The sequence below is a fragment of the Archocentrus centrarchus genome, chromosome 4, assembly GCF_007364275.1.
Source record: "Archocentrus centrarchus isolate MPI-CPG fArcCen1 chromosome 4, fArcCen1, whole genome shotgun sequence".
Lineage (NCBI taxonomy): Eukaryota > Metazoa > Chordata > Actinopteri > Cichliformes > Cichlidae > Archocentrus > Archocentrus centrarchus.
Genome location: NC_044349.1, coordinates 8,271,091 through 8,343,007, shown reverse-complemented (window position 1 = coordinate 8,343,007; position 71,917 = coordinate 8,271,091). Strand labels below are relative to the sequence as shown.

Here is a 71,917-nt window from a genome sequence, read left to right as displayed (position 1 = left end):
GTTAAAGTCAGACAATTGAAGGAAAAGATGTCATGTTTAAAGTGTACACAATCACAGCCATTGTTATGAGGTAATTTAACTGCACTGTAGGACAGTTTTGAAGTACTTCTGTTTCACTTAAATTATACCTCATTGGACTTGAGACAAAAAAAATAAAGTCACTTGATTGTAGTGTAGTTACATGGTTACTCTTTTGGATTGCATGTAAACTATAGAAACCATTATCAATAGAGCATGTTTTATATGAAAGTATAAAAATCTGTATTAAAAAACACTTTTAATACCCAACACATTTTTACAGTTTCAGATGTCTGTGATCTTTTTGTATTGTTTTACATATCAGGACATTAGAACAAATCATCTGGTCTTTAAATGATTGAAATGCAACCTCAGATGAGCAGCAATACATGACATATTGCACTGTGTTATTTATTTAACAAATATTCAGCAAAGTGCAGAAGCAGTGTGTGAAAAACTAAGCACAGCCTTCCACAGGAATTAGGAGGATAAGCAGCAGCCAGGTGCTGCTAATTAAATACACTTGACTAACTGATCATCAGCGAGTGTGAGCACCTCTATAAAAGAAGAGGTTCTGGTAGTTTGTTGGTGTGGAGGATTCAGGTGTGTGTTAACACAATGCCAAGGAGGAGAAATGTCAGCAGTGTGCTTAAAGAAGCAGCTGTTGCTACCCATCAGTCTGGGGAGAGTTATAAGGCCGCTTCCAAATAATATGAAGTCCATCATTCTCCAGTTTTAATATAATTCTCTTGCTTTAATACTTTTCTTCAACCGGCACTTCTAGTTTACTGCTTTCTTATCTTTTATTTCCATGTGAAGCACTTTGTAACCTCTGGATAACATTCTGGGACCACAAGTTAAATGTCAGCATTTAAAAAAAAAATGAGTGGGTTTTTAATGGGGTTTGGTTCACCGTACCTTGTGCTTGCATGCGGGTTCGAATCAGAGCCAGGGGATAGCTGGCCAGCTGCCCACAGGTGCTGGAAATGGTACCGCAGCCCAGCAGCACCAGAACCCCTGGATTGGCAGTGTCTTTGGCATAGCGGGACAACCAGAAGTTCTTCAAGCTCTGGTAAGGAAAAGGCAGGTTTGAGTACAAGCTGAGGGTTTGTTGTATCACAGTTAGCAAAGTCAGTGTGCAAATTATGCTTAAACAGAGGAAAACTGAGTTTACTATGAGTGTAGTGTTGTATGTAACACTACTACTGAACCTGCATTTTTCCAGATAAGAAGAATTCATCGGTATGTACCTCATACACTGCCAGATCTATCCCAGCGTAGGGGATGATGCCCAGAATATTGGGAATGTAGCCCTTGTAAAATGCCTTCACTCCCTCGTTCTTCAGGACTTTCTTGGCACAGTCAAACATTCCCGAGTACTGTCCGGTTTTCCTCAGTGTCATACGGGTTTTCATCACCTGAAGAAACAAAGATTATCGTTGTGGGTGTTCTACACCAGGCACAAGACATGTGACGCATTTAACAAACCATTAATACTGCACACGCCATATACACAGTATGTGTCTCCATATGAGATGGAAGCTTGTTACATTTCCACATACCTCCATGGGGTAGATGGCGGTTTGTGCGGTGGCTCCAGCCAGCGATCCTGCCATGAACCTCTCGTGGGTTTTCACCTTACCTGGTTCACTGGACAGCAGCTTCTTATACTGGTGACACAGGGACAGGAAAACTTCATGACAAAATGACTGTTGGTCTTAGTAGTTCTCAGCAGGTGGCATGTGCCATGACCCATAAGCTGAGATTTATACTGGAATCTGTTAAGAGGGGTGGAAAAGCAGTTACCTGTTCATAAACCATGAATTTTATGGCCGTCTCAGGGGCAATCTTCATGACGTTAATACCATTTCCTCTCCACAAAGAAGTCATCCCCCCTTCTTTTAACATTTGCTTAAAGCCTCCAACCAGGCTGATTTTGTTGCTTTTGGAAGCATGCACCTGTGAATAAAAAGGAATTTTAAGTCGTAACAACTCAATGCATCTGCCTGCTGAAATTCAAAGCAAGCACCAGAATGGGGAAGAAAGGAGTTGGTGCCTTTCTTCTTTGTATATGGGGGATATTAATCTTGGTACACTTTGGGCCCCTTAGTACCAATTGAGCATCATTTAAACAGCACAGCCTGCCTGACTGTTGTTGGCCATGCCCATGCCTTCATGACCACAGTGTAGCCATCTTCTTATTCCAGCGTATAGCATGATAATGCCCCATGTCACAAAGCTCACATCATCTCATTCTGGTTTCTTGAACATGTCAATGAGTTCACTGTACTCAAATTGCCTCCACAGTCACCAGATCCCAATCCAATAGAGGACCTTTGGAATGTGGTGGAACAGGAGATTTGTATCATGGATGTGGAGCTGGCAAATCTGCAGCTACTGTGTGATGCTATCATGTCGACATGGACCAGAATGTCTGAGGAATGTTTCCAGCACCTTCTTGAATCTGTGCCATGAAGATAATTTCTTTAATTTCTCTGACGGAATCTTCCTAAAGGGATTAATAAAGTTTTATCTAATCTAATTTAATTAAAGCAGTTCTGAAAGGAGGAGTGGGTTCAATCAACTACCAGCAATGTGTACCTAATAAAGTGTCTAGTGAGTTTATTTATGTTGGTTTTTCTTTTTTACAGGATAACCAAAACTAACACAAAACCATATTTTTTCTAAGCTAATTCTGTGCCATTTTTGCAACCATGCCACAGCATACTGAAGCACATATGCCACCCCTTGGACAAATTAATACTAAATAAAAATCTAGATCATGGAGAAAAGTACACGGGAGCAACAAAGCAGGCATCTGATCAAATCTAAAAGAAACCTTGACCCACCTGCATGAAGACCTTCATTCTGTCCAGAGGGGCGGTTCCTGTACGGGACACGGCGCCCGCCACAGCCCCTGCTGTCAGCTGCTTCCACCACAGACCTGTCGTCTTCTCCTCCTCTGTGAACTCATCTGGGATGGTGAGGCTGTCACCAATGTCCAAAACCTACACCCAATACAGTACAGTCAAGTCATAGTCAGAGTGGCTGCTGAGCATAGACTATATATAAAAGGTGCACACAGCCTCTGGCTAATCAGCTCTGCTGTCTTTTCCAACATGTACAGAAAAAAAAAAGAAACAACAAAAACACAGCAATGGGCTAAATAAATAAATAAAGATTTGAACATAGTAGTCCACAATCCAGTGGGTGCTGACATGGTGGCTATGGAAATCATTTGCATACAGTCTATGCTATTAAGTTTGGAAAAGAAAAGTAAATAGTCCCTGAAAGAAAAACTGCAAATTTCCCAGAGCCAGTGAAATGATGTGTTATTATAGCTGAAACATGACAGCTTTGTTCTACAAGGCTGTCTAAACAAACCCATTAATTCTGACTTTGTCTCCCACACTGGCACTTTGAATCCTTTGAAATGCAGTGTGAACCCCACTGGACTGCTCTGCAGATTAACTTTTAGTTAAGCTGAACAGCTTCGTAACCACATATTCCCAGTTTCACCTTGAGCGTAATGCTTAAAAGGACGGGACACGGGCCATACCCTTATCCAAAACTTGCATAACTACAGGTCCATGCTGTGAGATCAATTACATCACTGCACGTCACTGACGTAAAGCCACTGTTTTAGCTGACGCAAGATCACAAATCCACCTTAAAAAAAAAAAACAAAAAAAAAAAAACACAAATGTGCTTCCTAAAAAACGTTAAGACTGGGATTGATTGCTAACATAACTTTAAGCTTCATCTGCAAATAGAACACTGTGATGTGTAGTTAGTGGTTAAAATACAGTTTGTCATTTTATTTGTACATTATGTGAGGAATTTTTTGGTTTTAAAGAAAGCTGGTCAGTAAATGGAAGTCTTTATACCTGACATAATATAAAGGTAAAATATTAAGCTACCAGTGGACAAGATACATAATTGCAACACTATTTCTAAACTACCTCAACCGTGTGTTGAAGTATTTCTATCTGCTTATTTTAATAAGCTGATCCATTCACCAGTATTTGCAACAAGCTAAAATAATAATACTTTTATTCATAACCAGATGACAACCTAAACTGAACATCTGAATACAAGAACCTACCATATCCACATCCAACTCATACAGCCAATCGTCTTCAAAGTCGAGGAAAAACCAGCTTTCCTGCTGCTGCTGCTGCTGCTGCTGAGGCTGCAGCAGAGCCATGGCCATCTCAAACCTTTGATAACTGCTGACTCAGTTCTAGCACTGCACAAGGTCCCTCCTAAACTCCAGTTCTCAGACCCGTCAGGATCCTTCACACAATTCTAATGAAGTATCCGGACTGAGGTCCACGGTCCGCAGAACAACGCAATGAATCCAGAAAGCTTTGGCTTGAATACTGGGAAAAATGAGAAGTTTTCATTGCCATAGATGTTCCCAACCAGTCCTGAAGTCTCACAGATGCTTCATCTCAGTTTCCTCTCTCCTGTCCCTTTCTATTCTAAATGCGGTTCCTCTCACTTCCTCCTATCCTCCTAATGATATGCTAATCCACCTTCAGGTCAGACTGAAATTAGCTCATCTCTGCACAGCTTAGAAACCAAAGGTTAATTTAACTTCCGAGCTTATGCCAGTGAATGAAGGCAGTGAACACAGGAGATTAACCACTGACTGAAAGTGGATGCTATTCTAGCATCCAACTATACTTAAATATAGGCACCAACCAGCAGCTCTTGAGCATTTGATTATTCCTTTTTAATTTAATAAAATGTTGGAGTGAAACTTTTGGTCCATTCAAGATTGAACTTCAAAAACTGGACTCCCATGTTTGTTTGATTTGTTTGGTTTTTTCTTGGATGGGTGTTCTGGAACGCAATTTTGTTATATGTTTGACATATAATGACAAAGCTATTCTGATTCTGAAAACATGGACTATCACCACAAATGAGTCACATTTCTTTTTCAGTGTTACCCTCTGTTTTACAATTCAGAGTTCATTTCATTCAGAAATGAGAAATTCCTCAGGTTCGTCCTCCTCCTCCTCCCTCACGTCTGCTCTGGACATGAATGGATCTAATCTGCTGGCACAGAGGTACCCAACTGTTGCCAAAGCTCTCCCAAATCCATTATCAGCTGACATCTGTCTCTCATTACTCTCACCTTTAGTGTTTTGGTCTTTAGCAGAGGTATGAAAAAAGTACACAATGCCACAGGCTGGACGGTTTAACTCGGTTTAACTCCGAGATTCTCAAATCTCGGAGTTAAACCGAGTTAAAGATTTGAGAATCTCGGAGTTAAACCGTGCTTGCTGCACAATAATATTTTGTGCAGCAAGCAATCACAACAAGGAAAGAAGAAGCATCCACAGTTCATATTATACTACATATGAAGGGCCTCAATCACACACTAGCTTTCGTAATTGACACCTGATTATTAAAACTTTGAAAACTCCTGATTTTGCTGATTTATTTTTCTATAAGAAAGGGGGGGGGGGTATAGTTATGCCCACGTTCACTATTCATTTTACAAGCAATAAGCTAAAAAAATACTTAGCTTCTAAAGCCTGACCGACACCTGAACAATACCTGAACAGATTCTCCCTCTGCAGTTTCCCTGCATCACCTCTCTGTGGCAGAAACCTGCATTGCAACGAACTAACTAGTTTAAACTTTAATTTATTAAATACACACCAACCTGTGAGCAATAAGAAGAAGAAGAAATATAGTATTTTCTGCAACAAAACCAGCCACTGCAAGTAGTGCAACTACATCAATGGCTACAACCACAGCAACACTTCCAGCTAAACACATACAGCGCAGAGTTAGTGAGTGATGGTCCTCACCGTGGTGTGCTTCCAGTAGCGGATGATCTCCTGCAGGTTGGTGGCTGGGTTAAACAGGAAATGCTCTCTCCATTCATTCCAGTCCACAGTCATGGTGCCATCCGCATCAATACTGTAACACACATTTTTATTTAAAATCCAGATCTTTAAGACTCTATACTTCAAAACAACCACTGATAAGTAAAAGCTTCTTTAAAAAATTAAAATAAAATAAAGCTAAGCATTGAAATAAAAAAACAGCCCAATTCCCATGATTCTGAGCTTCCATCCATCCTTTTCAGCATATCCCAGCTGCTATAGGGTGAGAGGCAGACTTTAGAATCACCAGTTAACCTAACTGCATGTCTTTGGACTGTGGGAGGAAGCTGGAGAACTCGGAGAAAAGCCACGCAGACACGGGAAGAACATGCAACATCCACACAGACAGGTCCCGGCCAGATGGTGGTTTCAAACCCAAGACCTTCTTGCTGTGAGGCAACAGTGCTAACCACCACGCCACAGTGCTGCCCTACGTTTATTTCTCAGTATTTTTAAGCAGAATTAGGAAACTAGCCCTAACTGCTCTTTAGCTTCTGTTCTGCCCCCACCCCACTGAGCAATCTCACTGTTATGCATATTCCTGTAGATGTGCTGCATCAAGTTTTGCTTATGCAAATACAGCGCATTACTGTTCAGCCCCTGCTGCTTCTGCACAGACCTAGACCGACGCATCAGCAGGTCAGTGCTGTTGCTGAGCATTTTCACGTTTCAGCTGCAGCACAGTCTCCAAAAAAAAAAAAAAAGGAGGCACCGATGGAGGGGAGCTAATTTTGTCAGAGCTGGTGATCCTGAACAATACTAATAGCTGTTTCAAAACGGAGAACAGCGGAAGCCTCATGTTACTAATTTGCACCTGTTTGATTTAAGTTCAGCGGGTGTCTGCTCCATATGTACACCCAAACATGAGTGTCTGCTCCATATGTACACCAAAACATGTTCTGAGTTGAGTGTTAATATGTTTTTTAGTACATGGACGTACCAAAAAAAAAAAAAAAAAACCCATTCTGATTGACAAGACAGAGTTTGGCCAAAAGTCAGGAGCCAGCTCTGCACTTATACTCAAAAATAAGAGAAAAACTATCTCCCACTAATAATATTTTTCCCTCATGTTGACATGCCGTCTCAGGGAAGTCAAACATCTTGCCAGCTCTTTATCATGTGCACTCACCCCTCTTTAGGGCCAAGCTACACTCTGAGCTAGTTATCAGTCCTGCACACGGGTTTCCACCTTTAACTTGTGGTGCGTCAAGCTGCTTTCCTTCTCGTCTAGTTCAGGATACGGCTGTGAGTTCACAGCTTGCTTGCAGAGTAAGAGCTACACAATAAGCTGAAATACCTTTGAAGGATTTTTTCTGCATGCTCCTTAGAGATCTCCAGCCCCAGATCAGCAAGTGACTGCTTTATCTCCATGATGTCTATTTGACCTGTTACAAAATGAGTGTTTATATTTGTAATATAAGCATTTATTTGCACATTTTCAACATTCAAATATGCTACAAAATAAAACTGTCACCGTACCATCTTTGTTTTTGTCCAACTTCTTGAAGGTCAGTCGCAACTTCTTCTCATGTTCTTTCAGGTACTTTGAGAACTCGCTGAAGTCAAGCCCTTCATCTTTGTTTTGGTCTCCAGCAGAGATGATTTTCTGAAGGGAAAAACGCACAAATATTAGCAATCGCTCTTCTTGGTGTTGCCATACCTCATGTGTTTGCTGCAGCCGGGTGTTTGACCTCCTCGTAAGGTGAGGGGAGAGGTCTGAGTTCTGCCGCGAAATGAGGCGAGTCTTCCATCTCCTCTTCAAAGAGCAGCTGCCCGGTTGTGGCGGTTGGTGGCAGAATAACACCGCAAAATGCTCCTTGACTTTATCTGAACTCACTTCCTGTGTGTGTGTGTATGTAGAGTCCTCTGCCTGCTCATTGCTTATTGATCATTTGCTGTTGCCACTCATGTAGTATTTTCTGCTTTGCTTTTACTGAATATTTTTTTGAAGAGAATATTTAGTATGAAGAGAAATTGTCCAAGAGAACTGTCCATTGTCTTGCTAGGCTGTAGCAAATTAATGGAAAGACAAAATAACACCTGGAATCACAACTTTAATGAGTTATTGCTCTTTCTTAAAAAGTAAAATATGCATTTCATGTTAAAATAGTCAGCTTCAGACAGATGAATTATTTCTCTATGAGGGCAATGAGCAAATAAGGCTATTATATTATCATATCAGTGCATTAAAAAGGGAAAACTCCTGTTTTATAGCACCTGGTTACAAACTGCAGCGGCCTCTCCTTACCTTTTTGTCCCCGACTCAAACTTTTAAAGCTGTCAGACTGACTTATGAGTGTAAAGAATGCAATAAAGGTGCGACCTTCCACTTAAAGTCACAGCCCACGATTAAAGTTCACCTTTGAGACAGTTTTTAAAATTCTGGAGCACAATTTCTTCATCCCTCCAGCTCTTTGCAGCAGAAACAAACAACCAGGATGAGGGAAACTACTGTCAGGTCTGTTGGAACCTGAACGTAGAGTACATTTTGCACTCATTTGGGTTTTAGTGCCTTGCTCCAGTGCACATATATACTGATAAGAGGAAAGACGAGTGCAACATTTCCCACATAGAAACTAGACTGCACAATAAGGATGTAATTAACCTTAAGACCTAATCTTAAATGCTTGTAATTGGCCCTTGAAGCCAGACTACTTTTTAAGCTGAAAGCTGGACATGGATAAACTTGACAAACAAGTCCTTAAAGTTCTTTGAAAACTTGAACGTCTGCTTCTAGGTGACAGCTGAGCAAACGGGATCTGCTGATGAATTTCAGCTGCTGATAATATTTCTGAGGCGACTTTCCACGACATTCAGGGAACACATCTCACTTTCAGCTCTAGTTGAACTGAGTTCAGAGTGTCTGTTGCCATCATATAAGGATCACAGAGGTGCAAAGCAAAGTAAACTTGGGCTGTAACAATCAGTTGACCAGACAATTGTGTTTGATTGCATTATTTTATCAGTCAAACCATCTGCATCTCCCCAAAGCCAGATCCGCTGCTTTTGCCTGCACTGTACAAATCTGACGATTAAAAAGTGTGATGTGCATGCTTAGCTTCGGTTTAAGTGTGATCAATAAGAGATCAACACGGAAATTAATCTTGGCTGCAGTTTTTAAGTAAAGTAAATAACCTAATAAATGTGACAGCACTGAAGCTCCTCTGATGCCTATAATTTAAGTTTTTTTTTTTTAAGGTTGACGCTGAAAAAGAGCAGCCTGTTGCAAATACACTAAATATCAGTTTTCCCTCCTTAATTGGAATTTTTGTGCGTTCCAGACTGTATCATTACTCTACCTGAAGTGCCCCTTCCTCGCTTTTGATGCCCATAGCGGCCAGGCCTGCCTTCAGCTCGGACACATCCACTTTTCCATCCTTGTCGGCGTCCAGCCTGGCGAACAACTCTTCGTACGCCTTCGACGCATCGTCAGCGCAATGACAGTCCGTAAAAAAGAGCTTCTTCACGCTTTGATACATCATTAAACGACAAATAAAAACAGCAGAGGCCTGTAGAGCTCCACGCACGGACGCGCACACTCACGCAAACTGGGCAAGTAATCTCCCGTGGAAACCCTAACAGATTCCTGTGGCTGGCGCTTGTGGTTTCAGGACTTCCGCGGTGCAGTTTGGGGAAGTCGTAGAAAAGTCCTCATGAGACGGCGTTAGCGTGAAGTCCAGCGGGCACACGATAGTGTGCAGATTTGGCCTACGGAGAGGTAGGAGCGTTCTGTGCAGATGGGTGGAGAAACTCGTTTCAGTTCGCCTTGGAGACCTCCTCTTTTTACTGCCCACACGCACACTGACGGAGACACACCCTTCGACAACACACAAACACACACAAACAGACTGCTCTGTTACTATTACTCATGTCGGATATTTCCACGTTTCCTGTCAAGTGAGACAGTCGCCTTCGCTCCTCGTTTAAATTCTTGCGCAATTGACGTGCTCGGTTTGTTTTGGTTTATTTGGTTTGTGCGGTGAAACCTCCCCACGCGAGCGCACGCATGCCCGCATACAATACAGTACCCTTGTGTGCAAAATGATCCTGTCCCAATTGGTCTAGAGTACAAAGTCAGTGTGACTTATCTTTGTCTATTCAGTGAGTCATACTCAGGAATCCAGCAGCTGCTCCGGGCAAAATTCACCCCATAAGTGACTGTTTCAAAGCGCAAGAGCACTTAGTCCTGAGGCCACTTTGGCATGTTTTTGTGCATCATAAAAAAAGGAGTTTCCAGAATGCCCCATATACTATCTATCTGATGCAGTATAAGTGTGCGGCCATGACGTCGGAGTCTGATATTGGTGTCAAAGGGTATTAAAATATGTTTTAATTTCTTTAAGCATGCAAAACAGATCGCTGCGGCTGTGCAGTTCATCGGCGGTGTAGTGCAGTTCCCACGCTGGACCACCAGATGGCGACAGATGTCACATAACTGAACAGCAGCTGGTTTCACTTTCTTGTAGTAATCTGACCAATCAGTGCCGCTCAGAGAGGAGGCGGGCTTCAGTTTGCACTGCGTGTAAAGCTGTCATCGCTCCACTTCCGGTTCAAGCAACATTCACTTCAAAATAAAGTAATAAGCCAGACAAAATTGCTCGTTTTGCTAAATTAACATAATGGTAAGAGCGAAGTGCTTAAACAGAATACACAGTATTTCTAGTTAGTTTTTAAAAGCAATGAAATTTATAGGAGTCAGTGGGAGGCATGGAACACATTCATTTAACTTTTTAAATCCCTGTGGATTATCGTGTGAAGGCTACAGACAAATCTCAAACAGGCAAGGTCCGTATAGTACTGTGCAAAAGTCTTGAGCCACCCCTCCTTTCCTTATATTTTGCTTCCAGTGAGCCAGACCTTCTTGTAAGTGGTCTTGAGCAATAGTTGCCCAGGTCTTCTGAAGGTTTTTCAAAGTTTTTCTTTGGACATTGGCTGCTTTTTCACTCAATTTCAGTCCAGTTCTTGTACCTGATCATTTTCAGAGAAATGTTTTTTAACTTTTTACTTAACACTGATCTATGGATCATTCAAAAAGGCTCCTAACTGAAGGGGTGAACCTGTGTTGTGTCTACACATAACAGACAACTTTGAAAAGAACCAGTTTTAAATTGGATCTTCAGGCACTTTGTTACTAGCAGCCTGCCATAAAAACAAATTCTTTGTTCCCATTTCTTTGGTTGAATCTACAAAAAATGTCAAAGTTAACACACATTGATAGACATAAAATAGTATTTTGGCACCAACAAGGTGATTACCAAAGAGCAATTAGCTCAAAACTTGGTATATTGTGGTATCCTGTGCAGTGTATCCTTCAAACATCTGAGCAAACAGGACAAGTGGAGGACAGAAGAAGAAGTGTCACACCTAAAAACACTTTCTGTAGCAGATGAACAGTATAGGAAAGTCACGTCTTTAAGAAATGTGGGGGGAAATCCAGCAAAGACCTGACACAGGACCTGAGAGATAATCTGGCCATTCAGTTGATCCACTTTTAATTTACTGTTTGATTAAGCCTCATCAGAAATAGTCTCAGTGGAAGGCAGGCTGTCAGGAAGCCATTTTTAAGGAAGGGAAATGGAGACAAAGCTCAGGTATGCCAAATTACACGCAAGGACTGTGCTTAAAATCAGAGGCAACAGGTCTTATGGAGTGATGAATCCAAATCATGTGTACAGCCATCTCTAAAATCACAGTGCAGGCTCTGTCGTGGTGTGGGCTGCATTGCAGACAGTGGTGCTGGAGATCTTGTCAAAATTAGTGGAATTATGAACACAAAAAGTACCATCACAGTTTGATCCACTATGTAATACCATCTGGAAAGTGTCTGAATGGCAACTACTTCATTTTTGAGCATGACAATGATCCCAAATACACTGCCAATGCAGTAAAATCATACCTGGATAGATGAACATGTAATGAAACACTATCAGTCATGGATTGGCCTCCTCAGAGCCTGGACCTCAACATTATCAAAGTAGTGTGGCATCGTCTTGCAAGAGAACAGAACAAAAGGCAGCCAACTTCCAAAGAAGAGCTTTGAATGTCCTTCAAGAAACCTGAAGAACAATTCCTAAAGACTACCTAAAGAAATGACAAGAAAGCTACCTCAGAGAGTTCAGGCTGTGCTGAAGAATAAAGGTGGTCATACCAAATATCAACTTTCAAGTTTGTTAGAATTGTACAAACTCTGTTTTTGTCTTATATACTGTAGTTCCATTTATGTTTGTTCATGTTGCTTAAATCTCTACACTGATGTGCCACAATGGTGGTTTTCTCCACACTTTTGCACAGTGCTGTATTTCTAGGCATTTTCCAAGAAGGAGTAGAGAAAAAAATTCTAATGATAAAATCACTGTGCTATCATTTCCAGTAGTGGTATTTGTGAGTAGTGACATATCAAATGTATTCTTTTAAATCAGGTAATTGAACAGATTAAGAAATAATTGATGGAAACTGACAAAATTAGTATGCATATTTACCCCATTAAATTTTCTTTCCTCTTGTGCAGTCAGCAAGAATAAGATTTTGTCAAATATTGAAAAAAAAATCACTTGAAGATAATCCTATGAAATCCATCATGTTCCCAGCATTTGTCACTGCAGTACTTTTTCAAAAAACTATATTGCTGAATATTTTGGGAGGAATCAATAAACAGTTTTTCTTCATTCATATGGTGGCCATGTTCTTTGTATACTGTGTCTGATGTATACTGTCTAAATGACCTATCAGGGCAAATTATAATAATCAGGGAGGACAGAGAGGACAATTCCACCACCAGCACCTGGAAACTCAAGGTATCACAACTGCTCTGGAGGAACAGGGCTGTGACTTCACATAGTAGGACAGCTGTGTGTGGGTCTACGCATCAGCCCTCCACCAGGACCATCCATCATGCACAGTAAAATCCTCCTCCTGCTCCTCCGTCTGACACATCACTGTCTTTCCTGCATGGAAAACCACCCTGAATTGCTTAAAACATCTTCCCCCACATATGGGCACAGTACTCCAGTGAATCACAACTTCCCTTCCCTAATGTGACTCCACTCACTCCGGTTGCAAGTGGCATACATGATTGTGGTTAAACAAACCTAATGGCAACGATGAAATCCACAAAAAAAAAAAGAAGAGTGGCTAATGAGTGTATATGCAACTGGGAGCAATAAGACTGCACCCCAAATTGAGACTGACCAGTGATACTAATAAGCTGCTGAAGCTGACACTGCATCCATGTAATGGAGTTAAAAAGTGTATAATTCAGAGATAATAATTTACAATATAAACCAAACTGATAATTGAATGAAGTATAGAATAGAAAATAAGTAATTCTTAAGCAAACCAGAAGGCTGGTAATATATATATATTATAGTATGCTGTATAAAATTCAAGTCATTATTTCAGTATTGCTTATGGACGGGTTTGAAAACGCGTGCTTATATTTTGAAAGTTCCGGATCGGAAGCAGCGCTGCCTGAAGTTGCAGCCATTGACGTCTTTTAGCTTCACCCACTGAGGCTTCACCGTCCTCCCACAAACATCGAACTGCCTCCATCCGTGCTCTACAACAATGGGGCAGTAATGTCAGTGACGGGCAAGACTGGAGCGTCTTTTCACAGGCACTGAAGCAGTGTATGGATTTAATGATGATGAAAAAGAAGAAATTTAAGTTCAAGGTGGATTTTGACCTGGACGAACTGTCGTCGGTCCCCTTTGTTAACGGTGTCCTCTTCTGTAAAGTCAGGCTGCTGGACGGCGGCTTCTCCGAGGAGTCTTCTCGGTGAGGGTCCTTGGCTTTAATTCAGCCAATAAAACTAACCGAGTGTGTGCTATTTAGTCCACAGGGTAAACTAGGTCTTTAGCTTAACGTTAACGGGCCAACTAAGCTAACACGCCACAAGAACCCTGCTAACGGCAGACATTTGTGTGTCCGTGTAATGTTAATGGTGTTAAGCTAATATTAGTTTCTTCTGTTCGATGCTAGCTGACAGCATCATATTGCTCAGTTGTGGTAGCTTTGGGGGGTATGGGGGCATGTTTATTTAAACAAATAACCATTTGCAATTAGCTGACAATTTCCTTACATTGAGGGCAACATCTGGTTGAATTTTAGAGGCTCGCTGAGTTTGTGGAATAAAGTACTGTGAGCAGCTTATTTGTCACACAAATCACACTGTGATGTGTTTCAGTCTGTTTAGTCAACTTCACACACGACCCCGAGTCCTAATGCAAGGACAGCACATTGTGATATCCCATTTGCTGGATTTTAAAAAAAGTTTATTTTCTCTTGTATGGTGTATAGATGATGGCAAGCTAGTCCGTCTTCTTCTACCAGGCCATCAACTTAAACTGTAACTGCTCTGTAAACTTTATAAGAACATGTCCATGTGGATCACAGCAGTCTTATCAAGACGGGGTTGTCAAATTGAGACATGCAAAGATAATCATCTCCTCTGTGGCCGGATTTAGGCTTTCACTTCTAAGATACTTTTTAAAATCTACAGACCACTTTGAGGACTCCAAAAGAAGAAGAAATTAGGATTACAGCTAATAATTATTTTCATAAATTTTTATTATTTTAATGAATTCTCACGTGGGGTGGCTGTGGCTCAGGAAGTAGAGGAGGCCATTTAATCTGAAGGTTGGTAGTTCAGACCCTGGATGCTCCAGTCTTCGTGCCAAAGTATACTTGGGCAAGATACCCCAAGTTGCTCCTGATGCATTCACCGGAGTGTGATTGTGTGTGTGAATGTTAGATAGAAAGCACTTCAATGTAGAAAGTGCTTTCATGAATGTGTGCCTGAATGGGTGAGTGAGACATGCTGTATACAGCGCTTTGAGTGCTTCCTTAAAAAAATTCCTTAAAAGAACCCTTGTTTCGTTTAGTGACTTTGCTGACATTGTACTGAGCTAACATTGATTTGTGCCAGTTATAGAAGAATGATGAACTTTTAAATTAAATGATGTATCAGTATTATGCTGAAAAGAGTGTATTAAGAAGATGTAAAGAGTACTTTGAGGAGCTGATGAATGTAGAAAAAGAGAGAGAATGAAGAGTGGAAAGGTCCAGCTGTCATACCTCTAGAGGTATGAAGATGTCTAGGAGAGAGGGCAGTGGGCTTTTTAACCAGACCGTCTTAGAGAGTGAGAGTATGCATGAGGAATGGAGAAGTTTACTGGTATTCATTTTCAAGAACAATGTGCAGAGCTCTTGAGCCATACCCTGAAGCTACAGGAAAGAGTTTTTGAAGCTAGATTAAGAGAGGTGATGATCAATGAGCAGCAGGATGATTTCATGACTACAGCTTTGAATGTCTCACTACAGATACCATGTTTGCTTAGAGAGTTTGATGGAGAAATATATAGGAGGTCAGAAGGAGGTCAGAAGGAGCTTTACTGTGTCTTTGTGGATCTATAGAAAGTATCTGAAAGTAGAATAACCAGCCTCTACCTGCTACAGGGGTTGTTTCAAAAACTCAAACTCAAATAAATACAAAGACACCCAACTCTGAGAGATAACAATACTCTGTGATATAAAATCTAATATAAAATCAGTAGTTTTAACTTGATTTTGTTAACACTGATATACATTCATGGTTACCACATTTCAAACAGAAGAAATGGTGGAAATGAAGTTGCTCGACTTTACGTTGGACCACAGCACACATGACAGAACATACATAGATTGGTAAACACTGCACAAAGCCAAATGAAAGCGTCAAAATATTTGACCACAAGATGAAGTACCAGCTTCTGGTCATGACAGGAAGTGACCTTTTACTATTATTGAGTGTCACCCTGTACCACATAACTGTGCAACCTAAAAGCTGTTCCCGCAGTCATGTTTAGTTCTCTGTAGCCTGTAATGGGCTTTCACTCATAAATTAGATGGGCCGTTAACATGGACAAGAGAAGAGCTCGTTGTTTTGTAGTTTTTGGAGGCTTTAGGGATTACATGGGCTTCACCCTGATTATATAACAAGCCTTCTGTTAGCTAAAAAGGTCCAGTTTATGCCTGACAGTCTGAATTAGGATGTTTTCATATGCCATGGCAGTAAAGTCCTTTTATTATTTTATTTTATTTTTTTATTAAATCTACAGTCTTTTTGAATGTGAGTAGCCACCTTAGCTAAGAAAAATAAAGATTAATTCAAACAATGAAGTTCTGGCCCTAATTAGAGACATCCTCTTCAGGCTCTGCAGTGGTTTTTACTCAATTAATTGCTGATTCATGTCCTAGCATGATGTGGAAACAAGTCATTTTTTTACATCAGTTTGGTTTATGTTAGACTCCACCCCTAAAACAAGTTTTCTTTTCAACTCTTTTAATTTTCCGAAGTGGAAGGGAAGTTTTCCTTTGGTGTGGCTTTTCATCAGATCTGCGCTACTATTTCTGAACAAAACAGCTTTTCCTACTTGCATTATTCAGAAGAATCTATTCAGAGTCTGAAAGCTTTGCATCCAAACTGAGTTGAAAACCTGTGCGGCACTGTGCTTGTGGAAGTGTGCCCGTCCATGAAGTCTGGCTGCGTTCACCTTTACAAGAGCACCTGTAGTTTAACAAGAGACCTGAGTCATGTAGAGGGATGACAGAGATGACCTCTGCTTGTGCTTTAAACCAGACTTACTCATACGCACGCTAATAGGATTTTGATGCGCTGAGAAGTGCAGTGAGCCCACAGCGCGTGAACTCGAGCCAGAATTCCCGAAACGCACAGTGTGTCCAGCTGACTGGGAGTTCCCTTTCGACTCGGGGAGTTCACTCTCTGAAATTTATTGACATCAGGATGGAGTCAGCATTTGTAAAACATTAGTCACGCATCTGCTGCTTTTTATTTATAGCAATGCAGGGATGCAGAGCAAAATCCAGGCCTGTACATCCAGTCAGTCTTGCAAATCTGAACAAGGGTCTGCAAACCCTGCTAACTGTTTTAGTCCTAACACTCCTCGGACTAGATTTTCTGCCTCAGCTTTTGTCACAATTTCAGATGCAGACACTTCCAGATTTCAGACTTGTTGCATCATTTTCATTTATATTGTCGAGGCAAAAAACCTTCAGCTCTGCATGCATGTAAATCCAGCAAAGTCCAACCAAATGAATGGCATGTAGGCTATATTACCAGATGGGAGCTGGTTAGGTGAGTGGGAGAGGAAAGGATGCCAGTGAAAGAGAGGCCATCTGCGGTATCGTAATTCTGCCCACGCTCGGTCTTTCTCTTTCACTTCTCATCCTTTCACTGACAGCAGGCTGCAACTCACAATCATTTTAACCTCTAGACAGCGGAGGATGTGTTGTTGTTTTTTTTACTCTCGTCCCAGTAAACACCACACCTGCTCCTAAAGCTGGATTTATCAGTTAAATGAATCAATACGTGAAAATAAGGCTGTAATTAATTAGCTTGTTTATTAGGTGCTGAGAATAAGCACATGGACTTGTTTTGGCAGCTTGAATGGGTGCCCTTAAGCAGGGAAGAGGTGTGGGAATTGTTAATCAGTAGTCTTTCAATTGAAGTCACTATTTGTTATGTAAGAGAGATTAAAATTTATGAAATGAAATTTCTAAAGGTGGTTTGCATGTCTGTATACATGATTTGGGCTGGGTTTTACGTAAAATGTCATGATACGTTTGTCAGTTTGTTTTGGTAACAAATTAAATATTTGTAATAAAATAGAATTAATTAATTTGTTGGTTCTTTAGAATACAAACATTTCTTTTGAAAATCCCTTATGTATATAGTGTTTGATCTATGTTGGTTCTAAAAAAAAACAAGCAAAATTTTCAGTCATGCCAGTTTTGGCACCAGGAAATGTCATGTTGTGAATTGGCTTTTCAGACCCAGGCATGCATGTCAAACAATGATATCATATGATATCTGACCTTACAGGGTGCTTAAAGCTGGTGTACATCTGTCCATACAGGGAACCTGTGCAGGCCAACTGTGTAAGATGGAAGAAACGGTTCTCTTTCCCGTGCAAGATGAGCGCCAATGCAGGGACAGGTGTACTGGACCCCTGTGTGTGTCGCGTGTCTGTCAGAAAGGTATAGTATTATGTTTTAGCCTTTCCTTTCATCAAGCTTTTTTTTTTTTTTTTTTTTTTTTTTTTCCCCCCACACAAGTTATATACTACATACAAAATGTATGTGGAAAGTTATAAGGCACTACAGCTTCATTAACATCTCAGTGTCTCTGGCTCATTCCTCTAGAGCACTACATAAAAGTCATGCATATGTAATGGAAGCACTAAGCTAAAAAAGAACAGTAAATACACGTACCTATAGCTTTACTACAGTAACGAGTAGATCTCCTCCCACACAGTTTAAACTGTCAGTGACCTCTACTCTAGTTTATTTAATATTATGTGTACCTGCCCAGAGACTGCAGAATGAAAGTAGCTAAATCTGGTCAAAGGCTCTACTTTGTCAGTATTTTTGTGCATTGACCCTGATGACAAAGAATAAAACACAAAAAATTATGTTTCCCAGTTTAACTCGCGATTGGCTGTTTTGTTGCAGGGCTGGGACAGTCAGCATCTTTGCAGATAATCATCTTTCTCCCACAGATTTCTATTCAGGATTCATTGAGTGCCACGTCTTCTCTCTTACAGAGTCTCTGAGTTTGTCTTTTCCTTTTAAAATTGCTCAAGGAGGCTTAGTGTCTATATTTGTAATGTGTTGACCTTACTATGTAAAGCTCCCTGAGATGACAAATGTTATGATCTCATACCGTATAAACCGAAATCTAATTGAATTGTGTCTGAAAGCTATTTCTGGTGTGATCCTCCCTTTGTTTAGGAGACCGGCATGCTAAGTAGTTAGAAAATCCCTGTTTCCTACACCAGTGCATAACTTTGTAAAATTTATTATTATTAATTCCATATTATTGAAAATTTCTGTCACAGCTATTTGGATCCAATTATCAAAGTTTTCTGGCATTAAGAACACTGTGTTTTCTGTTGATGGAAAATACAATATCTGGAAAGTTTGACCAGACTTTAGTCTTTAATTATTATAACAACTTTTCTAATTATAGTACCAGGACTGTAGAGTAGGGATTGATCTTTAATTTAGTTTGTATGTGGGTAAAAAAAATATTAAAATGTCTTTTCTTGTCCAAGTGTTCTGGAGCTTAGTTCAGTGTCAAACGCATTAGTGTGGCAGCTAGAGATAACTTATATAATCATTTTTTAACAGCATCAAATTATTGTATTAATGTTCTAATTATTTTTATGCATCTCTTCTGCAGGAGCTGAAGGGTGGAAAGGCGTACGCAAAGGTAACTCCTCACAGACTTACTTCCACTCCCATCCTCTGAGTTGAACCTCCGGGTCACCCAGATTTACATTAATCAGCCATATTGAAGTAGCTAGCTTTGTGAGCCTGTAGCAAACAGATGGCCTTCACTGCCTGCAGGTTGGCTCGTTATGTTATGCCTTTTCACTTTTCCTTGAAAGTAATTATTTAGTGAGCAAGCTAAACCCTATTATTGTAAACACTCATGTAGATATTTTCCCACAGCTTGTCATTTGAAGGAAAAGTGAGCTTTAAGATTTGCTGATATTGTTTCATTCAAGTTTGTCTCCTGTCCTGCTTGATGTCATTTTCCATCCAGATTTTGTCATATTGCTGAGTGGGAAAAAGATCCGTCTCCTGAGGGGGGAAAAAAAAATGAAGCAAAGTTCACCCTGTGTCATTCTTTCTTTCTCCTTCAGCTTGGTTTCGCAGATCTGAATTTAGCAGAGTTTGCCGGCTCAGGGAATACAACCCGCAGATGTCTGCTGGAAGGCTACGATACCAAAAATACTCGTCAGGATAACTCCATTCTCAAGGTAACATTCTCGCACCCACAGCAGGCTTATTTGATTTCAATGAGAGAGTACCTTGGCATTCTCAGTACAAGTGCTGTGTTTTATTCTTGGAGAATCACACTGGAAAAGTTTTTGCATAAATATTGCCAGCAAAAACAATGCTTGGGTGGTTTACTGGAGCCAGAAATAATCCATGCCCTTAGACGAGCAGTGTCACACGTGGGAAATAAAAAGGAAAGTGCAGATTTGGCCCACTGTCATTATTTGTTGTTTTTCATTAAGAATAATCCCTAAATGTATGATGATTTACTGCATTAATCAGTCAGCACATTTTTTAATGACTCCAATGCTACAGTGCGTTTAAAATATCAAAAACATGGGCAACTTTTTTTTTTCTTAGATGACCATTGATACAAGCTAATAGGATCATTGAATGGACGAAAATTTTGTGCTAACATTTTTTCTTCTTTCAATAGGTTATCATCAGTACACAGCTCATGTCGGGGGATCCCTGTTTCAAAACGTATGTTAAGGCAACTTTCTTTGTACTTCTCTACACTTTCATCTGATGGGTCACACAGGGTTGGTCGGTGTCTGTCAGTTGAGGTTGTTTGCTGAAAATCTTTTGATGAATTGGACAACTATTTAAATACAACTGTTTTTGGACTAAACGCTTAGAACACTAATCAGGCTCCTTTGTGAGCCTTGCTTATCTGGATATGAGAATAATACCCCAAGGACTACAAAACCAACCCACTGACCTTTCCTGCATTGTAACATAAAGCCTCTTTGTTCTCTCAAAACTGCTACATTTGAAGCACCAGTGCTGTTGGTTGTGCTGTTCTAACAGGGATTATTATTTCCTCAGTTATTTTGTGTCATATGCCTAAATTACCACAGATCTGTTGCTGTAATCTGCTCCTTACTGTTCCAAGTGCTCTAGCTGTGTGCACACTGCTTACAGCTTTCAACATTCTGACTTGAAGGTTTCACTGGAATCAGCTATACAGGGTTATGCAACTCTAGTAACTGTAAGCTTAAGCTGTCATCATTAAAAGCATTGACTTATATCATTTTGTACATAATGTGCTATTAACATTTTGTGAACTGTCTTACTTTCCCTCAATTATTCTGTATTTTCCAATCCTTCAGCAACTTTGTATTTTTGTCTTTGCTTAGATTTTTCTTCTTAAAGTGATTTTGATACTTGATGCATTTAAATACAAGAGTCAAAAATAAAGGCCGGTTGTTCTGCATCTGTCATCAGGCCTCCCTGCACAGCCACAATGATCGCAATCCAGGGGGATACAGAAAGCCTCCTGGAGGAGAGGAAGGGAGGGGACTCACAGAAAGGCTGTTCTGGTGAGGCCAATCACGCCATATTACACTTCTCTGCTCTGCTTCTTCATCTCATTAACTTTCCCAAATATTTGCAGGCATCTAATCTATTATAATTCATCCAGAGCTGAGCATTTCCTCTTTTAGACTTTTGCTCCACTTCTATGTTTCTGTTGCTATTTTTAATCTATGACGGACAGTTACAACTTGGTTGGAGTCATGAGCGATCATGTATGAGACCAATATTGATCTGGAGGGGGAGGAAAAAATGTTATCAACAAATTAAAACTGACAAAAATGAAATGTGGCAACCTATTTTTTCTGAGTAAAAACAAAACTAAAAACATTATTATAATAGGTGAAGAAATGCAAGTCTTATTCAGTAAAGGTTTTCCTCCACTGCTGAAAAAATATTTTCTTTAGTGGATTTATCTTTTTGACGTGATGTACCATTAAAGGCTTCTTTCATCTGAATTTAACAGTTCCGTGGAAAAAAAATGATCAACAAATAATAAAGTCATCTACAAATTACAGTTTGATCATGCTGGCAGAAGCGAACATTGTTAAAGAGGCTGAATCACTTCCAGGATAAATAATGGCTCGTCATCTCGATGTTTTCTCAGGAAATGGTGTTGAATAAATATATTCATGGTAATCAGCCATTTAGTGTCTTCTTTCAAGCTGAACCGAGGCAGGAAACACGACTAAAAAAATGAATAAATAAGTGAGGAAATCATGTATGAATGAGTTGCTGCTTTGTAGTAGAGAGCAGGAAGCTATGCTAATGCTAAAGCCAGGTTAGAAGTACCATGGGAGAGAGAGAGCAGCTCTGTTCAATCTGCTAAAGTTTGGGAATGAACATGTTAAATGAATTTACTGCAGAGAACTTCTCTCTGTTACTGCAGAGTGACATGTGACCCAGCTTTTTAAAATGTATTTATTTTTATTAATCTCACATAGACAAGAATGACACCTGTAGCAAAGGTAACCTTACATATAGTAGGGCAGCAGATCCAGCCTCAAAGTTCTGTGAAGATATTAAAAACAAAACAACAGCAAAAAAACGAACAGCAAAAAAACTTTTTAGTTATTGGTAATAATGCCTGGACTAATACTAATAAAGCGTGAATGGTCGTCTGTCTCTCTGTGTTGGCCCTGCGACCAGGTTGTACCCTGTCTCTTGCCCTGTGTCAGCTGGAATGGGCTCCAGCCCCCCCCCCCCGGTGACCCTCAATAGGATAAGTGGAAGTGAATGGATGGATGGATACACCAAAATGCATATAATGCCAAAATTATTTTTACTACCTTTTACCTGTGAGACAGTTAGTGAAGCTCTTGATAACATATTTCAGTATGTCAACTGAATTATGAGCAGTTTAATACATTTTTGTCTGGCTCAGTGGTACGGCCAAAATGATTGCAACTGTCTGCAATGAACTTGTGACCTTGTTGCCTTTGGAGAGGTTGTGTTAGTATTTGATCACTTACCAGTCAGTTTTTGTCTTGAAAGCAACTTTGGTGCATTAAGACGGTGATAAAATGGAGTCAGTCTGCTATCGGTCTTGCAATTATGTGCAATCTGCTTGTGATAATACAGCGAATAACTGTGATAAATCATGTCAAATCTGTTCAATTCAATTTTATTTAATGCCAAATCACAACAATTGCCTCAACATACTTTATATTATAAAGTAAAGACCCTACAATAATACAGAGAAAACCCAACAATCAAAACGACCCCCTATGAGCCTAGAAGTAATAAATGCGTGAACTAGTTTTTCAGCATCACTCTGAGACACGAGGTTTCTAATTTTAGAGAGATTGCACAAATGCAAGAAAGCAGTCCTACATATTTGGTTAATATGTGCACTGAAGGGCATATCCTGGTCAAAAATGACTCCCATGATTCCACATGTGTTACTGGAGGCCATCTGTTGCTGTCTACTGAATTCACATTAAACAGAAATTCACACTTCTTACATTCAGAGTCCAGCCAGAACCTCATAGATGTGAAAACAGTAGTTGCTGCAGAACAGTGATTTAACTGCAAAATCATATAGGCAATCAGCAACATTGCTTTTAAATGGGAATATAATCAGAAAACAACCAGCTGAGTGGAGTCTTTTATTGCACAGAGATGCAGGACAGACGAGTTGCGTCAGTACAGATTGACTCAGATCGATTGCAATGTGTTGGTAATCTGTCTGCGTTTATAAGTTAGATGGTGATTATTTGCAAACATTCGACAACCTGAGACTGTTAAGAATCAGTCCAAGTCCGAACGTAGTTGTTTGGAGGCAAGTTGCGTCCCACCAGGCGACCTGTGCAGTTGCTTCATTATTGAAAGTGGTTGTCGCAACCATACATTCTTTCTAGTTGCAAGGAGGTTGCTGTCCTATATTTAGTCTTTTATTTATTTTTTTATATACCAGGATTCCACATTTTAAAGCTATTGTTTATTAAAAAAAAATATCTTCATAGTTGATGAGGTTGCATCCCTGGTAGATGGTGAATATGACCTGCCCTGGATTTTTTTTTTTAATTATCATTTTTGGAGGGGACTGTAATTGATGTGTCAAGTTCCTGCTAATCTGGTTTAGATTTACACTGGAAGATCATGGAGAGCTTTCAGGAGCTTCCCAGCATTATAGCTTGTAGGCACAAGGCGCAAGCGGAAATTGAATTTGGTTAGGTCCCATGTGTAGCACACGCTGTTCTGTTCTGTGCAGCCGACAAATCTAAAAGATGATAAAAAAAAAAAAAAAAAAAAAACATTATTATGAGTAGGTCATTATAATCTTGTGATTTTTAGAATTTTTTTTATGGTGTATCTGTTAACTGGTTACAAATCTGGAGGTTGCTTATTGCAGGTTTGTTGTTGAACTCATGAAGACTCGAGTCAGCCCTGCTGCTGTGTCCTGTTTTACAAAACATTAGCTGTCGTTTCAGTGTCATCCCCCTGCATCACTGCTGATTTTCAATTAGCTTTTTTATTATTATATACACCATAACTCCTACTTTGCTCCTCCCCCACCACCACCACCTTATTCAGTGTGTGCATTCATGTGTGAAAACATTTCTGCGTTTAATGCTTATTCTTCCTGGAAGCTTCAGAGAGTAGCAGAGCGCTTTCATGTATAATTTAAACTAGCTTTCTTTTAGATGAACTACAATCTGCTCAAACCCTGGAGGCTTTTACATGCTTAAAAATAGGACTTGTGTGCCAGTCTTTCTGGTGCGGGTTGTGTGTTTGCATGTGCGATGCACTTTGTATCATCCCCAACATGCCTTAGTGGTGTCTGTGTTGATGCGTTGCAGGAAGTCAGTTTAAATGTCATGTATAAGCAGCTTTAATATTGTTTTTGGGTGCATTTTGTCCAACAGATTGATGTACACAGAGGTGTTGTTGAGAGGTGTAAGAAATGTGTACAGTTTGGACAAGCTGCTGTTTTTGGCTTTGATCATTGCACACTGGTGCAGTGCAGAATATCATTCTTCTTGTAAATTTGAGGCATGTCAAAAAGATGATTTGAGGAATGCTTGGAGTAAAAAAAAAACAGTTGCTGCTCGGTCATTTTGACCACCTCCACTTATGTGTTTCTGGTTATTATCCCTTTCTATGGAGTCTATTTTCTGCTGTGTTGCTGAGGCTGCTGAGACCTTCCCCACAGACATTTGAATTCTGAAATGTTTTTTGCTTTTTGCAGCCTTTTTTCTTTTTTTTTTTGCCTGTTTGACATTAAAATAGTGTCTCACATGCTCACATTGTGGCACTTTTTTTGTGTTTTTTTTTAAAGGCTTACATTTGAGGGATAGTTGTCCACATTGTTCTCAGCTGTCAACTGGCATCTAACTTTGTTCTTTTGATGATATTTTCCATTTCAGTCATACAGATTTTATGCATTGCAGATGATCTTTTTGGACTAACCTGAAACTGATTTTTTTTTTTTTTTTTTTTTTTGCCTGAGCAGAAGTGACTCTGTGTCCCTGCATGTGCCAACTGTGGTCATTGGCTTGTTAACTCACAGATACTTAATTATTTCACTTTAGAGGCACACGAATATCTTTGTTCAGCTGCCCCAGCTTTCATGCTCTACTTTCACTTTCAATACTATTCATAAATTTTTGTGATAGGATCAAATAAGTCCACAGTGTTGGCTTATTTGGTTGCAGTTTCTTTACTGTACATGCATGGTTTTATACTCATGCTGGCAGTGTGCTCATCCCTCATCTGTGTCTGTCCTTTTTAATCCAGCAGAGAGTCGAGAAGGGAAGTGTCCTGTTGTGTCGGATGATCTGGGAGGGTGCTGCCACTCCCGAACCTCCAGTTACGCCAGCCAACAGTCCAAACTCTCTGGTAAGGGTGTCACACTCTTAAAAATCAGATTTTTATTTATTTATTTTTTTTGTCTTTAATATCTCCCATTGTTCCTGTTTTGCTCTCCAAACATAGAGATAAAAGTATACTTAGGCGCCCAAGCTAGCAGTGAGTAGTAGCAATAAAACATTATCTTTTCCTCACCCACAATCAGTTGTACTTGAAATAATAGGAGTGTGAGGTCAAAATGAGAAAAAAGGACTTTGGACTGAGGAGGAGGGGAAGAATAAAATGATATTCCAGTGACACTCCAGCAGCACAGTTCAGACCCAGGGCTCGAGTTTCCATTACAGGCAGATCAGATGACAGTAATAAAAGATCAGAGGAAGTGAAGAGATGCACTGAGCTCAGCTCTAATGACCCTCTCATATAGAATTTAAAAATGTATTCCCTTCCACATTAAATGCTTGATGGATTTATTCTAACCTCTCATTAGTGTGTGGGAAGTGACCTGATGCCCTGAGATGTCTCTTCTTGCTTTAGCTGGGTTCCTACAGACATGAACAGCCTGAGTGTGTGGGTGTCATCTGAATTGCTAAATCGTTTAATACAAAGCAAGTTGCAAATCTCAACAACACACCAAAATACACTGTATACACATTACTGATTATTAATTCACAAATATTGAGACAGCAAAGCTCTCATATCTCTCTGGCATCGTTGGAGTGTAACATGTTCCAATGTAATGCGTTACTGTACTAAATTCAGTGATCACATTACAGTTAGTTACGCCATTACTTGTGTTACAAAGGTTTTTCAGTTATCTGCACACTTGGTGGATAAGCATGCATCATCCTGTGCACTTGTGTTACCATCAGCTGATTTCAGTTTGTGTGCAGGGAGGAAGGAAATGGTGAAGTGGTCTACAGCTTTTGAGAAGGGGAGATATGGACATTTTATTTTTATTGCACAAAAAGACACAGAGCACAATGGTGAGGTGCACCCTGCATCCAGGACAGGAACTCATTATTCTGCTAATGCAACTTCAGCCTTTTGCAAACATGTGCACAAACAGCATGCTAACGTAAAGCTAGCGAAAAACAGAGTGACGTTTAAGCTGAAACAAAGGCAGTGATGAGCAGTCAGGTTTGCAGTGTTATAGCCTCCATTTCTAACATAAACATTAAAACAAAGATCCTGTGTGTGTCTTCACTAGAGTGGAGATTTGTGTTGGTGTGTGAGACTGTAGCCTAAGGTTTATATTGTTAACTGATAGTTAAATAATATGACAGTGTGTTTCAGGTCATTTTGAGGAGTAATGCAAAAGAAACGTAACAAGTAGTGTAATGAATTACTTTCTCCGGGGAGTAATGAAGTAACGTACTCATTACTTTTAAGAAAAGTAATGAGTAATGCGCAAACATTGGTCTCCAGTTAGTGCAAATACTGGACTTCTCTGGGTAAATATCAGTTCATCTTTCTTTATTAATATTACGGTGCACGTTACCCCTGTGCAATATTGTGAATATATCTCAGCAGCAGGTCTTTGCACTTCCTTCAGTTCTACAAAACACTGGTGCAGGATTTCTCTGCATTTACTGCAGTGTGCAAATATTAAGGTAATTCTGAGGTAACATCTCATGATTTAAGAAATGTCTGTCCCTCCATGTGCTTGTTCTTTGCTCATCTCAGCAACTTTTCATCCAATCCACTTCAGACTTGGGCATATCACTGGGTACCCGAGTAAGTGCAGTGCCAAGTTTGAGGTTGTTTAGATAGTTCTCATAGTTTGACTAAAAATACTGTTACTCTCCAGTGCCAGTGTTTCCCCTACAGTAACTGCTGCCTGCTCCACCTGTGTGTAAGAGGAGGGGCACACACGTGCATGTACAAACTTTTGTCTGGCTATGTTTATGAGGACATTGATTGACATTAATACATTTCCATTTCTTCACAACTAAGTTCCAAACTATTTCCACAACTAATTCTAGTTTTAACCCTTGAATAAACAATTACAGCTTTTGAAAGCAGTGAGAAATAGTCCAATTTTTATAAAATCCCTCAGATGGTCTAAAATTCTGACAAAAAGTAAAGTTCATAACAATTTTTTTTTAATTTAACTGTATTTATTATATTTGGTTTCCTGTAACAAAACACTTCAGTCACCTGCTCATGCAATTTCAGTGAGCATTTACAAGATAACCGCAACCCACATTCTGCCTGTTCTGCACAGCCATATTTTAAGGCAGTTACACACAGTAACCAGTAACTAATGAGGGAAATTGTAAACTGTAAATTGTACTTATTAACAAAATAACCCGGTTTACAATCTCATGGAACTTCTCAAGTAACATACTGTGTGTTAAGAAAGTCACTGCTTGTGTCTCTCAGGCTACAGCACAGGTCACTCCCGCTCCTCCAGCATGTCAGAGTTCAGCCACCGGAGAAATCATTCAGTGGGCAGCGCTTCAACAGGTATTGGCAGCATCCCAGAGCCCAGTGAAGAAAGAGAGTCCAGAACCTGTCCAGTTTTGCCTGAATACCCAATCCCCACAGCCACCTCTGGCAACACTCCGGGCACACCAGTGCGAAGTGCATCATCCTGCGAACGGCTCAACAGGTAAGTCAGTTAAAGGAGCACACAGATAATGATTTATTCATGTAATGTATGAATAGAATACACAAATGTAGTCACTTTCTTTGTCCTCTTTAATAAAGATAAACCAGTAAGCATGCCCAAACATGGTAGGGTATTATGGTAGGAGTTAAAATTAATAAACGTGAGATCTGTGACACGTTTCAGGAAGCAGTTGTCAGAGTAAAAAAGCTTTGAGAGCATTAGAGGAAGTGTATTTGTGGTTACATTATGTGGGCTTTTATTCTTTGCAAAACTCTGTGTTTGTGGGCTCTAAACATGTCCAATCATGAGTTAAGCAGAGTATTCCTGGGGGCTAGTTTTAAGTACTGTTACAGCTTTAGGTGCATTATAGCCAACATTTAGATACTTTTGTAGGAAGAGTTAAGCTTTTAGGGGAATTTACTTATCAGTGTTCTTGCCAAGACTTCATAAGAAAAAAATGATTTCATATCTGCACATGTAAACAAACTACTAGTCCTCCCTGTTACCAGGATACCGCACAGTAACAAGAAGACAGGAAGTATTGTGTCGCTCTACTGTCCTTTGTAAAATGTCACTTTTAACCTGTTTCTTGCACAGATGAAATGAATGAGTTGATGTGTTAATCAGTGATAATTAGGGGTGCTCGAAGTGCATTTTGTTATCTTTAGACTGAGACAGGCTAGCTTTTACCCAGTAGTTTCTTTCTAACCTAACCAAACCACATATTTACCTACTGACATGCAAATTTATCAAGCTCAGGAAGCAGGAAGTGATTAAGCTTACTTATGGATATGTGATTGCCATGCCAACCTTGGTTTCTAATCTGTGATTAGAAAACTTGATAAGCAGTGGTTACCTAGTCAGTCACAGATGTTTTCAATATTAATCACATTGTCAGCCAGTTGCATCGAAAAAAAATATTTTTTTTCTTTCCATTTACTGTTTCAAAAACACAGCAAACGCACTGCACTAGTAGCAGCAGTTCTGGTGCTCTTCACTGTACATTTAGGCTGTTGTGACTGATTAGACTGGACGAGTTTTGAAAGTTCAGGCTAACCCACATCACTATAGTTACAGATGTAAAATCCTGGTGAGGTTTGTAAAAATGTACTTCACTTTACATTTATAAGTATTCAGTGTGAGCAAAACATACCACTAGTTTGCAGGATTAATTACAACAGGTTTAGAGCTTATCAGTTTTATCTAATGCAGGTGACTAAAACAGCAGTTGAAACACTGTGTGGAGTTTTGACACTGGTTTAGCAGAAGTAAGCAGCTCTGGCCAGCGGTATGTTGCTACCAAAAGCAGGTGCCTGGAATGAGGCCCTTCAGTTCTTTGGTTGATAACTCTGCTTCATAGCACAAACTGAAATGTCAAGCACAAGAAGGGAAAACATCAGCTTCTCTCTGTCTTCAAACACGCAAAATGGTATCCTATATCCTCCCTGCAGACACCCAGTGAAACAGGACTCCATGGAGTCTCAGCTAAAAAGAATGGATGATACTCGGGTGGATGCTGACGACGTTGTGGAAAAGATTCTCCAGAGTCAGGACTTTACACCTAGCCTGCTGGACTCAAGTGCTGAGGGTAGGACACATCCATCGCATAAATATCATTCATGCAGGTTTGGGTTATTTGGGAGATTTCACCCATGTCTCTCATCAAGTCTTCAGGGAATAATTTTAAAAAATATATAAAATACAAGCAAATTTTCACAAGTTCTAATACAGAGGAAATAATTATGTATTTATAATCTGAAAAGGAAATAACACTGATTCTTTAATTTTGCAACTTTTAATGATTTTATATCAGTTTAAACAGAATATTGGGTTTGTTACTTGTTTTGTTTTTTTTACCCCAGACTAAAATGAAAAATTTGGGCTATTGTGTCTTTCCTTTTAAACTGGCCTTTTTAAAGAAAGAAGAAATGAATGATCAGTTTAAACATTTGGATATCTGTGAAATTTTTAAGGTAGGAAATCCTCATTTAAAAAGCAGGAAGCATCTGATTGATCTACAGAGATCAATCAGATGCTTCCTGATTGATCTACAGAGATTTCAGCCCAATAAATAACCAAAATAGATGAATCAATACTAAAAAAAGATTCATCCCAATTCTGGGTTACTACTGCATGTGTTAGTCACGGCCCATTTGCATATTCATTTCCCATGAGTCAGTGTGTGTACTTTAAGGAGTGAGGCATTGTTTTCCCTTCCAAGGTCTCCACCAGCTCAAAGCTACAAATGGAAAGTTGCTGTCAATACGTGATTATTTTTAGGTTGCCTAGCAACTGGCTGCTCGTCATGACAAGAATTGTACATGAGGATGTGGGCTCTCCGTGTACTGACCAAATGTTGCGAACACTGTTTCAGAGGAAGGCCTGCGTCTGTTTGTTGGACCTGGAGGAAGTACAGCCCTTGGAAGTCATCACCTTCCCACCAGGTGAGCGTCGCAGACTTGAGGATAGTCAATAAACTGAAGGCAACAGGCAAACTGATGCATGGATTTCTGTCCGTGTGATTCCAGAGAGATCGATGTATTGACTTCACAATAGCACTGCTGTCTTAGTGTTAATACACACACAAAGCTGAGAGAGGTTCTTCCCAAAGTGATGTTTTACAGGTTTAGTGCGTAAGATAGGAAGGTTTTGATGGCAGCAGCTCTTCGAGTGAAGCAGCACAGTTCCTGAGCGATGGAGGGGAATCATTTTGGTTTGTAGGTGTCAGTCACTGTGTGTAAAATTGAGCAGTAAAAGACTTTTCTGGCTGATGATGGGCCTTTAGAGTAAACTAGTAAGCATGAATGCCATGCACAGTTAAGGTAATGAGTCAAATCAATGCATTTCTTCTCAATTATTTTTTTATTAAATTAACCCCTATTTAACAAAACATAACAGAATTTTTCCTTTGCTTAAAAAAATGTCTAAAGATGAAATATGACTTGACTATACGACAGTTTAGTTGTTGTGTAACCTTAGAATTTATGAGCTCAACTGATATTATGTATCTTTTTCCATCGTGGATTTATGACACGACTGGTTTCTTTAGTACCTTTTGTAATAACTAATGAGGATTCAAACAAACATTTGATTGCCAATGCTGCCTCATGTCCTCCTAGGGTTGGTGGCGGAGCGTACGAGCAGGTGGTGATAAAGCGTTAGACCTGCAGCATCTCTGATGGCCAACTGGAAATGAGTTTCCATTTCAAACTTCACTCCTACTCGATCAGCACGTGTCTAAGCTGATCACTCAGTGATCTGTCGACATTACACCAGTGCCCTCCTGTGTTCATATCAGTTAACGTATCTTTAGGAGAAAGAAGTGGGCAGATTTTATCTCAAATAATTAAAAGAGAGGGAAACACACTGACCAGATTGTTCTAAACCAGTTCACATGCATGTGTAGTTTTTAATTCTGGCTCTCTGTAAACTCAAACATACCGAAACTCCTGTAAACTGAAAGAAAAACAACCTCTCTTCTCCAGACGGCACATGGAAACAGAACAAACTGAAAACATATCACATCTTATCAGGACATTCCTTTGGTGTTTGTTTTGAACTTCCTTTTTTCAAATAGGATTTAATCTCTGCTGATAAGCTCCTCAAAAAGTAGTTGTTGGCACGCCGGCACCCAATGGTGAATTTTGAAGTGGGAATATTTTACTATGACGAACTGAGCTATCTGATGTGTGGACGTGTGTGTGTGAGTGTATGTGGTTATGCGTTTGTTCTGCTGGTACACTGGCCACTTTATTAGCAGCAACAGTAATGCTGATCAGTGAAGTGACACGATCTCCTGTAAGGAATGCCACACTGGTACCTGCAAAGAGAAAATGGGAGAAAGGAGGACAATTTATTTATATGTAATCGCAGAGGCCCCGTGATCTAAATCCAGAACAGTCAAAAATGACTATTTAATATTTTTTTTTTTGCCATATAAAACACTTTAGAGGATTAAGAATGTGCTTTTTAACAGTTTAAATGCAGTTGCCACAAGTTGGAGCTAGAAAATAAACCAAAAATGACACAGCTGACTAGAAGCTGAAGCAAGAGAGCATCTAATAAACCCTGACGTGAAGCTAAACCTAAATTAAAATCTGATAATTCCCCTAATTGACATCCTGGTTATCTCGTTTCTTCCTCTGTATAACAAAATGAGACTGTAACTAAATAGTTCTCAGGGTGGAGAACTCTTCTTAATGGTAATTCACTATATGCTACAGTTACAAGCTAAATGTCACACAGTTTGTGTTTAGTTCAGTTTGTTTGCAAAGTTACAGTTAATCTTTGGATTCTTTTTATCCTATCTCCACATATACATATATTAGATTGAAATAAAGTGGGACATATCTTCTTTGTGTCAAGAAAATATCAAACCTGTCCAGATCTCTTTCTGGATCCAGGTGCACTAATCACGACAGTGTGGCAGAGGTTATGTAGTCGTTTTCTGTTCTCACTGCTCTTTAGATTTACAGGGCAGTAAATGCTAAAAAACAAAACAGTGGCCTCTGAATATTGATATGGAAGAGTATATAGATCAAATATTCACTTTTGCAGATGTATATCTATTGTGTAGCTATATCACTATGAACTGGCTTGTGTATCAGGGAGCTTACAAAAGGAGGATCCTGTCATACATCAACTCTTTGACTTCTGCAGCTGTTGTATACCGTGGCTTGTTTTCTTTTTTTAAATAGACAGCAAAGGACTAGTTAAGTAATCCACTGCCATGAAAAAAATACTCAACAGAAGACCCAGAGTAATACAGTAATTTGGTGTAATGTGTATTATCTCGTAGCTTCATACTGAGGACAGTCTCAAGCACTCAAACACCTGCTGAGTTTTAGAATTCTTACAGTGCCGTGCATGCAGACCAATTCCATCTCTAGCCTCGTAGGAAAGCCAGTGCACAGTTGAGTTAAACAAGTTAGTCCAAGTACACAACAACCGTTATTACCTGGGAGCCTCTTAGGCCTATGCATAATGTGAGTATTAGACACATTTTAAATCAGTGACAGACTGTACAGCATCTAATCTTCTGTCTCCTGTCGTAAGCCATAGTAGAAGTAGGATCAATGCCTCTTCTAGGTTAACTATATACATCTTGTATCAATATCTGCACAAAGTGTCATCAGTGTATGGTGTTTTAACTGTACGTCAGTGTTCTCTGTCTTTATGTTCCTATGCTCTGCATGTTTATGGTGTCGTTTTTAGCTGTGACAAACTCTGCAGAGCCTGACACATCGTAGTGTTTTCTCCTCATTTTAACTCTACCATGTTCTTAATCCATTTCCACACCGAAGGAAGAATTTTGCTTGCTGTTTACTATGTAGGACTCACTTTTGTTCATGTTAAGAGCAGACGTCTGTGTAAGCATCGATGTATAAATGTAAATCAGTGTTCTCATTTTGATGTTAATCACATTTATTGAGCCGTTTTTGAATCTTTGATTGCGGATAGTGTTCTATATTTTTGTTAAATATTTTTTGGTTTAAGAAAGTCTTTCACTACATGTGACTTAAGTGTAATGTTTTGTTTTTTTAAATAAAAACCCCTGGTTTTACCTGTGTAACACAGGTATGTTCATCTCGGTACCTAACATGTTGTTACAAACATGGTTGCTTCTTCTCTTCTGTGAAGCTGTTGTCTATTAAAAATACTAAGGTGTATTCTTCCGTATAGTGACGTTCTGACACTGTCCAGTGTTTTTCCTGTTAAAGACGTTCTTTTGACCAACATTTGCTTCTTTAACAAGTGTACTGGATGCTTAAAATGTCTACTGTTGAATAAAATTGTTTAAATGTTTCGTAGTCTGTACGTAGATTCCTTTTTGTGTAGAATGTTCAATACTGGCAATTTAAACTCTTGTTTAGGAATTTATTGTGCTATTATTGTCCAACATTTGGACTGTGTTACTTTTACTGACTCTGAAGGCCAGTGACTGTTTTATTTACACTGACCTATACCTGGACAACAGTCCCAAAAAGCTATCTAACAAATCTCAATCTCTCTGAAGCAGCTGGGTATCTGATGGCAATATTCATCCTGTCCAACAGTAACAAACAGAAGCAATTTCCTCACTTGTGACTTCCTTTTGGTAAATTTAAACAAGTCACCTGCTGGTCCCAGAACCACAGCTGCATCCTCCACGTCAGTCATTTGCCTCCCAGTCTTCCTCTTGCTCAGCACTGTGGCTGTGCTGGCTGGCCTTTGCATACCCGCTGTCCTCCAAATTGCAGTCATCATCCTCTTCTTCCTTGTCTAAGAACACCAATGAAGCATCACAGTCACAACCACAGAAACACGTAGTTAAGACATTCATGCCACAAGTAGAAGAAGAGGGAAGAAAAATTGCGTGGTTAACTGACAATGCATGTGTGCAAAGTCAATGATGGGAAGTGAGTGAAGCACTTTGTGGTCAATATGGCTAAAATGATTCATGTGAGCAGTGGACACAGTCAAACTGGTGACACCTGCTGGCCAACTTTTACTATTTTATTTGTGTGGAAGGTTGAAATACAGACCTCAATGAAACAGCAAATCCAACGCTATAACTGAAGTTTTAGGCAGTATGAATTTTCTCCATTTAGCATGTCACAGCCTTAATGAAGGCGGCCTGCTAGCCATATTGCCCATGTGTGTATTATACTGTATATTTTTAATTTTGAAAGACAAAGAAAACTGATCAAACAATACCTTCTTCGTAATCATTTAATAGCACAGCAGAGCCATCCTGGCTCAGTTTAACGTTCGGCTCATCCATCAGCAGATATCTGAGATTGCAAAGACTTCCACTTAGCACACTAACTTTGGGACAGCAGGACCACAATACGTCCAGGGGTACAGCCACACACCTATCAGTGCACACAAAAGGGTAAATAAATAAAAGTCATGAAGTAAGATGCTGGGAGCCAGGGCTCTGGATTTGGCATGGTGCTATACTTTTTATTCATGCTCCTGAGGAAACTCACCTGCGTGATGTACAAGAACCCTGTTTTTGCCCGCTGCCTGACGCATCACTCCAATCCACTAAACCTTTCATGTCCTCTGCACATGCTGTAGGTATAACATTTGCTATATTTTAAACAAACATGTATTCTACTTGTGTTTAATCAAGTTGATAACTAGACTGTTGCCAGTTTATCCGTCTGCTTCATCTGTCAGAAATTCCTCACCTCCTCCCTCAGTCTGGCAGAATACAAGTTCACCGCATGTCTCGCCAGTCCGCTCCTCCATCCATCTTTTCTTTAGTTCTTCTGCCCAGTACAGCACTTCACTCACCAGGACTCTGCGCAAGATGTTGTTGTTGTGCAGGCTGGGGTAGTTTACACTATAAAGCTGACAGAGAAACAGAAAAGGCACAGGTCAAAAAAGAAAAAGACAAAGCAAAGCAAAGCGGCGCTGATACAGAAACCTGTACAAGAGCTCTTGGGGACATCCTAGAGCATATATTCACCATAAAAAATCTAATATTGCTGATCAGTGCCAGAAAGTTATCGTTAGGGAGGTGTAGAAACATAGTTGCTTTATCACCATTATGAATACCTAGACTGGTTATAGCAATAATAAAAACTTAACTCAAATTGGCCAATATGCATCACATGTAGGTGGTGTTACAGGTGTTATCGACCTCTGTTTGCGGTTTTCAGTGGCCACCACCAGAGGGCAGTAAATACTGTCCCTTCATGCTGGTTTGAACGCAAGCTACTGCATTCCAGGCTCAATGTTGCTACTTTTGCACCATCAAATATTACTGTTATTTCTGTTTTTGCTAGGTATATTCAAGTCACTGGAGCTCAACAGATGACTCACAAAATAACTAATGTGCATTCATCTATCATTTCTAAAAGCTCCAACGACGTTTATTTATCTATGCTATATTTTCAAGAGACAGCACTTCTGCCATGACCCAGAAATCAATGTCCATAAACACTTAGTATGTTTCTGTAAATAAATACATTTGAGGACAACTGCAAATAAGCACTTCAGATAGGACTAAAATGTGAATCAATTGTTCAGATGGACCATTAAAACAAAAAGGCCAGCTGCAGTGGAAAACTGCTTTACTATAATAATAATAATAATAATAATAATAATAATAATAATAATAATAATGCATGATTACAAAACTAGAAGCTCAGGAAAAGACTAGTGAAAACAAGAATGCCACAGAACTGATGCTAATGATTTTTATTTATACTATAGAACTGATTAGACTGTTATTTTTAAAAAATAATGTAATATACTTACCAATGTGTATGAAAACACATCCTCTGCATCGCTGCCAAGCAACATGTTGCAGCAATCTCTCCCCATGAGCCGATGAAATACACCAATCTGGGAGCAGAAGCCAACTGCCTCCTGTTGGCCATGTGGTGCTTTTCCCACACCAGTGAACTCCACCTCATAACCGTACTCCAAACACACCTTCATAGCCCTGAGGAAGGACGCAGTTTCAACAAAATCCTTTACCTTGTATGCGCAATAAGAGATAGTTACTACAATGTTTTAGGATGGATGTAATCAGCATTCTCTGTTGCTACATCTTCATTCTATACCTGAAAATTATTATCAAATCTTTGTACTGTACCAGGATCTGAACTCTGCTCTGGTCCACTCAAATTTGTGGTCACTGTGCCTGTAGCGGGACACTCCAGGCAGGAAGACGTTGAACTCAGAGTTTGGGGTGCTGATGATGACCATCTTCGGGGTCATGTAACCAAACACCACCTCAGAGAAGAGCTCCACATCAGTGAGAGTGAGGTGCTCAATGCTGCACACAGCCAGAAAGAAAGCACAGTTACAAGCCGTAAAACAAAGTGATGCACACAAAAGCAAAGAAAAAAAAATACAGCTGAAGAGAGAGAAAGAAAACAGAAGTATGAAAATACAATTAAGAGACTCATTAATGCTGAGAAATGATTAAGCAGAATCACCACAAACCGCTGCTTACAGTTCTATACTGGTGACCAGATCAAATCCTCTGAGGCGGGCGTCTTTTTGAGTGACTGAGCCCTGGTACAGCTCAATGCATAGCTGATCATAACTTGGCTGCAGATAGTTGGTTGATAGAGGAGCTAATCCATGCCTGAAGAAACATGCAAGCAAAGCCTGCTCATTACTGTGCCACCTGACGCTTTGATCCCTTGAGCTAGAGCTATAGTAATCACATTTATTTTATGACACAATATGAAGCCCACTCTAGGAGCAGCAAGATTTCTTTAAATTTGGAAGCACAGTGGGGGAGGGCAAACTGGAAATCAGAAAAACAAAATCACAATGACCTTAAACCTCATCCTATCAACTGGGATCCCATCTCACCGATGTGCTTTTTTGTTGAATCATCCCAATTTTGCGGGAGATTGAGAGGCAGATCGGTGTAGCATATGCAGTTATGTGAACACTGTTCTGGTCTGTGTTGTGAGCCTCACCTATGGTCATGAACCCTGGGTAGTGACTGAAACAATGGATACAGGCAGAAATGAGCTTCCTCTGAAGCATATTTGGGCTCTTCTTGAATGATAAGGTGAGAAGTTTTGTCATTTGGGTGGGTCTCAGCATAGAGACATTATGCCTCCCCATGGAGCCATGAAAGAGGCCAGGTGAGGTGGTTCATGCATCTAACCTCCTGGGCAACTCCTAGGAGGAGGTGGTGAGAAGGCCCCAAGGCAGACCCAGGACATGCTGGAGAGATTACATTTCTGGGCTGGCTGTTTGTGTGTTTATTTCAATCATTTTAAATTGGGGTCAAAATGACCCTGACTGGTTTCCTCACGTTAAAATTTACTTGAAATTTCTGAAAACTAAGTGACACCAGAGTCAAAGGATGGTAAATAAGCTTTTAAAGCAATAATGTGGATTGAACATCGGATAAAAGCTTTAAGTTGCATTAAAGAGAAGCATAGATGTTCTTATAAAGTGTTATTTTATGTTACAATATATACACATTAAGTGTAACTTGGCAAAAAAAAAAATCACTCATTAAATAGCATACTACACAGCTTAGTTTAAGAAGAAATAAGCTTTAGCTATTTGATAGCTTCCTACAGTAAATTAGGGATCCTGTCAGTAGGATGAGGGTTAAATGCTGACAGACGTTAGGCCGTTCAACATGCCCCGTTTAGAGGGTTATATGATTGTGCACTGAAGCAACCATTAAATAACGGGGGTAACAAAATGCAGTCCGGATATAACCATACATACTCTACTCATTTCAACCATGTGTATAGCATTACCTCACACCCTTCCTATGAACATACGTACATCTTTTTCTTGACTATCACGCCGTTCACGTCCACTCCGACCAGAAGCTCGATTTCGCGGTGAAACCTGAGCGTTTTGAGGAGGGTACACTCATTGCAGCCCAAGTCCACCACCTGGAGAAAAGGACAACGTAGACTCTCGGCTTGGTAAACTAATAAATTAAAATTATCAACACAGTGAACTTGAAGTATTAAGAGAAGCCAATGCGACTAACGCGCCAAGTGAGACACTGTAAGCAGCGTTAGCTAACTTAACTGGTTCGGTGAAAACGTTTGCTAACATAATTAGCTTTCGTGTTGTAGTTATCAAACGCTACTAACACGGCATGCGTGTTAGTAGCGTGATAAGCGTGTTTTCCACAGAGACATTAGCTACCTTTTTGGGTTTGTTCTGCTTGACAAAATCGATGACAAATTGATGTCTCTGCCTGTGAAGCGCCGGACTGAACATTGGCTCCATCTTTAGCTCATGTCCTGTAACCCGCCCGGAGACCAGAGCAGAGGGCGCGGTTGTTACGGAGTCTGGACACGTGTTTTTTTTTTTTTTTGTTTTTTTTTTTTGTTTGTTTGTTTTTGTTTTGTTTTTTTTAGGAGAAGGATGGTTCTGACAACAACCATGCTTAATGTTAGCTAGACCCTTTTATTACAAATGCAAAAGAATTGCACAGCAGCATGTAGTGAACAGTACTCCATATAATAAGGTTTGTTCTTTTCTTTTTTTTTCAGGTCAAGACGCTGTGCAGGCCAGTCAAGTTCTTCCACACCAAACTCACTCATCCATGTCTTTATGGACCTTGCTTTGTACACTGGTATGCAGTCATGTTGGAACAGGAAGGGGCCATCCCCAAAGTTGGGAGAATTAAATTGTCCAAAATGTCTTGGTATGCTGAAGCATTAAGAGTTCCTCTTAGTGGAACTAAGGGTCTGAGCCCAACTCCTGAAAAACAACCCCACACCATAATCCACTCCACCAAACTTTACATTTGGCACAATGCAGTTAGACAAGTACCATTCTCCAGGCAACTGCCAAACCCAGACTCATCCATGGCATTGCCAGATCCGAGACGTGTTCTTTGGAGTGACGTATCACACTTCACCACTGCTCTAGAGTCTAGTAGTGGTGTGCTTTACATCACTGCATCCAACACATTGCATTGCTCTTGATGATGTAAGGCTTGGATGCATCTGCTTGGCCATGGAAACCAATTCCACAAAACTCTCTACACACTGTTCTTGAGCTAATCTGAAGGCCACATGAAGTTTGGAGGTCTGTAGCGATTGACTGCAGAAAGTTAGTGACCTCTGCACACTATGCACCTCAGCATCCGCTGGCCCCGCTCTGTCATTTTGCATGGCCTACCACTTCGTGACTGAGTTGCTGTCATTCCTAATCACTTCCACTTTGTTATACCACTAACAGCTGACTGTGGAATATTGAGGACATTTCACAGATGGACTTGCTGCACAGGTGGCATCCTATCATGGTGCCATGCTAGAATTCACTGATGTTTGTGGAAGCAGTCTGCAGGCCTAGGTGCTTGGTTTTATACACCTGTGGCCATGAAAATGATTGGGACACCTGAATTCAGTGATTTGGTTGGGTGAGTGGATACTTTTGGCAATATAGTGTATGTTGTGTTGTTGTTGATCAAAGGTGGTCTTTAAATAATCTGGCAATGACCAGGTGATCTTCTATTATATCCTGGTATGTAAACTGTTAGAATTAAAAGGTGGCATACTTTCCTTTTTACATGACTGAAGGTGAAAAAATGAAATTGCAGGTTAGTTTTTTGTGTGTTTTAATGCTTTTTTTATTCCTTAATTTCTGGGATTGTTAAAAGAATCAGTGTTTACAATATGAGAAGTCACATGGTACATCAAAAAGAACATATACTGCACGGTTTTACAAATATTGCTTTATAAATTATCACTTTATTTGTTTACACTACATTGTTTTCAACAATCATGCAAAGAATCAAATAACCTATCCAAAAAAATAAGTATTTTTGATAAATACAATTTCAGCAACACTACATTTATGCAAATATACAATCTATTGCCAAGGAAAATTCAGAAGCATTTAAATCTAAAAGTGCTTGTTAGGTTTGATCATCATCGCTTTGTGACGTGTAAGAAGCATAATTTTATTATGGCTTTGTAGTTGTGATTACTTTCTTTTTACAATTATCTTCCTAACGTGTGTGTAAGATGAAACCAGTAACAGTCATGTTATGGATGCTACAAAGTGGAGAAGACAAAAATATAACCCATATGATGGTATTTCTCTTTAGTCCAGTGTCTATTTAAGTGAACTTGTGAGTGTGTGTGTGTCACTAAGAGCCTGCTGAGGCGTCAGTGTTTCTGCACTTTGACTGGGAGTAGTTGCTTTGGTTGATGGCGTTTTTGGCTGCCACCCTTACGCAGTAGGTGGTCTGGGGCTTGAGATCAGTCTCTGTGTAAGAGTCACCTTCCGTGATCCGAACTCTCGCCGGCTCGCTGGCCTTCTCCTCTATCTGCTCCTCCTCAATGACAAGTGTGTACTCGATTGCACCCTTCACCGTCGTCCACTTCACATGCAAAGAAACTCCACTTCCTGTTAACGTCAGCACTTCTGGGGTTTCAAGATCTAATAGTGACAGAGCATTACACGTGAGTGACAGTTGATTGATTACAACACTATGTTGTGCTTTACACTAATACAACCACACTAACCCTGTTCTAAATTGGCATTGAATTGAGCAGCCTGCAGATTTCTTCTTCTGCGATTTCTCACTGGACCTGAGGAAGGTGAGAAAAATACTCATTAAAAAAAATGTCTCAAAGCTTGATTGTTAAATAGTACTATACAAAGTAATAAAGAATTACATTAAAAACACAAAGGAGTGTAGAAAATTTGAAATCTATTTTCCTAAGTGGTGTGCAGACCACTGCTCTATGTCTAACCTGTAATGTTTTGGCAGAGGTTACTCTCCCCTACGGCATTGCTAGCTGTCACTTTAGTGGCATTAGGATCAAAGTTGGTCAGGTTACAGAAGAGCTGAGTGGTGTTGCACAGCTTTACACGGCTTCCCCCCGATACGTTGTAGACGGTGTAACTCGTAGCGAACACTGAAGCATTCCAGGACAGGACAGCAGACTGCCTGTTGCCAGTGTATGTCACACTGTCAGGAGCACAGGGGGCTGGGAAGTAAATACGAAAAACACATTAACAGAAGGAAAGGGCAATGCTACAGCTAAAACTTGCATTTATTTAGCAATATTATGTATGTTTTTCAATGTTCGCTACAACTGGAAGAAAACCAAGTTGACATTGTGCTATATTTAAAACATGTCACTAAGAGCAGATAATTAAAATGTCTTAAATCTTTATTTAGACCCTTTAAATGCTAAAAACTGAGGCATTAAACACATAAACACTACCGCCAAAAACCACCCTGTTCTATTTAAAGTCTGAAAATGGGAATAGAAAGTTACCTGTAAGTGCAGTAATGGGACTAGATGGCTTGCCGATCCCAGCTGAGTTTTTGGAGCGCACTGTAATGTTAAAAACAGTGCTACAAGGGACTGGGAATTCAAAGTATGGCCTGGGTAGCCAGTAAGAAGAGACAACCATCAAGGCTTGTGGGTTTTTTTTAATCTGACCGCTGATTTCCGCCAAATACTCGACATCAGGACAGGTAACTCTTTCCCATGATATCATGGCCCAGTACATCTGGTCTATGCTCTGCATGCGGACTTTCACATGAGGCGGGGGGCACGGAACTGAAGAAGTAGGAAGAAGTATTTTATCAATGAAACCGCAAATTAAACATAAATGTAAATCTTGATATTTTTTTTCCAAAATTATTCTTACACACAAATGTTTTAATTACCTGCTCCGGCCTGCAGAGGTGAGCTGACCGAGCTGTTGCAGATTCCGTTTGAGGCTCTAACAGAGAAATTGTAAATGTTACCGCACTCCAGGCCTTTGAAGGTGCAGGAAGGATTGCTGCTGTTACAGTAGAGTGTAACTCCTTTCAGAGATTGTGCGTGGGTAAAATACTCCATAGCACCCGGACTGGTGTTCCATGACAGGAAAGCGGAGCTGTTTTGACAATCAATATCCACTGCGATATCAGAGGGCGCGCAGGGCACTGAGAGGAAGGAGAGAGGAGGGTTCCTGTTAGGGGAATGCAGCATGTAGCCAGCTCCCAGTTTCTAAATGCAGTTATCAAGCAGTCTTGAGGTAAAAACCAAAAAAAGGAGATCCTTTTCACTAATCAAAAGATGTGAAGGATTAAGTGCTACGTCCAATGAGACATCAGAAAATAACTGATCAGTTATGTGTACCTGTCTTGAAGGATGATCTGCTGGGATAGCTGGTGCAGTTCTCCCCTTTTGCAGTGATGCTTAAGTTGTACATCTGACCACAGTGAAGATAAGCCAAGGAACAGTTGTTCACTGAGGTGTTGCAGGTTGCAACGTGTCCATCTTGTCCTGTGGCTGTGAGCTCGTACGATGTGGCCACCAGGGAGTTTGTCCATGTCACTGCAGCCCCAGCATCCTTGCATGATGGCACTGCTGTCACATTGCCTGGGACACAAGGTGCTGAAGAAGACAGAATAATTAGGTTCATATCTCTGGGGCTACTGTAATTTATCATCTCTAAATTTCACTGAGCAATTCAGTGAATCAGATAAAATTTGGCAAGCTGAAATATACCTGTTTTAATCTTCTTTGGAGGGCTTCTGAGGCTGCTGCACTTATCAGAAGAAGTTGCTACTATGATACTGTAGTACCTGCCGCAGCGAACATTCTGGAGTAGACATGAAGTGGAGGTGCTATTACAGGCAACGATGGAGTTGTCGTCGCCCTCCGCAGTGACCACATAGAGCGGTGTTCCTGCAGTCAGCTCCCATTTAACTAGGATGGTGTCACTGTTGCATTCGGTCATTGCACTGATGGCTGTTAGAGCACATGGACCTACAGGAAAGAATTGACACCAATGAAATAAATGAATAAAAATTTGCTTTCCTTTAATCTTGCTTCCCTGAATGTTTCGTAGTAATCTTACAAACAAACGAAACGCCACACGCTTGACACACAAAGAGCATCTGGAGCTTAGAGATTCTTGTTGAATACCTGTCTCAAGCTCAAAGGTGGTGTTGTCAATACTGCTGCAGTACTTGTTGATAGCATTGATCTTAACGGTGTAAAGTGTCCCACATTTCAGATCCTGGACTTGACAAGGAGATGAGGTGGTAGTGCAGCTGGAGTTGTGACCATTGGCTGCTTGGGCCAGCACAAAGTAACTGGTTGCTCCCATTGAGTCATCCCATGTCACCCAGGCATTGTTTGATATGCAGTCCAGACGACCTTTAATGTTCGTTGGTCTACATGGAGCTATTGAAGGTGAAAGACAACATAATGAGCAAGTTGTTCCAAAGGGCATCCACGTTTAGTTAAGGTTACATGAAAAAAATATAGAAAGCATAACTAAATAAAAGGGAAATGAAAAGGATACAGAGTTTCGGATTTTACGGGAGACTCACAAAAAAAAAAATGATTAAAACATTTCTATTGACTGTCACACACACACACACACATGCTGATCATCTGCACCAGAATTCCCTAAAAACAGTGAGATCTGCAGCTTCTTATTTCAATTTGTTGATGCAGCTATACCCTGGGGGCTGCTTTTCCTGCTTCCCGCAGTTTGGAGCTCTTGGTATGAAGGAGTCTCTAAAGAAAAGTTGCGCAGAGCAGTTTGCTGGTCTTTGCAACTGATGGTGCAGCTGCAGTTTTGGGCTGCTAGAGAGGAGCAGCCACAGTCATGAGGAAAGATCAACACTGATGTGACTGTCATTCACTGCATCACTCACAGTTAGAACCTGTGGTCCTTTATAGGGTAATACACTAAAGAGCCTTAGTCGTTTTCATGTATTTAATGACTCTATGATGGGATTTGAGTAAGTGAGGTTGTTCGGGTTAATGCATTGGTCTTATAGTTGGGGTCCTATTTATGAATGTGCAGAGGGGGGGTTTGTGAGAACTATGTGAACCCAAACTTGAACAAAGTAATTTTAGCCTTTAGGAAGGGATTCCATTAAATCTCTTCCATCTACAAACACATGAATACAGTGTATCATGTCTTCAGTACATCAGTACCTGTACATTTTGTATTTATAACAAAAATTTACCTGAAGAAGTCTGTACCACAGCGCTTGGCTTGCTCTGGCAGCCATCTCTTATAGATAGCACAGTAATGTTGTAGCTCTGTCCACAGGGTAGATTGTTTATAGTGCAGCTATTGCCACTGGAGTTACAGAAGAGTCTGGCCCCAATGTTGCTCACTGCAGCCACACTGAAGTACTGGGCATCGGGGTTGGGGGACCAGGACACAACCATAGCACCTTCACCACATTTTGCATCAACAGCCACCTTCTGTGGTGGGCAGGGCGCTGAGGGGCAACAGAGACACAAGTTATTTTAGTATTTGTGAACTATCCGAAAGAGTTATTAAGACTGCAATCTGCACGTATATTGTAAAAAGTCACAAGCTGTTACAGTGAGTTCACATCTGGCCCCTCATTGTTTATGATACCTGTTCGCATGTAAGATTTTTCGCTCTCCATACTGGAACAGGACTCATCCTTGCCGAACACGCTTACATTGTAGGTTTGCCCACACTGCAGGTCACTCAGATCACAGAATGTCATAGTGCTGTTACACTTAGTCATGTATCTTCCATCTGCTGTAACACCCACTGCAAGATATGAGAGTGCCCCGCTGGCCCCTTCCCATGTCACCGCAGCAGCATTTGAGCGGCACTGTAGAGAAGCTTTGACGCTGGTTGGCTTACAGGGCACTGGGAAAGAGAAAGAGGAACCGTAACATTGTTGAGGTATCATTGATTAATAATACACATGAGAGGTGAGACAACTGACATGTCAACAACAATGCTCATAAAAAATGTTTTCAAACTTTTCATCATTCCTATCATCAGCTAAGTTCTAAACACATCTTAGAACAGAGCCGACACACACAGTAGTTCACATGTACCTGACTGCAGGTTGAGGTAGGTGCGGCTGTTATCACAGCGTCCATCCTGAGCTGTAACCGTCAAGTTGTAGAGCTGGCCACAATGCATGTTGGGTAGCTCACAACTCCTTTTAGTGGTGTTGCACCCTGTCTTGTGACCATCGGGTCCAAAAGCCTGCACCCTGTAGGTGGACACACCCTCCCCTTCTTCCCATGACACCACACCTGTGTCATTACTGCACACCATCTTAGCTGTTACTTTCTGTGGCACACATGGCACTAAAGACAGATATGAATACAGAAGAATATTAATAGCACTCTAATATACTATATATTCTTGATTTAAAAAAATTCCATTTTAGTTTGATAAATGAAATATTCTACCTGTGCTGATCTTCACAGCAGAGCTTTCAGCGCTGCTGCACCTGTCATCTGACGCAGTAACAGTGATTGAGTAGTTGAGGCCACATAGCAGGTCACTGAACAGGCAGGCTGTGTCACTGTTGTTGCACACTGAGGCGTAGCCACCGCTGCCCTGTGCCACTGCAGTGTAGGATAACGCCCCTTTACTCGGCTCCCAAGAGACTGCCACGGCACCAGACTCACAAACAGCCTGTGCCTCCACCAGCTGAGGTATGCAGGGCACTGCAAAAACACAGTGAATACAGATCCATCTTCAATGTATCTTCAATACATGAGAAAACCCTCCAATGATAATAAGTAGTAGTAGCAACATCTTGTTAAGCAGTATATAAAAAAATCAAACTTATTAACAAAATATAACCAGTTTTTATTTTCCTATTTCAGAAAATCATAGATTTAACCTGCAGAATCTGTCAGGCCCGAACATTCCCTATCCGTACCTGCTTGCATCTGTTGTGTGTTACTCTCTGACACATTGCACACATGATTAATAGCAATCACGCTGACGTTGTAGGTGAAGCCACATAAGAGGTTGGTGAGGTTGCAGGAGCGTGTGCCCGTCTCGCAGCTTGTTTCATGTTCTTCCACGCCGAAGGCTTGGACAATGTAGTAGTCAGCCCCCCTGCTGGCCTGCCATTTCACCTGGGCTGTGTTGGTAAAGCAATCCACTCTATGCACAACACCCTCAGGAGGACAAGGCACTGGTGGGTGGAAGACAAAGTGAGCATACGACATAGATCACTGTTACTGGCTGTGTCCTTAGATCTGTTCCTAGGTGTTAACATTTCTGACTTTGACTTGATGTTGACTGTAAACATAGACAAATGACGTAATGGGTCTATAAACCCCATCAAGACTTTTGTGAAAGTTCCAAGTCATTTTTATTTTATTTACAGAGAGCATAAAGTTCAAACGCCATTTTAACTTAAGCTTTTTTTTTTATGTCTTTATGTTTCAAAAAAAAAATAATCCATTCTCACTACAGTTTAAAAACTCGCTAAACTAAGCTCGCTTTTTCTCACAATTTTAGAAAATCTGACCACCAACAGTACAGGAAATCATTGCCTTACAATTCTAACTTGTTTTAATTGTATACAGATGTTTATTTTTTTAGGCCTTTACCTGATTCCACCTGGAGGGTGGAGCTGGGAGGGCTGCTGCACTCATCGTTTGAGGCCACAGTAATCACATCATAGATCTGACCACACTGTAGGTCCGGCAGCTCACAGTTGGTGATGTTGGACATGCAGGTGGAAACATGGCCGCTGGATGACTCGGCTGTTGCATTGTAGTACAAGGCGCCCTCAGCGTAGGCCCAGTCCAAGAGGGCCGAGTTGGTGAAGCAGTCCAAAATCACTGTGCCATTGCTGGGTGTGCAGGGAACTGACGGAATAAAGGAGTAACACTTACAGTGCATGTATATTTTAAGAGCAATAAGTCAATGACACATTAGGAGATTCTTGTGAAATCCAGTTGTTTTACCTGAATGGAACATTATAGCTGGGCTGGGCAGACTTGTGCAGGTTTTATGCTCTGCCACCACCTGGACAGAATAGTCATGTCCGCATATCAGATTGGCCAAAGTGCAGGTTAGGCCTTCACTCTGGCAGATGGACATCGCTCCCTGTGTGCTCTCTGATGTCACTTTGTAAGAAAGAGCTCCATTGCTAGCACTCCAGGACACAACAGCCTGATTTTTGAAGCAATCCATCTTCACTCTCACATTAGCAGGAACACAAGGAACTGGATAAATGTGTGCAGAGTGGGAGATTGGAATAGATTTAAGTATTCAGTTAAATGAACACAGAACAACACAAAAAGTTCAGCTCTGAATTATTTGCACACCTGCTGTTTACCAACTAAAAAAATTAAAAACAATTGAGCAAAAATGGTGATTTGCTCTCACCTGACTGCAGTGGGTTGCCCTTACTGGGGCCTGAGTCACACTTCATGTTTGAGGCCACCACAGTCACTGTGTAGTTCTGTCCACAAAGGACATTGGGCATGGCACATTGCTCGCTGTCAGACCAGCAGCTGGAGGACTGTCCATCTTCTGTGGTAACTTTGGCAATGTAGTGCTCTGCACCAGCCGAGCCAGTCCATGACACCACGGCAATGTTGGAGATACAGTTCATGAAGCTGTTGATGCTGGTAGGTGAACAGGGCACTTTGGGAAGAATGGAGAAAAGACTGGATTAAAAAAAAAAGGGAGGGGGGGCACAGTCCCAGTTTAGCAGTTTATGGACGTATTTCCACGTGTCCAGATCTACCTTTTAAAAACATGTTCAACTGATCGTCAGTGAATGATGTTTTACTACTTCTTGTCACCTACAGTTCATCAGTATATCCAAGAAATGATACATTTGTTAAAATAGCAAATCCTTTATATACATTTGTTTTGACACTTACCTGCACCCCCCCCCCCCCCTTTTTTTTTTTTAATTTTAACTCTAAATCTGAAATAGCTTGAAAACCAGTGTTTCAGAGTATACAATAAGACTCTACCTGATGTAAGGTTTAAAGGCAGGCTGGGGCGGCTTGTGCACACTGAATCTGCTGCCTGAACAGACATGAAGTACTCCTGACCACACAGGAACTCAGAAATGTAAGTCGAGGTATTGTTGGTACTGAGCTGCACTTTGTGGCCACTGTTGGTCTCTGCAGTCACGATGTAATACTTTGCTGTTTCACTGGCTTTCCAGGCCAGCGATGCCACCTTTAAAAAGATCACAATTCAGTCATACATTTGGCCAATTTATTTGAGGCATTGCAGGCAAAAATATGTTTTGTTTTTTTAATGCACTGGTCAATTTTGACATATTTATGTAAATTTCTGTCTTTAATAAGGTACCTTATTAAACTAAAATGAAAACTGAATTAAAATGTGTAGTATTTTACAATATAAAACATTAAAGTCTGTTTTCTTAAACTATTTTTTCCACATACTCTGAGCCAGAAATCTTCACTGCAACACACTGTTCAGACCACCTGGTTTTATTCCTATTTATAACCCAAAGGTTTTTACAGAGATTGTATTTTGTTTTGACTGCCATAAAATAGGATTTTTCCACCAACAAGGTGATTGCCAAAGAGCTATTAGCTTTAATCTTGGTGTATCTCAGCACGGTGTGTAGTGCGTCCTTAAAAAAAATCTGGAGAAATGGAGGACAAAAGTCGTGTCCTTAAGAAATAGGAAATAATCCAGCAAAGACCTGACACAGGACCTTAGAGATGCACCTTGACCTTCAGCTGATCCATCTGCTATTGACCAAAACCTCATAAGAACTTTGGAATGTCCTTCAAGAAGCCTAGAGAACTTTTCCTGAAGCTTGCCTAAGTGAGTTCAGGCTATATAAGTAATCAACCAGGGAAGTTCTATGGTAATATTTATTAGTTAAATTTTTTTATCCTATTCACCTGTAGTGTCTTAAATGTACCGAATAGAACTTTTTGAAACTGTTAAAAGAAAAAGCAAAAAACTACCATTCACCTTTGTAGTGCAGTTAAGAGATGATGTCAGATTCTGAGGTATGCATGGTGCTAAAAGACAAAAGTTTAGATGTAACAATTATTAGTATTGATTGTTTTGATTATTATTGCTTTATTTAATTCTACTGATTTGTCTAAAAGTGTTGAAAAATTGTATAAAATGTCAGCAGTTCAAAACTAACAGATAATCAATGTACAGTAATAAAACAGGAGAAGTTAGACTAATTGACTATTTGTTTAACTGACTAATAGTCCCAACTCTGTACTGCTACTGCTAATTCAATCATTTTCATATTTGCTCTAAAAAAAATTCCCATTGAAGCAATTCCAGCAGTAGTACTGTTTAAAAGCTTGTTTACCCATCTGAATTGAAGTGCTGTTGCTTGGCATGCTGGTGCACATGTAGTCCATGGCAACGACATAAATGGTGTACTTTTCGCCGCAGTGCAGGTCTTTCCAGGTGCATATGGTGGTGTTTGTGGTGCACGTGTGGACGTGGCCATCGTGTCCCGTTGCAATGGCCATGTATGACTCTGCTCCATCGCTTATGGCCCAGCTGATTGAGCCCAGGCTGTCCTCACACTGTGTAAAGCTCTGCACATGTGCTGGGATGCAGGGGGCTGAGGACAAGGTTAACCATTTTAATCACCACCCATTATACATTGTATCATATATGATAGAAATATAACTGAGACGCATACTTGTCATGTATTTTTTTGGCAAGCTTGCAGCGCTGTCACACTGGTTATCTTGAGCTATTACAGTGAAAGTGAAGAGTTGTCCACAGGGCAGGTTGGTCTCTAACATTGTTTCATTAGTTTGGAAAGCTGTGCTGTATCCCAGGTTTCCGTTGGCTGTCACAATATATGCCAATGCCCCTTTAGCCTTTGACCAGTCCAACAGCACCGTCTCATTGTTACATGACCCACGGACTCTCAGTCCAGTTGGCTGGCAGGGTCCTGGCAAAAGAAGAGTCACATTGCTAATCTGAGGGATGTTGCTGTGGATCTAATAGCAATTGGTTTTATGGATGGGCCAGTTAATAGGTATGAAAGGAAGCCTGTTATTAATTCAACCAATCATTAACTAGAGTACAAATCACTCACTCAGTCAATCAATAGAAATGAGATGCCATACCCGTCTGAATCTCCAGAGGGCTGCTGGTTTCACTGTAGCACATTTTGCTGTACGCGGTGACGGAGAATTCATAGGTGTCCCCACAAGTCAAGTTAGAGAACTGGCAGGTAGAACCGGTGGAGTTACACTTCAGTGTTGTTCCCATGCTGCGGGTGGCAGTAGCCATGTACATCTCCACTCCCTCGCTTTCCTCCCAGTACATGTTGGCTGTCGTCCCACACTGCAGGTCCACTCCGACACGCAGTGGCTTACAGGGACCTAGGCAGCGGTTCAGTGAAAAGAGTTTTAATGATTTTATTTTTTGACTCCAGAATAAATTTAAGATTGGCGACTCCAGCTTCTCTGGAACGAGACGTGGCTCGACTCACGTGTGTGAAAGGACACATTAGTGTTTGTCTCAGTCTGGCAGTAGTCACTGATGGTTACAAGAGTGATATTGTACACCTGTCCACACTCCAACTCTGTCAGATCACACTGATGTTCAACACTCTCACAGGAAGCCCAGTAACCATTGGCTGATACAACAGTCACCATGTAGGAGTTCGCACCACTGGCTGGGCTCCAGGAGACCTTGGCTGTGTTGTTGTAGCAGTCCAAGTTAGCCGTGCACTTTCCAACTGCACAGGGAGCTATTGGCACAAAAAACATTGGTACATTGGTCATGCAAGACATCGACTTTAAAGCTGCACTGATCTCCATGAATGAATGCCTCCAAATCATAGTTATTATTCAAGTTTCCACCTCAGAAAATACAAGTATGCATGTGTTTGATTTGTATTTGAAAATGTGTGTTAGTGACATTTTCTGTGAAGGCTCACATAGTCCGGTCTATAATTTTACAAAGTTAATCCACCAAGCTGCATCCCCACAGCTAGCAGATAATGAACAGTACAGATTTTCTTCATGGAAGGGTAGCTAAAAATACCAGATTAATTTTTTTTTATTACGCTCCTTTTTTGTATAAATTATTTCCCTGATTGTGGGCGTTAAACAGCAAACTAGACATTGGTTTGTCTGTGCTGCATGCTATGATTCTGTCATAAGCCAGGATTGTTTTCAGCACTGTAGCCAGGCTGACAAACGCTACGTTCACACTGCAGGCCTTATGTCATTCACGTTTCCAAATATATACGACTTGTATGTTATCTCCTGTGTGAACTGCAAATAAACCTAAAAGTGTCCTGCATGCGCAGTAGAGGATGCAGTAACGTCACACGTAACGAGCGTGCTCAGTGTTTGCGGAAGTAAACATGGATCAAGACGCAGAATAGTGACGTTTGTCGAGTGTCAATGACGTACAGATCGTATGAACGCGAGCTGTCCGTGCAGACACAGGTCACATTTGAAAAGATCAGATACGTATCTGATTTAGGACCACATATCTAAGTAATCTTGGTCGCATTTGTAAAAATATGATCTGTGTTGTTCAGACTGTCATGAAAAGATCAGATACAGGTTGCATAAGGGCAAAAACCAGATTCGGGTCAGGCTGCAGTGTGAACGTAGCCAAAGAGTCAGAGCTCTGTTGAGCCAAGTATTCCTTTAACTAGTAATGACTTCATAAATTTCTTCACAAATGAAATTTTAACCATTAGAGAAAAAATTATTTATAACCATCACAAAGACATATCTTCATGTTTGGCTGCTTTCAGTACTGATGGTATTTGTTTAGACTCTCTCCAATTGATCTTTCAGAGTTAACTTCAATAGTTACTTCCTCCAAATCATCATCGTGGTTATTAGCTCCCATTCTTACTAGACTGCTCAAAGAAGTCCTTCCATTAATTGATGCTTCAATCTTAAATATGATAAATCTGTCTTTATTAGTTGGCTATGTACCACAGGCTAACTAATTAAACCATTACTTAAAAAGCCATCATTTGACCCAGTTGTCGTAGCTCATTATAGGCCAATCTCCAACCTTCCTTTTTCTCTCAAAAATCTTCAGAGTAGAATGAGAGGCAGAGCCTTCAGCTTTCACACCCCTCTTCTGTGGAACCAGCTCCTGGCTTGGATTCAAACTTTGAATCCAAGCTTAAAACTTTCCTTTTTAGATAAAGCTTATAGTTAAGGCTGGATCAGGTGACCCTGAACCATCTATTAGTTATGCTGCAACAGGCCTAGGCTGCTGGGGGGGTTTCTTTTCATTCACCTCTTTTTACTCTGTCTATACTCCACTCTGCATTTAATCACTGTTTATCATTAATCTCTGGCTCTTTTCCACAGCATAGCTTTCTTTTGTCCTGTCTCTCTCCCCTCAGCCCAACCTGTCGCTGCAGATGACCGCCCCTCCCTGTGCCTGGTTCTGGCGGAGGTTTCTTCCTGTTAAAAGGGAGTTTTACGTTCCCGCTGTTGCCAAGTGCTTGCTCATAGGGGGTCATTTTGACTGTTAGGTTTTCTCTGTAATTATTGCAGAGTCTTTATCTTACAGTGTAAAGTGCCTTGTGGTTACTGTTTGTTGTGATTTGCTGCTCTATAAGAATTATAAAAGTAAACTCTTAAATGAGGCGCAAAGAGGCAAAACACAGCTTTGAGATGGCTGGCTGCCTTCAGATAGATCATCTTCTTTTCTGTTTATTACAGGTGTTTTACTCTTAGTTAATTTCTTCTATCATTTCACCATGTGAAAGCCAAAGGTTCAACTCAAATCCAGGTTTCAGCAATCAATTTCAATGAAGCTGGTACAGTACCTGAATGTAGCAGGACAGTGTTGGAACTGCTGCTGTTGCGTGTCTCCCCAATAGCAATGACAGTGGTGTGGTAGATGACTCCGCAGTGAAGGCCCTGCACACTACAGGAAGTGGTGTTAGTGTGGCAGGACAGGGAGTGTCCATCACGTCCAGCGAAGTGGGCTTGGTAACCCACAGCACCAAAACTTTCCTCCCACGACACAGTCCCCTGGTCGTTCTGACAGTTAATGTGTGTCTGCACATTTTTGGGTGGGCAAGGCTCTGAGTGCAGAAGGAGAGACAGAACAGGTTGAATGATTTAGCAATGATGTTAATATATAGAATTAAAATTTATATTTCAAACATATTTATTCATATTTATCAACAAAAGCTTGAAAGTATCACCTTACGCATTAAATATTCACTTGTTCTGCCATTTGGCTGCATTTTAACTTAAAGTGTCTTAATAAACTCTCACTTTGGTTCTGCAAATCTAAAGAGCCAATCCGCAGCCATAGAGGGGAAAAAAGATATTTTAAGGCCAGGTTTTATTAGAGTGAGTGCATGTTTTGTATTATTGGTGCTCAAATGTTTTTTCTATTTTACTACAGCTAGAAAAAGGCATTGTTGATATATTTTAACAGCTCAGTTATTGATCCCCCAAATTTAAAACTTTCTTAATGAACAAAAAAATAAACACTTAAGTTGATGCGTTTTCTCACCTGTCACAATTGTGACTGCTTCGGTAGAGGTGGACACATCTCGGCACACACGGTTGTTTGCGGTGATGTTGATGGTGTATATCTGGCCGCAGTTCATGTTATACAGTGCACAATAGGTGTCATTGGTAATACAGGAGGTGGTGAGGCCCTGGTCTGTTTGCCCTGTGACTGTGTAGTAATCAGCACCAGCGGTCATGTCCCACTGCACCTGGCCAATTGTCATGCTGTACTGGGTGGCAATGTGCGCCGGAATGCAAGGCTCTAGACGATAGGATGGAGGAAAGTTTACACTAGACATATTCTCCATGTTTGTAGGTGGCTTAAAACTAAACAAATGACATTTTATTCATCACCAAATCAAGCAATTTTTTTTTTTAGCATGAACACCTTAAATCCTTCAAATGACATGTGACAGTAAAGTGACAGTAAAAATAAGTGCTTTACCACTTTGAGTTATAATTTGTACTGTTTCCAGAATTTTTACAAACCAAAAAAAAAAAAAAATAAAAATCACTGATTAATTAACTTAGTGCTGATTGATTTTAACTGGAATAGGTCAAAAATAAGTACCCAATCTCACTACAGTTGGAGTTTAGTTTACCTTTTTTAAATTTGAAAATTACTTGGCAAGATATGTTATATCTACTTCATTACACGTGTAGGTTTGTTAAGCCTCTGTGGCGCTGCTCACCAGTGACCAGCTGTCCTGTCATGTTAGTGATGCTGCTGCAGGTCTGTCCTACAGCTTTGACAGACACGGAGTAGCTCTGACCACAGAGCAGCCCTGTCACCTCACAGTTGGTCATATTGGTGTCACACGTGACACTGTGACCTGACTTTGTAGTGGCCCGGGCGATGTACGACAAAGCTCCATCACTCGGGTACCACTCCACCATGGCTGTCTTGATCTCGCAGTCCATTTCTGCTTTGATATTTATTGCTTTACAGGGGACTGAGAGAAAGACCGATAAGAGAAGCAATTTTACATAAAATATCACACATGCAAAGCTAGAATCTTATACCAGACAAGAATTTTTTTTACAGTTTAAACACCAACTACTTTGGAATTGTGGTTGTAGTTACGCTGCTGCTCACTCCTGTTTCATTTTTGGTGCTCAGTTCCTGTTTGTATTTGTTTTTAATCTCCATAATTAAAATAATTATAAAATTGAAGTCTCTCTATGTCCTACCTGATGGTGTGTCAACCACAGGTGTGGGAGGGCTGTTGCAGTATCCATCAGAGGAGACCACGTAAACATGGTAGATCTGTCCACAGCCGAGCCCTGGCACCTTGCAGGAGCCCTCTGTTGTACCCTGACATGTTGTGCCCTGACCGTTGCTGTCATACAATGTGGCGATGTAGGAATCGGCTCCCGAGCTGTTCGACCAAGAAACCTTCAGAGAATTGGCCTCACAGTCCACCACAGAGGAGACGTTTGCTGGAGTGCAAGGCACTGGTGAGAAGAGACAGAGTCAACGTTGATAGCAGCACTTTTGTTATAGATTTATCCCTCTGAGCTGCCTGATTATAGAAAAACTAACAGCTTTTGTTGGGGAGAAAAAAGTAAATAGTCATTCAGCAGTCTAAGTGCGTACCTGTCTTGATTGTCACGTTCTCACTCGGTTTGCTCTTGCATACGATGTGCTCTGCAGTCACAGTAGCTGTATAGTACTGTCCACAGTGCAGACTGGTCAGATCACACTGTTTGTCGGGCACCCTACAGCCATCCACGTGCCCGTCAGTACCCACTGCTCTTACACTGTAAAGCTCTCCTTCCTTTAGAGAGCTCCATGACATGGAGGCCACATTGTTGCTGCAGCTCATTTTGGCTTTGAGATTCTCAGGCACACATGGCACTGAGTGGGAGAGAAATTCAGTTCAGCTTTTCTTCTTTTCTTACATTTCAGCACATTTTGTGTAATTTACTGTTTATACTGTACCCGTCCTAAACACGAGCTCTTCGCTCTCTGAGCTGTTGCAGGTTCGTCCCTCAGCCATGACGTGCACGATGTAAATTTCTCCACATGGCAGATCTTTGATATTACAGCTAGTGCGTGATGTAGTGCAGCACGTGGTACTGACTCCGTACGTGTCTTCCAGTGTCGCCGTGTACATTAAAGCACCCGAGACAGCTGACCAGGTAATGGTGATTGTTCCGTTGTCGCAGTTTACCATTTCCTTTACATCATCAGGAGGACAGGGAGCTATAGAAAGAGGAATACTTTACAGCTTGGCTCTCACACTCATCCTGAACAAACAAGGTTACACAACACAGCAACATATTTTACATGAAAAACACTTCGAGGGCTACATGACCAAGAAAATTAATTCAAAACTTCATTCCAAAACAAATAAATAACTGAATATGACAGACATCAGTGTTTTTACAGAAACTAATGCCCCTTAAGTTCAGCTCTAGTTCACTCTTCTGCTACTAAAGATGTTACGTGGGATGGTTGTTTTTAATAATTTGAATGTTTGGCTTTGCAGTCATTGCCGCTTTCCTTTACCTGTCTCAGTTGTGACGGCGTTGCTTGGTGCACTGGTGCACTGCTGATCCTTGGCCTTCAGGGTAAAGGTGAGATTCTGGCTGCATGTAAGCGGTGGCAGAGAACACATCCCATCTGATGTGGAGTTACACTCAAATGTCTGGACAGTGCCCTGGCTGGCTGTAGTCACTACAATGTAGCCTTCAGCCCCGGCAGACTGATTATAAATCACCCATGCTGAGTTTGTCAAGCAGTCCATCTCCACGTCCGACAGATGAGGTACACAGGGAACTGGAGGCACCCAGGGACAGAATTAGATGCACATAGTACTCATAGATTACATAGACCACTGCATTTATAAGTATATTCTCTAGATATTACCAGCTATAGAGTTAAAAAAAAAGTTCAATATTTCAGAAAATAAGGGTACAGAATGAGATGAGAAATACTCTTCCATAACCAAGAGGTACTCTGCAAATGAAACAAACATAAAACCACTAGAAGAAGAAGAAATGTAGACACTCAAACCTGACTAAAAAATATGCTAACAGTGTCATTTACTCAAAGATGAAGATGCAAGAATGCATTCCAGAAATTAATTTAATGTCTATTCATTTCATTTTCAGCTGTTGAAACACCTAGTAATAATGATGGTGCTGTTAAAATAACGACTATAAAAGGTCTGCCTAATATGGGCTGTATTTCTGCCATCCCTATCTCAGCTTTGACCTTTGTTTGGATTTTCAACAAGAGAAGAATTAAAGATAGCCGGCATCTGCAGGGTTTGAAAAATGGCATCCCAGAAGAGACCCTACCAAGCATCTAGGGGCCTCTAAAGAGCACAGGGTTGCCAGAACTAAGAAGCTAATGGGGAACACCCTTCACAAGTGAGAGGAAAATAAGGGATGGAAGTGAGGAATATAAGATTTGGAAAAAAAACACACAAAAAAAAAATCAGCTGATACTTGCCTGTCTTGACCCTTTGTGTTTGGCTGCCTTGGCCCACACATTCATTCCTGGATGGCGTGATTGTGACGTTGTACTCTGTCCCACACTTCAGTGTGCTAAGATTACAGCCGTTGTTTGTGCTACTGCAGTTATATCTGGTACCTTTGGTGTCTGTGGCAGACACTGTGTACAACACCCCTGCCACGCTGTTGTTCCAGGTGACGGATACAATTCTGGTTCCACAGTTCACATAAGACAGGAAAGACGAGGGAGGGCAGGGTGCTGAGAGGAACAGCAGAAAAGAAGGCGAGGTAAAGGTAAAATCGAATTAACTTTATTATGTACTATATGAAAAATTTTCACTTTCATCAAAGACAAGAAAGTACATATTAGAAGAAAAATATATAGCGGTAAGAGGCAAAGATATCAGATCTGAACAGTTTTGTTTTCAATGTTTTCCCACTGCAGCAACATTCAAGCAGGTGTACTAGAACTACAGGTGCTTCACTCACCTGTGGACACCTGCTCTATGGGGCTGCTGGAACTGTTGCAGGCTTCATCTTGTGCCACCACTGTAACGTTGTAGGTCTGCCCACACTGTAAGTTGCGTACAACGCAGTGATGCTTAGTAGTTGTGCACACACTCGTCTGGCCTTTGCTGTTCACCACGGAGGCGTGGAACTGCAAAAAGTAACCTGTGGACTGCCAGGTGACGTTGAGGACACCAGACAGGCAGTCCAGATGGTTCTGCACCTTCTCTGGCACGCACGGAGCTGGAGACAGAGGAATTCGAGTGGAAAGTACTTATCAGTATATGGTCACAGGAATCATTAACGGAGACACAGAACTGCTAGTTTTTATGTTAAGAATGTTTTTATCTAATTTTTAGGTCACGGTTGATAACAAATATTAACCTATTTTAGTGTTATTCACTAAAATACACCTTATACAATTCAACTCATAAGCCCCCAATAAATGTTAACCTTAATAGGTTTAGTTTTATTCAAAATACTGGAAGATGAATGGAAATATTCACATCTTTATAGCCACATTCAAATTATTCATATATCATAAATGGAGTAAGAGGAAGTGTGTAGCAGCATTAGTGGCCATCTGTTTATTTTTTGACTACTGATAAGTGGTGCCAATGATTTATTAAAGCATACAAACTAAATGTGAAATCACTTTTTGTGAAATTGCTGAATAAAAGAATGACCGTAGTACAAAGTTTTGAATGACAGCAAACTTGGGTTTAGATACCTACCAGTGCGAATCTTTTTCACGTCACTCTTAGCCCCGGTACACTTGCCATCAACTCCGACTACATAGATGCTGTACGCTTGTCCACAGAGCAAACTGGATATTTGGCAGCTGGTGCTGCTGGTGTTACACGACCACTGGCGGCCCTGTTCATTTGTAGCCACAGCCATGTAGGAGACTGAGCCCGAAGAGGCCTGCCATGACACTGAGATGTTGTCTGATGTGCAGGAAGAGTTCACTGTCAGCTGGGTGGGAGGGCAGGGAGCTGGAGGAATGAAAAACAAACAGTGGGTGAGATTATTTATTGCAGTTCACTGAAAGAGTAGAATCCGTTTTAGGTTTCTTTTTAGTGCTTGATGCTGGCATTTAAAAAAATACGACCAAATGATTCCGTAAGGGGTTTTGTTTGCAGTTACATGATATAACTAATATTGACACTAGATAGTGAAATGCTTGAGTTGAAATAGTCTACACAGATTTGGATTAAAATCATTTATAATCAGCTGAGACAAGCATCTGAAATCCTTTGAATACAGTATATTTGCTTACAGCATTTTAAAATAGGTGCAAATTTTGGGTCAAAACAATGGATAACTATGACTTTTTGTTGAACAGTATATTATGTTTAAAATAGATCAAGAGAAGAATTAGCCGATAAACACCAAAACATTACTGGACAATGTATGCAAACTGGAAAAAGTAGGCCATTATCTTCCAGTTAGCTGTTAGCTCCTTTTATATTATAATTGAGCTCACCTGTGTTGACTCTGTGCCAGTACTGAGCAGGGCTGGGGCAGTTCTGTCCTTGTCCACTGACACTCACTTTGTAGCTTTCCCCACAGTGCAGAGAGCTGATATTACAGGAGGAGCCATTAGTGGAGCAGGTCTGCTTGTCTATGGAGCTGAAGGATTCAGCCGAGGCGTTGTAGTAGAGGATGCCATTGCCAGGAGTCCAAGATACCATAGCAGTGTTGGTGACACAGTCCAGTGATGTTTTCAGACTACTGTGGGGGCAAGGACCTGACAGACAAGGGAGAAGAGAAGGAAGAGTAGGTGAAATTATTGTATTACTGTAATTATAAAAAGATGTCAATTTTTAATGTTTAGAGTCCTTAAGACCTACTTTTCTAAATCAGCTTCGCAGTTTATCTGGTTGTATTTTATTACCTGTGGTGGCCCTGATGGTTTCGCTGACCACGCTGACACAGGCGTCACGGCGAGCCACCACTGTGATGTTGTAGTCCTGTCCACAGCCCAGGTTAAGGAAGTCACAGCTGGTGTCAGTGCTGTTACATTCAGCCTTGTAGCCCAGACTGCCCCGAGCATAGACCGTGTAAGACGTGGCTCCAAGTGCAGCATCCCAGGTGACTACAGTGATGCCGGTGTTGCAGTCCACCCTTGCTGTGGGGTGTGTGGGAACACATGGAGCTGGTGGAAGACACAACTTCACAATTAAAAAGTAATCCAATACTTTAACAATTTTATGCAATCATTTAAATACATTTTGGTTATTGAGTATTCCTTCAAATAACCTTGATAATTATGCCAATACTGGGGAATGATTGCTGTGATTGGCTAGAGAGTATTTTGTGCCTTCATCATGCTAAGCAACAGCTTGTATGATCACAGATGATTGTGCTAACAATTTTTATTATTATTACTTAGAAGTTTCAGTCATGTGGCTTAGTCTAAGACAAACCTGCTTGATGAGTTGTTACAGTGACACTTTATGATGTTCATACATTGTCATTTGCTCAATTACCTGTGTTGAGCCTTTGGGCAAGAGCCGGTTCACTGCTGCAGTTGTTTGTGTTCCCGACCACACTGATGGCATAAATCTCCCCGCAATTCAGCTGCTCAAAGGTGCAGTTGGAGCTGGTGGAGTTGCAGGTGGTAACTGTCCCTTTGCTGTCCCTCGCTGACACCACCTGCATCTGGTCCGGGCCCGAGTTTCCCCAGCTGACTGTTGCCCTGTTAGTGCTGCACTGTAAATTCACCGACACACTGGCTGGTTTACAGGGAGCTGAAGACAGAGCAGAGGTGGGTGGTTTTAAAAGTTATTAAAAGGAGAGAAAAGTCGGTTGACCAAAAGGTATAATGAAACGAAATATTGCACAACGTGCATCTTAACAACTCATTGAATGGTATTTTAGCCTGTTTCAAATTTAGGTAGACTTCAAACAGTGTTTAAGGAGTAGATATATGTAAGAAAACTGCTGCACAAAAACCCAGTAAAATCACAGTGTAGTTACATCTGCCTCTGATGGCAGCAAGGCTGCAGACACTTATCTTCCATGTTTGTCTGATTTGTTTGTTTTCTTGTATAGGTGTTCTGGAATGCAATTTCGTTATATGTCTGACATATAATGACAATAAAGCTATTCTATTCTATTCTATAAAACTGTTCAGAGATCATTTGGTACCTGACTGTAGCCCGTAGTTGGAGCCTTGGATGACACCACAGTCGATTGACGAAGTAGTGACGACGATGCTGTACATGAGGCCACATTTTAGGTTCTGGATGATGCAGTTGGTGGAACTGGAGTTACAAGTGTTTCGTGTCTTGTCGCTGCCGATGGCAACTGCAGTGTAATCGGTGTCGCCAAATGTTCCCCTCCACTGCACTGCAAAGGAGTTGGCACTGCAGTCCAGCTCTGCTTGCACCCTGTCAGGGAGACAGGGGGCTTTTGGAGGGAGAAATAGGGGAATATGATCAGTGGACTGTTGAGGTTTAAAGTGAAAAGAAAAGGTGACATCTGGTGTCATTTACCTGAGTTAAAAGTTAGAGTAGCTGATGCATTGCTGTTGCACGTTGCACTGGAGGCAACCACAACAGCTGAGTAGAGCTTTGCGCAATCCACCTTCACTGAGCAGGTTGTTGTGTTGGTGAGACAGGAAACTATGTGGCCGTGGGTACCAGTTAATGTGGCTGTGTAGGAGACGGCATGTGTACTCGGTGCCCACTTTAGCGTTGCCAAGTTGGTGGCACATTCAGTTTTGACAGTCAGGTTGGTTGGAGGACATGGAGCTGGAAGTGAAGAGATTAAAAATAAGTCATTATGTGAGAAATCAACAAAATTATGAAAACAAAAGTCCAAGCTGGGGAAAATTATTTGAGCAGGAGGTCAAAGATGCAGACACAAAGATTCTGTTGGTGAACAAACCCAAATATATCCAGATATTAACCTGTGTCAGTTTGTATCTGCTTGGTCAAAACACTGGTGCACTGAGAGTTCTGGACAGCCGCTGTGAGCATATATGACCTTCCACACTGCAGCCCTTCCATCACATAGGAAGTCTGAGTTGTAGAATAGTTGTAAACAGCCCCACTCTGTTCTTGGGAGCGGATGAAGTAGGTCACTCCGCTTTCTGGACTTGGGTTCCAGCTTACTGTGATGTCATTGTTGCTGCAAGTCGTCGCTCCAGTCACATCAGTGGGAGGGCAGATGACTGAGAATGTGGGAGAGACGGAGAGACATTTTGATAATTTTTGGCCCAGTGACATTTTTTTTTTTTTACACCAACTTAAAAATACAACTTGATCAACAGCAGATTCTTTCTTTGGATTTGATGAACATTTTTGTGATACTAAAACAAGCCATTAATTGTTGTTTAAGATCATTGTATATACAACAGTTCTGGTGTTTACTGGCCATTTGGGCAGTGTTAGATTTTGCTCATCTTGTGCATTAGCAAGCAAATTAGTAACTTAGAAATGAGCAAATGAAAACATCTGTGCCCTTTTCATAGAAAGCAAATTCCTCTGAGCTAGCAAGCAAAACAAACTCAGTCTTCATTTATTTCATTTCTTGTTTTACTCTGAAAGCTGGTTATACTTGCATTAGTTCTACTTGATGACTTTCACCTGTGTCTCAATACCAATCAGCTCTCTGTATATAAATAGTCCCATCTCTGTCACACTGTTTACTGTTCTTTCTGGATTCCTTGTGCAAGTTCCTCAGTTCCTAGTTGCAGTGCCTTTTTTGCCTTTTGTAGTTTTTTTGTCACCTTTAGTTGCCTTTGTGACCTTTTATTATCATCTTTAAAATAAAGCTCACTTTTTGTTCTACTCTGCATTCTGGTGTGCATTTGGATCTGCCTTTTGAACTGAAACATGGCAGATGTGAGCAATGTGCTGTTATTAATAATATGTTGATGCACAGAAGTACAAGTGTTTTAATATAGTTCATTTCTCTGACCTGTTTGTAAGGTGAATGGTAGGCTGGGTTTGCTCTTGCAGCCTCTCTCTATGGTGACAACAGTGACGGCGACCGTCTCTCCACAGTGGAGGTCTGTAAGGGAGCAGTTTGTTCCGCTGGATGAACAGTTGTGGGTGTGTTTGTCCGTGAGAGAAGGTGCGGTTGTGGCCACGTAGAGATCTGCTTGCAGGGCAGGGTCCCAGGTCACATAGCCTACATTACCATTACACCGTAGAGACATGCGGACGTTGGTGGGAGGGCAGGAACCTGCAAAAAAGATGACACAGAGAATTATGGGGAGAATGGTCAGATGAACTGAAAGCATATAAACATGTTGGCATTTAAAATATTATCAGTAATACTGTTGTTTTTTAATTAATAAAAATATCACATGTACTATTTGTAGTCCAGTTCATTAAAGGGCCATCATTTTTATGTAGATATATATTTTTATGTAGATAGTTATGCTGTTAAATGTAATCTGGCTCCTCCAGTTTAAGCCATTAAGCACAGTTCTGTTGTTTTTACATGAGAACTCATTAGGCATTAAATAGGTTAATGAGCTTTGTAAAATTAGGCAGATACATGAGAAACTGGGCTGCTGTGAAGGGCTGCACCAATAAGCTGAACTCAATTCTGCGCAATATTAATTTGATCTCATTTTGAATTGCTACGGGTAAGAGTAAATGTTATACCCTAAACGTGGCTCCTTGGGAAAATTAATTGATCTAGTGGTAGCTGAAAGAACTACATCAACTTTCAATCTTGTTACGTGATTCAACAAAGAAAAAGATACACCTTCAACACCAGTTTAAGGTGTATCTTTAAAACTATTATTAGTATATTTTTTCCTCAAAAGACTATTATGAATATTGTTAAATAGTATATACTGTTAGTGGGTATTTTATTATATAGTAGATCAAAGCCAGTGTAGTTTTTTTTTTTTTTTTTTTAATCTAGCATCATCTCACCTGCAGTGTAGGTGTATGGGTAGCTCTCTTGGCCTTGGCAGCGCATAGAGAAAGGGGTGACGGTCATGATGTAGGTCTGAGAGCAGTGCATGTTGGGTATTAGGCAACTTGTGTTGTTTGTGGTGCACTGTTTGAGGTCGCCGTCTCTGCCAACTGCCTTGACAGTGTAGGACATTGCACTGGCACTGTGTGTCCAGTTCACTGCTGCAGTGTTGTTGTCACACACCAGGGAAGCACTGACATCCACCGGAGCACAGGGGGCTGATGGGAAAACAAAAGGAGAAACCCCTGAGTCTTTAAAGGAAAGTACAAATAGCACCTCGTTAAACTTGTAATCTAAATTGTGTTAATTCTCAAATGCAGGAAGTTCTTAAGTTGTATTCATCCAATACATTACATTACATTACAGCTAAGCGCTTTAAATGTAATATGGATTTGACATCTACAACTGTATATATAGTATATAGTTTACTTTGCCTGGAATAGAAAAAAAAGAAACATGGGAATATCTGAAAATGTATTGCTTATAATCAGAAATAGTATGACTGTAGTTAAGAGAGAAAAAAAAAAAAGCTTGTAAGCACCAGCAGATGCCCACAGACCTTTTCCAGCTATAGTTTATAGCCGCTTCACCCCTCACCTCCATGTACAGTGTCTCCCTCTTACCTGTCTGTATGGTCGTTATACCAGGCACGCTGCTGTTGCAGTGGTCTGCCAGAGCAACTACTTTTACATTGTATATGTGACTACAAAGCAGTGTGGGCAGGTAACAGTCTGTCTGGTTGGTGCTGCAGGAGGCCGTGTGATTTCCAGAATAAGCGTGCACGTAGAAGCTCTTCCTGCCCAAAGTCTCATCCCATCTCACCAAGGCGATGCCAGTTTCACAGGAGTACTGGTACTCCACGTTTGCAGGTGTACAGGGTGCTGTGTGAGAGAGGAAAGGAGTGCATTCAATTCCTGAACACCTTACTTTAACTTATGACAAGGGTGTCCTAAATAAGGCCCAGCGGCCAGAATCGGGCTGGCAAATTTATATGGCCCACCGGGAGGGTATAAATCTTTGGAGTTTTAACTGTACTTTGGTAAGTTTTACAACTTACAATGAGTCTACAATGAAAAAAGGACATTTTCTGTGAATGAATAAAAATGTTTGTTATATAATATATATATATATATATATATATATATATATATATATATATATATATATATATATATATATATATATATATATATATATATTTATTTATTTATTTATTTATTTATTTATTTATTTTTCTTTCCCCTAATTCTCTACCTGTGACAATCTGAAAAGCAGAGCTGGGTTTGCTCAAACACTGAGGTCCTTTTGCGACAGCCTTCACTGTATAGGTGTTTCCACACAGCAGATCCAGGACACAGCTGTTGCTGGCAGATGAGCTGCAGGACTGCAAGTTTCCCAAACTGGAAGTTGCATTGACCATGACACTCATGGCATCCTCATCCTTTACCCAAGTGACTAAGGCTTTGTTGGAGGTACAGTTGAGTGAGTGACCCTGGATTACTGGAGCACAGGGAGCTAGACACAAAACATATTACAGATGTGCTGATTAAAGGAATCATTTGGGTGAAATACAGTAGACAAGAACTCTACTTGCGATCGCTATAATCTTACATCTATAATTGCAGATGGAGACACAAATTTCATGTTCTTTCACTAGATGGTGCATGTTTATTTTTGGTAATAAATACAGCTCATGATTCTTAATTAAATAGCAATTTCATTCACTTGTTTTGGACAAGAAAACCACATTTGCTCTTTAAAATTTGAGCTGCTCAGTTTATCCTAAAATCATCCCTTGTGCTGACAAACAAAATTGAAAGTACCTGTTGTTATATTGGTTGTAGCGTACAGGGAACTGTTGCACTTCAAGTCCCCTGCCAGAACGGTCACGGTGTAGTCCTGCCCACAGTGCAGCTTGGTTAGCTCACAGGAAGTGCTGGTGGAATTACAGGAGTCAACATATCCACCGGCCTCAGCAAGGACTGTGTAATAATTTGCACCAGCGCTGGCCCTCCAAGTAACCGTCACCACATCAGTGAGGCAGTTCAGAGAGGCAGACACATTTGTAGGGTCACAGGGTGCTGGAGGTCAAAGTGGAGAAAATGAAAACTGAGACAACTAAGAATTGTTTATCAAATCTAATTTGCAAGCCCTGCTTTTACACCCCATAAAGCACATTTTAGTCCTAAAAATGAGGTTGGATAAAAAAGGAAAAATTGTGATAGCTTGAATTGTGTTTTATATATATTATACCAGTTGTTGCTGAGACCGTGGCACTCTTTGAGCTGTTGCACCTGTCGTTGAGAGCCATCACACTGAACATATATGTCTGAGCGCACTGCAGACCAGGGAAGAGGCATCTTTGGTTCACTGTGGGACAGGAAGCAGAGAAACCTCCTGCTCCCATTAGTGTGGAGATGTAGTACTCTGCACCAGCAGCTGCGTTCCAGGATCCCTGCACCATGTTAGTGGAACATTCCACTGAGCTTTGGATGTTCATAGGAACGCAGGGAACTGTAAGAGAAATTATGGTGAGGAAGAGGAAGAAGAAAAAACATTTTGCTGTTAAGTGAGATTATAGCTGGTAAAGTCATAAACTTTAACGGCTCAACAAAAAAACGTACCTGAATTTACAGTCTGTGGGATGCTGCTGGGTCCTTCACATGTGCTGCTGATGGGTTTGATGTTCACGCTGTACTGCTGTCCACACTGTAGCTGAGGCATTGTACAGCTAGAATTCTGCGTGACACAGCGAAGTTTAGTCCCATTTGTCGGCACAGCGGTGGCGCTGTAGTTCACTGGCATGGATCCCGGTGTCCAGCTGATGGTCAGCATGTTGGCATTACAGTTGAGGGTGGTCAACACATTCTGAACAGCACATGGGGCTGGTAACAGACAAAGAGACTCATTTGTCTACAATATCTACTCAACTGTTGTTTTGGGATTTGATAAGTAAAACAGGGTTTTAGGAAGGGGGGAAAAAAGAAGAGGTGCTACTGCTTCTCACCGGTTGTCTGGATGACCGGCTTGCTGTCTGGGCTTTGACAGTAACCATCTGAGGCTGACACAGTGAAGTTATACTTCTTGCCACAGTGTAGACCCTCCAAATTACAAGTGAGATCCATCCGAGTGTTACAGGTCACATTATGTCCGTCTTCGCTTACTGCTTTGCCAGTATAAGACACTGCGTTGGCGCTGCTGTTCCAGGTTAACTTGGCAGAGTTATTGTTACAGTTTACTGAGGCAGTCAGATGAGAGGGAGGGCAAGGCTCTGCAGAGGAAGGACACAGAACACATGGATGGTGTACAGCTGGACAGTGAGAGCACATAAACAGTCTTATACTAGGTCTATTTTTTGCCATTGTGTACCTGTCTGCAGTTTCACTGTGGGGCTCTTCAAGCTGGTGCATGCATTATCCTCAGCAACCATACTGATATTGTAAACACGACCACACATTACACCCCTCAGCCTGCATGATGTCTCATTGGTTGTACACTTTAAGTAATTGCCATCGGCATCCACAGCAGCAGCAGTGTAGTTTATGGCACCCCGACTTGCTTGCCACACGACGTCCACAAAGTCCTGGCCGCAACTTTTCCTTGTCGCCAAATTAGTGGGCACACATGGAGCTAGGGGGGAAATGTTCTCATTAGCTCAGTGCATTTAGATTCAGTTGCTATTTAATGAAAAAATTCTTCTTCACTAAATCTAGTCTTCTAGATAGAGTATTACCAGTACCTTTACAAAAATATTAATCTGATCAGACAAAGAATAGGAATTTAAGCGACCTAAAATACCCAGATGATCTTGCTTGTAGGAATTTAATACAGTTTACCAAATAAGGAAGACTAACTTTACAGAGTTAACTTCTCTTACCTTCCCTGACATATAACTCTGAGGGACGACTGACACAGCTGCCATTGAAGGACATCACCTGCACTGTGTACTCCTGCCCACACTGAAGTGTGATGTTCAGTTCAGGCTTTGTGGTGTTATATATCATCTGCGTGCTGGTGTCTGAGATTCTGGTCATATAACGTTCTGCATTTTTAGATGCGTTCCAGCTGATTGCCACACCGCCCGATGCACAGTCCACACTGGCGTACGCGTTGGCTGGCCCACAAGGAACTGGACAAAGAGTAGAAGGGTGGGTGAAGGCAGGCAGCTAATGAATGAATTGGTGACTGAATACATTTCATTTGATTTTTATATTCAAAACTAGTGCTTCTGGCAAACTTAATATGAACACTGTGTTTAGGGAAATGGAAAGGTAAAGATACAGAGTGAAAGTGAAGATTGAGAGAAAAACAAAGCTACGTGTCTTTAGCTAGGGTGTGATGATCAAAACAAATACACTATGGGTGAAAAATGGAGAGCTAGCTAGAGTATTGACTATATTAGCTCCCCACTGTCAGCCACAGACTAAGCAGAAAAGACAGACATAGCCTGTGGTTGTAAAAATTAAGCCAGTGCTGAGGTGCCTTAAATCTGCATTCTTTCTAATCGCCAGCAGGCAGTGACTAAGAAACATGGAAAAGTCAATGTGACCTCAGTAAACACTTTCCTGGTGTTTCTGTTGTAGGAATTTCTAGTGTTATTGAATACAACATGGTGGTCACTTTGTTAATTGTCATTCATTAATTACATTTGGCAGATCTACTATGTGATTGACAAGCCTCTACTGTATAAGTGTGTAGCGTTCTTCAATTTCTCAGTCAGTTTCATGTCTGGTGTCAAAAACAACCATGATGGCACCTCCAAACTGCTAAGCTCTAGGGCTTCACATTGGGACCTCACTCAGGACCAGTGGCTACATCCATCTTTAATATACAGTCTATGCTGTCAGCAGCTCAAACATTACTTTTCTGTTCTTTTTCTGAAGACAGTCCTGGGGACAAGCCTTTTTGTTACAGTAAATCAAAACTGTTTATTCTTTGTACAGAAAGCATTTAGGCCTTAGCACAACACTAGAACTGTACTAGCCTCTGCTGTACTTCATCTGAGCTGTGCCTTGAGCTGAATGCTAACTGAACTAGATTTCTTAGTTCCAAAGTGCAGGATAAAAAATGCAGGTGCTAAGGCAGCTTTTGGTTTTCGTTGGAGCGCTGAGTGTTGCTGCTGTATACAGCTGCCCATGTCTACATATACACAGAAATTGAAATGTACAGTTATTTTTGATTTTTTTAAATAAAATGTTTGATAGTGGCATCATCTAGATGTGAAAAAATATTTTTCTGACTTTTTTCTCCCCCATAATTAAATTGAATTAATTTAGCTTTAATGGAGTATATATCCATTTAAAAGTACTATAAAATATTTAAAGACAAATCTATTCATGATGTATATAAATCTCTACAAATTTTTTCAAAGGTTTAGTGTGAAGCATAGAGATAATGTGGTATGAAGTCAATTTTTAATGTATATTGAAAATTTTCGTACCAGACTCCATGTAGATGGGTTTAGAGGGCATGCTGGAGCAGACGCCGTCATGCTGGCTGACAGTAATGGTATAGAACTGGCCACATTTCAGGTTAGGTATTTTGCAGTTGGGTTTAGTGGAGCTGCAGCTTAGAAGTCGGTCACTTGCATCTACCATGGTAGCGGTGTAGGAGCTCATATTGTGCTCTCCATACCACGAAATCAGAGCCTCATTGGCTGCACAGTCCAGGGTGGCAGTGAGGTTATTTGGTGGGCAGGCAGCTGAAATGACACAAAGACGCCTTTACCAGTCAGAACTGAAACAAGTCATTTGACTTGTGTATTTTATCAAGAAGCAGTCATACAGAATTTAATCTTTTCTGTTTAAGATTCTGTATTAACTTGATATACTGCACAAAATAATTGACAATGAATTGAAAAATGCAGGAATGCGCAAGAGTTTGTTCAGTCCTCTTGGTTAAGATGGGGGGATTTTACTCATTAATACTCAGATTAATGATGCTTATGTTTACTTAAATTCAAAAGAAGTTCAAGCGTAAATGATAAATGAGCATCCTTACAGTACCTGACTCTATGGTGTACACGTCACTGTTAGAGCTGTTGCACATGAAGTTGGAGGCAACAACATAGACTTTGTAGCTGGTGCTGCATTTCAAGCCACTGATCGTACAGAACATATCCATGGAGTTGCAGCTGTAAATGTTTCCATTGCTGTCCTTTGCCATTGCAACATAGAAAAGTGCTGAACTGTTCATCAGCCACGTCACATAGATGGAGTCTTTTTCACAATTCTTCATTGCTGAGACGTGCTGGGGAGTGCATGGGACTGAGGTAGAAAGGACAAGTTATTAACGATATCAACCTCTAACACCTCCCCAGTAAATCATAATTACTGAGTCAAATTAATGTTATAAATTAATTAAAAAAAAAAAAACTTCCCAAAGCTCCAGGTCATGTGTTTAGAGCCAACAGGCTTGTTTTAACCAAGTAACAGTCCAAAACAAAAATATATTAAATTAAATTATACAGCAAGAAATTCAGAAGCTTTATTCTTAGAAAACAGAATTACTGCTTGCTTGTTCATTAACCTTTTATTAGATATATCCAATGATGGGATGTAACCTAGAAATGGAATATAATATTCATAATCATGTTTCCATTTGTGTACAATCATCTGTAAGTGTTTTTCATAAGCTTAGAATGGATCCTGCATAGCTGTAGAGGAGCGGGTCATCCTCCACAGAGTGTATCATGGTGTGCTGCCATGTAATGCCATAATCAAATATTGACTCCAGATGGGGCCTTCTGTGTGGAAGTGACACCACATGTTCTCTTACATGCTTAGACAGGTACGGTTATTCAGTTAGTTGAGATCTGCAATTTCATCGCATGATGCCTCTAAATCCTACACAATTTTGTAAGTCATTTATGAGCCATCCCTTTTTTTCTATTCCTACATTATGCTGTAGTATTTGCACAGCAGAATTTACAGTAATGCATAAAGTAACATGTAGCCGCACTGCTGATTATTGTGTTACGTATAAAATATCAGTTCAATGGAAAAGGCCCACTGTTACTAAAAATAGACTATCTTAACTAGTTTCAACAGTGAAACACAAATGATTCAACATTTATGCATCATCAATATAAATGCACATTAGATCAGTTCTGCATACTGAATCCTTTTACTTGATATGTTTTGCTGACAAAACATAAGTTATCATTAAGATTTGTTTTGATTATTGAATGGCGTGAAAACCAATGCAGACGTCTGAGGCACTAACAGATGTTCCTCACCCGTGTCAGCTGGAAACCCCAGCATCGGTGGACTGGGACATTCATCATCAAAAGCTCTGATGGTCATGGTCAGATAGTCTCCACACATGATGCCCTGCATAACACAGCTGCTGGACACTGATCTGCAGCTGTAGCTGCTGTTTCTGTAGTTGCCCACAGCCTCCACAGTGTAGTACAGTGCCCCCTCAGCATTGTCCCACTTGCTGAGCAAACTATCAGAATTGCAGTTGGCTGATGTTTCCAGATTCTGGGGAATGCACGGTGCTGGAGACAGTGGAAGTAAAGGATTGCATGAATTTACTATAATGTTTTCATTTGTGGACGAGATCAACTGAATGCTAAAAACAACTGATATATGATTGAAAAATGGGGGGGGGATATGATCAGTATTTTTGTAATGTGATTAGCATTAGCAGTTGATCAGACGTCCACTATGGGGCGCTCATATGAGAACTAGCTTCAACTCAGTTCAGTTTCTCTTTCTTTAGTTGCCCAAAATCTATAGATTTGTTTTAGTCATACCTGTGCGAATGCCAACAGGAGAGCTCTTGTTGCTTGTGCACTTGTCCGAGACAGACTGAACTGTGAAGGAGTGGTACCGCCCACAGTATGTATTTGTGAAGTAACAGGAATTTTCTTTAGTCATGCACGTCTTGACCACTCCCTGTAGGCAAAGAAGAATGTTTAATATTTTGCCTATGATAATTTACATCCTCTTGTCATTTTCTAGTTTATGTTGTAGGTCAACAATTGAGGAAAATTGTTTATTTGTTTGTTTGTAGGGAATCACATAACAAGATTGAAACAATCTCTTATATAGTGGTTATTAAGCTAGAGCTACTTTTACTTAGGTTACCATTGGTCTGACCACTTTAAAGTATAAAGACTTCTAATCATTTGTATAAAAACATACAGTATTTTATCCAGTCCGCTAAAAGAAAGCTTTTTTTCAAATCCTATTTCTGTGATTCTGTCACTACTTACAGTAGGTAGCGAATGGCTAAAGTCTTTGGGGTTTGTACGTAGGGATCAGAACAACAGCAAGTGTTAA

General features: G+C 40.7%; 3 protein-coding genes across 4 annotated transcripts in view; 1 reads left to right on the top strand and 2 right to left on the bottom strand.

Annotated features, from left to right (window-relative positions):
• LOC115778986 (calcium-binding mitochondrial carrier protein SCaMC-1-like) overlaps positions 1-9,789 on the bottom strand; it is a 10,870-nt gene extending 1,081 nt beyond the window's left edge. Inside the window, exons 1-9 of the mRNA XM_030727394.1 lie at positions 9,221-9,789; positions 7,401-7,527; positions 7,219-7,306; positions 5,844-5,955; positions 2,868-3,026; positions 1,825-1,977; positions 1,581-1,688; positions 1,269-1,436; positions 937-1,087 (exon numbers count right to left, since the gene is read on the bottom strand). Coding sequence (XP_030583254.1) covers positions 937-1,087; positions 1,269-1,436; positions 1,581-1,688; positions 1,825-1,977; positions 2,868-3,026; positions 5,844-5,955; positions 7,219-7,306; positions 7,401-7,527; positions 9,221-9,403 — 1,249 coding nt within the window. The 5' untranslated portion in view covers positions 9,404-9,789. The remainder of the gene's footprint in view (positions 1-936; positions 1,088-1,268; positions 1,437-1,580; positions 1,689-1,824; positions 1,978-2,867; positions 3,027-5,843; positions 5,956-7,218; positions 7,307-7,400; positions 7,528-9,220) is intronic.
• Positions 9,790-13,395: 3,606 nt separating this feature from the next.
• On the top strand, positions 13,396-33,802 carry fam102bb (family with sequence similarity 102 member Bb). 2 transcript variants are annotated; one of them, XM_030727007.1, is made up of 11 exons: positions 13,396-13,694; positions 17,834-17,954; positions 19,159-19,188; positions 19,625-19,741; positions 20,197-20,243; positions 20,988-21,082; positions 25,317-25,415; positions 27,768-27,996; positions 29,448-29,584; positions 30,371-30,440; positions 31,116-33,802. In XM_030727007.1, the coding sequence occupies exons 1-11, from the start codon at positions 13,549-13,551 to the stop codon at positions 31,156-31,158; spliced, it is 1,134 nt and encodes a 377-aa protein (XP_030582867.1). In that variant the 5' UTR covers positions 13,396-13,548; the 3' UTR covers positions 31,159-33,802. The 2 variants fall into 2 exon arrangements, with proteins under 2 accessions (XP_030582867.1, XP_030582866.1); XM_030727006.1 differs by having other exon boundaries at positions 25,314-25,415.
• On the bottom strand, positions 31,383-38,773 carry henmt1 (HEN methyltransferase 1). Its single transcript, XM_030727005.1, has 10 exons — positions 38,635-38,773; positions 38,260-38,372; positions 36,950-37,084; positions 36,587-36,769; positions 36,247-36,433; positions 35,172-35,334; positions 34,968-35,052; positions 34,693-34,850; positions 34,113-34,257; positions 31,383-31,816 (listed from the first exon to the last, which is right to left on the bottom strand). The coding sequence occupies exons 1-9, from the start codon at positions 38,716-38,718 to the stop codon at positions 34,148-34,150; spliced, it is 1,218 nt and encodes a 405-aa protein (XP_030582865.1). The 5' UTR covers positions 38,719-38,773; the 3' UTR covers positions 31,383-31,816; positions 34,113-34,147.
• Positions 38,774-71,917: the final 33,144 nt, after the last annotated feature.

Coding starts and splice junctions, on each gene's coding strand:
- fam102bb (XM_030727006.1), top strand. CDS start 13,549: ATGGATTTAATGATGATGAAAAAGAAGAAATTTAAGTTCAAGGTGGAT. Junction 17,955..19,158: donor GTCGCGTGTCTGTCAGAAAG/GTATAGTATTAT, acceptor TCTCTTCTGCAG/GAGCTGAAGGGTGGAAAGGC. Junction 30,441..31,115: donor AGTCATCACCTTCCCACCAG/GTGAGCGTCGCA, acceptor ATGTCCTCCTAG/GGTTGGTGGCGGAGCGTACG.
- henmt1 (XM_030727005.1), bottom strand. CDS start 38,718: ATGGAGCCAATGTTCAGTCCGGCGCTTCACAGGCAGAGACATCAATTT. Junction 36,770..36,949: donor CTGGTCACCAGTATAGAACT/GTAAGCAGCGGT, acceptor GGCTGTGTGCAG/CATTGAGCACCTCACTCTCA. Junction 34,258..34,692: donor ATTAAATGATTACGAAGAAG/GTATTGTTTGAT, acceptor TGGTGTTCTTAG/ACAAGGAAGAAGAGGATGAT.